General features: G+C 44.5%; 3 protein-coding genes across 4 annotated transcripts in view; all 3 read left to right on the top strand.

Annotated features, from left to right (window-relative positions):
* The first annotated feature begins 328 nt into the window (after positions 1–328).
* Positions 329–21,142, top strand: LOC139378691 (ataxin-7-like protein 1). 2 transcript variants are annotated; one of them, XM_071121103.1, is made up of 11 exons: positions 329–451; positions 894–962; positions 3,780–3,884; positions 8,821–9,010; positions 9,218–9,621; positions 10,930–11,012; positions 11,214–11,482; positions 11,941–12,157; positions 16,422–16,543; positions 16,899–17,631; positions 17,866–21,142. In XM_071121103.1, exons 1-11 carry the CDS (start codon positions 355–357, stop codon positions 17,881–17,883), a joined length of 2,307 nt encoding a protein of 768 aa, XP_070977204.1. In that variant the 5' UTR covers positions 329–354; the 3' UTR covers positions 17,884–21,142. The 2 variants fall into 2 exon arrangements, with proteins under 2 accessions (XP_070977204.1, XP_070977205.1); XM_071121104.1 differs by lacking the exon at positions 329–451 and adding an exon at positions 6,350–6,452 and having other exon boundaries at positions 944–962.
* Positions 21,143–24,936: 3,794 nt separating this feature from the next.
* LOC139379349 (zinc finger protein 800-like) lies at positions 24,937–46,963 on the top strand. Its single transcript, XM_071122157.1, has 6 exons — positions 24,937–25,025; positions 38,722–38,896; positions 43,363–43,458; positions 43,779–43,922; positions 44,784–45,133; positions 45,233–46,963. Exons 2-6 carry the CDS (start codon positions 38,734–38,736, stop codon positions 46,961–46,963), a joined length of 2,484 nt encoding a protein of 827 aa, XP_070978258.1. The 5' UTR covers positions 24,937–25,025; positions 38,722–38,733.
* Positions 46,964–58,981: 12,018 nt separating this feature from the next.
* LOC139378698 (metabotropic glutamate receptor 8-like) overlaps positions 58,982–60,948 on the top strand; it is a 221,568-nt gene continuing 219,601 nt past the window's right edge. The window contains exon 1 of the mRNA XM_071121113.1: positions 58,982–59,134. The gene's annotated coding sequence lies outside the window, so the exon portion shown is untranslated. The remainder of the gene's footprint in view (positions 59,135–60,948) is intronic.

Raw genomic sequence — 60,948 nt, 5'->3', positions numbered from 1 at the left:
AAGTGTGCTGTACATTACATTTGCTATTGCCAGCCTAAAATATTATACTGTTACTGAAACATGAACTAAACATTTTTTAAATGCAAGACATTGGAATATATTTCAGCAAATAAACAATGGGTGAAATGCAATTTGAGAAAAAACAACACACGTGTCATTTATGTATCAGAAAAACAAACGTTTGAACTTATGAACTTCAGAGGCGCACACACCCCTTTGCAACCTTTCAACTCCTTGCCGTCAGAAGCCGAGCGAAGACGGAACATGACGAAGGTGACGTCAGGTGCCTCGCTAGTCTCGTTTAGCTTACTGCGAAGTAGATGGAAAAAAATCAAGCAACAAGAAGGAAGTGCAATGGCGACATTGATTCGCCAACTACCAAATCCGGATACGTTCCTGTGTAAACCTTGGTCAACTTTTATCAGCGCAGCAAAATTACACTATTCTGACAGTAAGTGCAAGTCCAACGTTGTCATTCATTTCTATAAAAATGGCACGTGCGAACAGTGTTGAGTTGTCCTCCATGCATCTGTCAAAACTGAAAAATATTTAGCTAGTTACCAAATTCATAACAGATCTATAAAACTCATGTTTACAAATGCTCGGTATTCAATTGATGCATTCTCAATATGTTTGTAATGCGCATGGGTTAGTTTACTGATGTCTGTCCTGGCTACGATAACTTTCGTTGCTTGTTGGTGACAGTTTCCTTGATTTATCAAGGCAGCTCGTCAGATAACGTTACAGCTGCGAGCTAGCTATCTAGCTAGACGTAATGACACGTTTCAGCGTGGCGTGCGTGAGATTTGTGTTGTTTTCCCCCAACCACCAACTAACCGATCGCACATGAACTCTAATATGAACTCTTATTTTCTTATTTTATTTTAATACAGACTCACTCGTCGAAAACCGCTTGAAAGAGCTGTACCACAACTGGGAAGGAACTAAACTCAGCAAAGAAGGTAAGGTTGATCAAAACGTGCTGTGGTGACTGTCACCTGAGCCTTGTTTTTGTTGTTCTTGTTCTTGTGGACTGAAGACGCTCCAGTTGTCACTCCAGAATTCTTGCCAACATTCTTGCATATTTTAACACTACAGCCACACAACACAGCACATCCTGTCAAATTCAAAGCTAAGGGACGACCACAGCATACATTTTTCCTAACACTGTTTATTATGAAGATAAAAATGTGTTTTTTGCATGATAATGAATTTCCGCGTTTGTTAATTACAAATGGATTGATATTTAGTGCCATGATATTGGTCAAGCAAGAAATGTCACGCGTGTATGAGTATGTTCCCTTCCTGCTTACCTAGAGTTTGTACCCTAGAGGCTCTTGGCTCTACCTACACTGTAAAAATGAGGGGATTTGATGACTATAGGTTGGAGGGCCACCCAGAGTGACAGACATTCAAGTGTAGTACAACTTCAGTACTAACTCTCCAGTCTTCAGTTCAGCCAGACTCTGAGTGCAAAAGCAGCCTCTCTCAGTCCCAGCTAGACTGGAATCACCAAATCACCAACATGCTCTGACTGCTGATCCCAGGCTAACACACTGAGACAGAGTAAGATTGACTTCCCTTTAGATACTGATCTAAGGCCAGTTGTGTTTGCCCTGGACCCCCTAATGGTTAAGGTAAGGAGATCCTCTCACTCAGCCAGAATGGAGTCTCCCAGTGTTGTTGATCCCCGGCCAAGAGTCGGGCAGGTTGTGAGACACACACACACACACACCATCAACTGATGAGGTCATACCATGTGTCAAGCAGACAGTAATAGCTAACTGGCGCTGAAGATGACTGAGTGACATCATTACAGACCTATAGCCTAATCATCTCTGAGATTAGTGCCAGACAGCGATTATGCCCATAGTCATATGGTGAACTCAGCATTATGCCTTCTCTCCGCTACATAGGTCAACAGCTGATGTAGTCTATAATTCAATTCATTATCGTACAATGTTGTTTACAGGATAAGTGAGACTTGACAATGCACAAATATAGAAAAATGTTATCCCCGCTTTACAAAATTTCTCAGCGGGTGTCTGACAGACGGTATGTTTCTCTCTGCCTGAGTAGCGCTCATTCACGAAAGACAGATTGTTTCAGCAGCACTGTTTTGGCAGTTTCTGTTGTTCTGGCAGGCGAGCGAGGCAGTAAGCTACACACTGTTCTCATTTGTCTTGGCAGAGACAGATGAAAAAAAAAAAAATTGTTGCGCTTTTACAAGTACTATACTCGTTGTTTAGGGATGGGCATTTGAAATAATTTCACTATTAGAATAATATCAGATATTTTCTTTTCTCGCATATCCGGATAGTCGAAATACATGTTTGAATTTTTTTTTTTATGTATCTTTTTAATCTGAGCCCTCGCGTGAGGGAGAGACGCAGATGGTTCTGCTCGGAGGAGGGGCCGGTGTGTATTTATGAGACTGAGAGACCAGAAAGTAGCCACGCTGGCCCGCGCTAGTTAGGCAAACTTGTAACATTAGCTGCTGCTTATTTATCATCCAATGACAGTGCCTGTTTTTACTGCATCCAATCGATATACATAAGATAGCTAAGATAGCAAGTTAGCCAGCTAGATAACTAGCTCATTGAGGCTACAATTACTGCACTCCCCATCCTTGTAAACAAATGGCAACACCATGATTCAGATTAAACAACAGCCCACCTCTTGGTTGTTTGTTGAAGCCCACTCCTTCTTATTTAGCTAACTTTTAATTCCATTTGGCATTGATTAGAGATCTCTCACTTCACTTGCCACACATGGAACCTCTGACCGTGGAGCAGCTTTGATTGGCCGACAAAATCAACAAGCGTGAAACGTGCATAGGCTACCATCATCGATGGCTACAGATATGTCTTTTTTTTATGGAGTGAACGTCATAAACACTACATTTAAAAGTTGTTTGTTTTTATTCAATTAACAATTTCAAATGTCATCCTTGTATTTAATAATGTCACATGGGTAATTAAATGTACTTCATACAAAGCATTTTAATTGTTAATAAATAGGGCCGGCAGGTAGCCTAGCAGTTAAAAGCATTGGACCAGAATTTACAATGTGAGAAATAATTGTCATTATTACAAATATATATATATATCACACAAATCGGCAGATTAATCAGTATCTGCTTTTTTTGGTCTTCCAATAATCGGTATCGGTGTTGAAAAATCATAATCGGTCGACCTCTAATATACATACATACATACATACATACATACATACATACAGTTGAAGTCGGAAGTTTACATACACTTTAGCCAAATACGTTTAAACTCAGTTTTTCACAATTGCTGACATTTAATCCTTTTAAAAATTCCCTGTCTTAGTTCATTTAGGATCACCACTTTATTTTAAGAATGTGAAATGTCAGAATAATAGTAAAGAGAGTGATTTATTTCAGCTTTTATTTATTTCATCACATTCCCTGTGGGTCAGAAGTTATATACACTCAATTAGTATTTGGTAGCATTGCCTTTAAATTTTTTAACTTGGGTCAAATGTTTTGGGTAGCCTTCCACAAGCTTCCCACAATACGTTGGGTGAGTTTTGGCCCATTCCTCCTGACAGAGCTGGTGTAATGGAGTCAGGTTTGTAGGCCTTCTTGCTCGCACACGCTTTTTCAATTCTGCCCACATTGTAAATAATAATTTGTTCTTAAATGACTTGCCTAGTTAAATAAAAAAAATGTCTAGGCAGCTTTCTGATTCTACTCCCAGTTCAGCCCCTGTCCCTTTACTCACCTCTGTTCCTGTCTCTGTCTTCTGTAGAGATGCACGTGTTTGGCCAGTTTCCCAACCAGGAGGATTTCTGTCTCGTCGTCTGCCATGTCTGCAACCAAGTGGTCAAACCCCAGGGCATCCTCACCCACTACGGTAAGAACCCTAACCACTACCCACTACCCAAACACACTACAGTAAGAACCCTAACACACTAGCTTTACGTACCACCCTAACTCTGACACTACCCTTACAGTACAAACCACCCTGACCTTGACACATGACCCAGACCCACTATGGTAAGACCCCTAACTCTAACCCATTACAGTAAGAGTCCCTCAACATTGGTCAGTGCTGGACCAAATCAGAATCACATTTTATATGTCACATGCTTTGTAGACAACAGGTGTAGACTAACAGTGAAATGCTTACTTACAGGTCCTCCTCCAACAACACAGAGTTAAAGATAAAATAATAATAATTGAAAACCAGCTCTTGTCTGTCCGTCTGCTTACGCTCTCGTTGATCCCCAGTGAACGGAGCGCACTTACATCTGCTGCTGGCTGGCTGCACATGTCCTAGAGCGAGGAGTCTGTCTGTGCCAAGAGACAGGCAAAACACACATGCATATGCACACACACGCCCCCCTTGAGTGCTCTCTCCTGCCCCCTGCAGGTTGCTGCCTCCAGCTGCAGTCCTCTCAGACGTGACAATCTGGTTATAACGCATGTAAATCTGACCTTAGATCTGTGGTTAAGGGAAACAGGAAATCTTCCTCTCACAACAGCTGTTCACTGACAGGCTCTGAGGTCAGCTCTGCTCAGGAGTCAATGCCTTTCAGCTATGCTCCTCCAGCTCGTGTGTGTGTGTGTGTGTGTGTGTGTGTGTGTGTGTGTGTGTGTGTGTGTGTGTGTGTGTGTGTGTGTGTGTGTGTGTGGGGGGGGGGGGGGGGGGGGGGGGGGGAGAAATACTCTTTCTGACAGCCAGCCAGTCTGCAGGAGTCAGACAGACAGTTGATACCCAGCTCTGTTTCTCTCTCTGCCCATCTGTAGCTGGCGGCGGAGGCTGACTAAGCAGTTTAACGGAAAAGCTTTTGTATGTTATTCAGAGGTTGGGTGTGTGTCATTCAGAGAATGTGTGTGTGTGCTAGACTGTTATTCATAGGGTGTGTGTGTGTTGTCTGGTGACTGCCCTTATGGTCCTGGATTAATTGAACTCCTTGCAGGCTCTCTCCTCTCAGCTTAGTTTCGTTTCCTGACTTTGATGTGTGGGCTGGCACTCCCTGCAGTGTAGTGTGTTGGCGAGGCAGTTAGTTGTTTGTGTGCTTGCTTTGGTGCCAGTGCGGGCAGTTGTTGTGTTGAAGCAGCTGCAGTGATAGTGTGTGTGTGTGAGGTTTAGTGTAGTGTTGATTTGTATAGAGCAGTTTAGTGATGTGCTGCGTTGTGTGTCATGTTGTGAAATGTATTGGCTGTTGCAGAAGGGTTTTCTCTCTCTCTCTCTTTCTCTCTCTGTGGTGGGTGTCTTCCTCTAGTGGTGGCAGTGAGGATGTAAACAAACCCAGTTGAGCTCTGTGCGATGCTGACTCTCAGCTTCCTACTTCCTGTGGCTGCTAGGCTCACAGGGCTCTCACGCTAGCCACCGCTTCACTCGCTCGACAATGCCATGGCAACGGGCTTGAGGGACTCTGTAGACGTTGCCTCTAACCACCCGATAGAGGTTCAGATAGTTTTAAACCCCCTGAATAATGTTTAAGGTTAGGATAGGGGTATTTTGATCCTAGATCTGTGTTAGGGGATCGCTTGTACCTTGGAAGGGCAGATGCACAAGATTTAGACTTGCGTGCATTGTTCAATGTACTCTAAACCACAGTTGTAAGTAACCCATCTGTGTGTGAATCTGAATTGGCTGCTGTGTAACTACTGCTGCATACCTGAATGAGGTGGACTTTGGTCCTAGCTCCCAATACAGCTGCCCCCTCTGCTTTACCTTTGCCTATTTACTCACCTGCACATACACCTGCCTGACGGACGCAGTTTCACGCTCACACACACCTGGAACACACGCACGACTGCCGCCTGGCATACACACACACACGCCCTGACACCTGCTTAATCTGTGTGCTCATTCATCCCTGTTGTTCTAACGAGCTGTTGGTATTTCAGCACTCATTGGCAGGGTAAGGCAATCTCCCTGTCATTCCCACACACTGTCATCGTATTGGCTCCTCACACTTTCAGTCACTAAACTGTGACCAACGAGACAGATTCTGTGGAGTGGGCGATACAGCCTGTCAGACAGTAGTTGGCTGAGGACAGTTGGCAGGATGGCTGTGGTGCCGGGGCCAAGTCTATTTAGGAAATTGCCAGGGCAGAACAAAATTAATAATCATGAATAGTTTTATTTGCTGACAGTGATATAATGCATTATTTTTATCCCCGCTGCACAATTCACAAGCTTTCCTCACTAATTTTAGTGCAAAGTCTGCATGCGTAGTAGGTCTACAATAAGCATTTAATGAGGTGTGTGCGTACGAGAGCGCGGGTAGGTGTGCGGGAGAGCGTGGGTGTGCGAGAGCGTGTGGTGGTGTGTGTGTTTTTGACATGTCCCTCTGTCCCGACTAGGTGTCTGGGGAGTAGAGTCCCAGTGAGGCAGAGAGAGTAAAGGACCTCCCCACCTTCCTCACCCCCCCCCTCACCTCCCTCAAAGACATGCATAGCCAGAACCGTAAGTTTCCTCTCCTTTAGTCCTCCTTCCTTCCTTCTCTATCCTCTCCTCTCTCTGTCTCTCTCCAATGCCCTCTACTGCAATATGGATCACCAGTTCATGATTTGGTCTCACCCATAAAAAAAACGTTGTCACGCAATATACAGGACCAATCAAAAGTTTGGACACACCTACTCATTCCAGGGTTTTTCTTTGTTTTTCTTATTTTCATCTTGTAGAATAATAGTGAAGAAATCACAACTATGAAATAACACATATGGAATCATGTAGTAACCAAAAAAGTGTTAAACAAATCAAAATATATTTATATATCACCGCGCACGTTCAAACAATTAGCCTAGAACTCCGTTAGATTATCTCAAAGTTTTTTAAAGTTGTTTTTTAATAACCTACAAATATGGTAGACCTAAGGTAATAATGAGAGGGATACCGTGCCTTCAGAAAGTATTCACACCCCTTTAATTTTTCCACGTTTTGTTGTGTGGATTTAAAATGAATTGTCTTTCATTTTTGTAAACGATTTACAAAAGAATACCCTGTCAAAGTGGAAGAAAAATTCTATATATAATATAGCGTTTTATAAAAAATAAATATCTTGATTCGATAAGCATTCAACCCCCTGAGTCAATACATGTTATAATCACCTTTGGCAGCTATTACAGATGTGAGTCTTTCTGGATAAGTATAAGAGCGTTCCACACGTGGATTGCGCAACATTTGCCAATTTGTCTTTAAAAACTTGACGCTGTCAAATTGTTGATTATTTCTAGATAACCATTTTCAGGTCTTCAAGCATATTTAATTAAAAACTAACTCGGCCACTCAGGAACATTCACTGTCTTCTTGGTAAGCAACTCCAGTGTAGATTTGGCCTTGTGTTTTAGGTTATTGTCCTGCTGAAAGGTGAATTCATCTTCCAGTGTCTGGTGGAAAGCAAACTGAATCAGGTTTTCCTCTAGGATTTTGCCTGTGCTGAGCTCCGTTACGTTTCTCTTTTTATCCTGAAAAACTCCCCAGTCCTTAACGATTACATACATAACCATAACATTATGCAGCCACCACTATGCTTTAAAAAAAATGGTGAGTAATATGTTATATTGGATTTGCCCTGAACATAACTTTGTATTCAGGACAAAAAGTCAATTGCTTTGCCATATTTTTTGCAGTATTACTTTAGTTTCTTGTCGCAAACAGGATGCATATTTTGGAATAATTGTATTCTGTACAAGATTCCTTATTTTCACTCTGTCAATTAGGTTAGTATTGTGAAGTAACTACAATGTTATTGATCCATCCTCAGTTTTCTCCTATCACAGCCATTCAACTCTTTAACTGTTTTAAAGTCACCATTGGCTTCGTGGTGAAATCCCTGAGTGGTTTCCTTCCTCTCCGGCAACTGAGTTAGGAAAGACACCTGTATCTTTGTAGTGACTGTGTGTATTGATACACCATCCAAAGTGTAATTAATAACTTCACCATGCTCAAAGGGATATTTAATGTCTGCTTTTAAAATGTTTACCCATCTACCAATAGGTGCCTTTTTTTTGCGAAGCATTGGAAAATCCCCCTGGTTTTTGTGGTTGAATCTGTTTCAAATTCACTGCTCGACTGAGGGACCTAGCAGATAATTGTATGTTCGGGGTACAGAGATGAGGTAGTCATTCAAAAATCATGTTAAACACTATTATTGCACACAGAGTGAGTCTATGCAACTTCTTATTTTTTACTTGTGAACTTATTTAGGCCTGCCATAACAAAGGGGTTAAATACTTATTGATTCAAGACATTTCTGCTTTTCATTTGTTATTAATTTGTAAACATTTTGAAAAACATTGTTCCACTTTGATATTATGGGATATTGTGTGTAGGCCAGTGACAAACAAATCTAAAATTAATCCGTGCTAAATTCAGGCTGTAACACAACAAAATTATACATATAAAAAGCTGAGACCCTCCTCTCTTCGACAGGGACAACAGTAGTTGCTTCCAAAGCTGTGTTTTTCCTGCAATTGGATTTTGAGATATTATACAATCGGACACTTCCTTTATAGGAATCATGAGTATAATGTACTTCACTGTTTGACAAAATCGTGCTTTTAGCTGCCCAAAAAAGGGGAAGGTTTGAGTGAGTGACAATGCAAAGCTTGCACCGATGTGACCACTAATAAAATTCCATTCAAATGGTTGCAGTCTGGAGCCATGGATCACTTACAAACATCACAGATTCATTGTGTGAATAACTGACCAGTCAGTGATCTACAGTGTTAAGACATTTTCATGATGCTGGGTGTTTACCAGGTGGGTTCACGCTCAGTCTGTATTCAGTCTGTATATCTCCTGACAGTGTGTGTGTGTGTGTGTGTTTCAGAGCGTCGGCACGGCTCCCCGTGTCCCTCCAGGGGTCCAGTGGTCTCTGTGAAGCCCAATGTGGCAGTGTCCCCCACCCTGGGTCCTACTCCCCCTCTGCCCTTCAGGGTCCCCAGAGACTACCCCCACTCCCGCTTCAACAAAGCCCCGCTCGCTGTCTACCCTCCCAAGGGTGTCCGCAGCAAGACATGGTGGGTGCACAAACAGGCCAAATCTTGTGAACATGCAGACAATTCCTGCATCGAATCCCTGTCATGGTTATTTTTTTAAATAAAAACAATCCCACAACTTTCTACTCAATCAATTAGCACCCCCCCCCCTCCTCTCTCTATATCGTTCCTCTCACTCTCTTGCTTTATCTGTCGCGCCATCCCCCTCTCTCTCTCTCTCCCCCCCAGTGTGTCGTTGCCAGTAGTGAGTCTGGAGAAGATGCCATGTCTGGGCCGGGCAGAGAGGGGAACACACGTCAGAGTCAACTGCTTTTCTTCCTCCTGCTCCTCTCCCTCCTCCCTCAAACCCTCCCTGATCCCCCCAGCTCCCCTCAGGGGGTCTCGGGAAAAGCTGGTGAACGGCTGCGGGCCAACCACCCCTTGCTCCACCACAACACCCCCCTCCCTGGTGGACCGCCGGCCCAGCCCGGCTCGCTCTCCCCTGGACAAACGACCCTCCTCTACCCCCTCACCCTCCCCCCTGAATCACCGCAGACCCTCTCCCTCCCCTCGGACCCCCGCAACCCCCTCCCCCCTGGACAGGAAACAGCAGAATGGAACCAAGACCCCCAGGCCTCATAGGAGACTGTCAGGTGAGAACACAGTCTAACCACAGATCTAGGATCAGTGTACCCTAACCCCAATCCTACCTTCATTACCATGTGTGGCTCAGTTGGTGGGATGGGGCTTACAACGCCAATGATCATGGGTTTGATTTCCCGCTGGGGCCACCCACACGGAAAATGTATTAATGCTTGATGTTAGTTGCTTTTTGGATAAAAGCGTCTGCTAAATAGCATATATTATATCTAAATTATTATAATCAGGGATCAAAACTGACCAGAGATCAGCCAACATCATCCTCCTCCGAGGTGAACAGACACAAAGACGGATGGAGAGAACATACGATGTATTAATGTACCTTTTATCTGGTAGGGAAGAATTTAAGGTGTAGCAACTTCAATTCTACCACCAGGAATGTGCATGTCTTGCTCAGCACTATAAAGGTCATGGTATAAATATATAGCCTATGTTTATAAGTGTAAAACCCCTCCATATTCCTTATCTCCCCTAACCTTTGAAAGTTGCCCAGTCATGAGAGTGATGGGGCATGAACAGATTCATATGATGGGTTAGGAACTTGGCATGGGTGGGGGCTGTTTTGAAAGAAGAGAGAGTGGAGGCTGTTGCTCAACACTAATCCTATGCACTGGGGCCTTGCTAATTCTGCTGTGGATGAGGAGACTTCCCTCGTGCATCTCTTTCCAACTTTCCTATCTCTTTGTTCTTCCGCCGCTCTGTCTTTTCCCTCTCTCTCTCTTGCCTTTCTCCTCTCTTCCTTTACTCCTCTTGCCTGTCTCTTTTCCCAGTCTCCCCCCCCCCCCCCCCCCATATGTTGTTGTCTCTGTGCTGTGCGTCACTCCAACTCTTTGATTTACAAGTGTAATTCATGATCTACTGCTGCCAAGGCTTCTGCTCCTTAAAAACCTTCCCACCGCTTGGGACTCCCAACTGGCCTCGTCTACTCTCATCTCCTAAACACATGAGAGACACACAAACACTTTTCATCTCCCGCATGCATACACACACGCCTCATCTCCCAAACACACGCACACTCCCATAACTACCTAGATTATAGAGATGACATGTAGAGATGACATGTAGAGATTACAGGGACAATTGAACTGTTTAACGTAGGGGAAACTTCTCAGTGGAATTCGGGAAGTTTCAGTCAAAGAACAGTCTACTGTAGGTCCTATAAGACAACTTTGTAAGACACTTCTCTCCCGTCATTCAAGATCTCTTGGCAAAAGAGGACTTCATGGTACTCTGGAAGACAATATTCTGAAATCAGCCGTGATGACCTGGTTTGGTTTTTGATGACTGTCTGGTGTTTACAGGGAGGGTGTTTGACCCTAACAAGCACTGTGGAGTCCAAGACCCAGAGAGCAAACGGTCCTGCACGCGATCACTCACCTGCAAGGTGAGACACACTGACCTCTGACCTCACATTTGATTGGCTACACAGCTTATTCTGACCATACGTGCGCATTACTTCATTTTGCCTTGTGTGCTTTATTTTCCTTGATACCAGGGTAAAACTAATTTAAGTCTCATTTAAATGTGTTATTATTGCCCTTTTGTGTCCACTTGTCTTTGTTATCATATTGTGTGTGTGTTCCAGACTCACTCCCTGATCCACCGACGGGCCGTCCCAGGCAGGCAGAAAGAGTTTGATATCCTCCTGGCGGAACACAAGGGCAGAGCGAAGGAGAAAGATAAGGAGGGGGCGAAGGAGAAAGATAAGTCGGGAGGGCAGAGGAGGGAGTCACAGGGAGGCAGTCAGAGCACCCGTGCCAATGATACTACCCCCTCTACCCTGCCCCCCCACTGCCACAATGGCAGAACCGTCTCCACTCTCAAACTGCGGCTGGCTAATGCACACAGACCCAGGTAGGGGGCAGCACTGAGGCCAAAGTCAATGTATGGCTTCTATTCATTCAATGGAATCATGTTTGTTACATTTTTCAATGAAGATTCTGTGTTTTGCTGCTCAGTAATATTAGACCAAAGTTAGACCAAAGTTGCATATTTGTAAGACATTCTACTGTGCTGTTGGAGCTAGTAACATAAGCATTTTCTTGCACCTTCTGCAACACCTGCAAATCTGTGTACGCAACCAATTAACTTATTTGATTGTGAAAATCACTGTCAGTTCAAACTCACACCACTAGGGAGTGTAACCTACTGTTGATAGGAGAATCAAAATAAAAGTGAAACAAACTGATTTTGACACTTGTTAGTATTTGTAAGTCATGTTAGTGTCTAGTTCTAAACATGTTCTTCCTTTCACTTTCTCTTCTTTCTTTCTGCTTGTCTCTTTTTCGTTCTCTCTCCCTCTCTGTGTGCAGGGTACCTGGTAGTGGGGGTGCTGCTGTCCTATCCTCCACCCCCGTCCCCCCAGGCTCAACACAGGACCCCCCAGTCCCTGTCTGGCAGAGGGCAGGAGGGGACAGGGACGGTCGTCTGTCCAGTGATGAGGGCGACCCAGGAACACCAGATGGCCCTGACAGAGACGATGACCGACCATCCTGCCACTACTCCCCTCACCACCCTCGACCACTGGGGGTATGTACCTGTACCCTTAGTCATTTAGCAGACGCTCTTATTCAGGATGACTTACAGGAGCAATTTGGGTTAAGTGTCTTGTACCTATCTCTGTACCTGTCTACCCAACATTTAACATTAAGGTAGCTATGTGCAAAAATATGTACAGTTGAAGTCGGAAGTTTACAAACACTTAGGTTGGAGTCATTAAAAATCGTTTTTCAACCACTCCACAAATGTCTTGTTAACAAACTATACTTTTGGCAAGTAGGTTAGGACATCTACTTTGTGCATGACACAAGTCATTTTTCCAACAATTGTTTGCAGACAGATTATTTCACTTATAATTCACTGTATCACAATTCCAGTGGGTCAGAAGTTTACATACACTAAGTTGAGTGTGCCTTTAAACAGCTTGGAAAATTCCAGAAAATCATGTCATGGCTTTATAAGCTTCGGATAGGCTAATTGACATCATTTGAGTCAATTGGAGGTGTACCTGTGGATGTATTTCAAGGCCTACCTTCAAACTCGTTGCCTCTTTGCTTGACATCATGGGAGAATCAAAAGATATCAGCCAAGACCTCAGGAATAAAAGCTGTCGACCTCCACAAGTCTGGTTCATCCTTGGGAGCAATTTCCAAACGCCTGAAGGTGCCACGTTCATCTGTACAAACAATAGTACACAAGTATAAACACCATGGAACCACTCAGCCGTTCAGGAAGGAGACGCGTTCTGTCTCCTAGAGATTAACGTACTTTGGTGCGAAAAGTGCAAATCAATCCCAGAACAACAGCAAAGGACCTTGTGAAGAGGTATGAACGTATCTATATCCACAGTAAAATGAGTACTATATCGACATAACCTGAAAGGCTGCTCAGCAAGGAAGAAGCCACTGCTCCAAAACCGCCATAAAAGCCAGACTACGGTTTGCAACTGCACATGGGGACAAAGATGGTACTTTTTGGAGAACTTTCCTCTGGTCTGATGAAAGAAAAATATAACTGTTTGGCCATAATGACCATCGTTATTTTAGGAGGAAAAAGGGGGATGCTTGCAAGCCGAAAAACACCATCCCAAATGTGAAGCATGGGGGTGGCAGCATCATGTTGTGGGGGTGCTTTGCTGTAGGAGGGACTGGTGCACTTCACAAAATAGATGACATCAGGAGGCAGGAAAATTATGTGGATATATTGAAGCAACAGCTAAAGACGTCAGTCAGGAAGTTAAAGCTTGTTCGCAAATGGGTCTTCCAAATGGACAATGACCCCAAGCGTACTTCCAAAGTTGTGGCAAAATGGCTTAAGGATAACAAAGTCAAGGTATTGGGCAGAACTGAAAAAGCGTGTGTGAGTAAGGAGGCCTACAAACCTGACTCAATTACACCAGCTCTGTCAGGAGAAATAGGCCAAAATTGACCCAACTTATTGTGGGAAGCTTGTGGAAGGCGACCCGAAACATTTGACCCAAGTTAAACTATTTCAAGGCAATGCTGCCAAATACTAATTGAGTGTATGTAAACTTCTGACCCACTTGGAATGTGATGAAAGAAGTAAAAGCTGAAATAAATCATTCTCTCTACTATTATTCTGACATGTCACATTCTTAAAATAAAGTGGTGATCCTAACTGACCTAAGACAGGGAATTTTTACTAAGGTTAAATGTTCATGAATTGTGAAAAACTGAGTTTAAATGTATTTGGCTAAGGTGTATGTAATCTTCCGAATTCAACTGTATAATTTGTACGAAGGGTTTGTAAGTAATCACAAAAATTCAGCTGCTTCTAAAATATCTGTAAACAAATAAATGGTTGATAAACTACTTGTAAATCCTTTATAAAGTGTTCCCTTATCTCAGTCTAACACCCAGACTGAAATCAGCCCTAAGCCCCTTCCCTAGAGCTGGGAAGATAAACCGAAAACTACCGGCAGGGACATTGCCCTCTTACCGAAGCATTTTGCTTACGTCTGTAATTTTCGGTGAATATGCTACACAATGTTTTTGTTCTAAAGAGTTATTCTGTTAACTGTAATGTGCATTAACCTGCTTTCTGCGTTGAAAGTACAGTATCTTCCCTGTCCCTGTTTTGCTGCCCGGTCTCACTCTCTCTCCCCACTTTTGCGCACCATGTGAAGGGACAGATGCATTCTGATAAGCGCAAGCATACGACCACTGTCGCAACGTTTCAAAATGGAATTGCGGGAAAACAACTTTTTAAAATAGTATTTTACTGTTGTTAAAAAATTCTCTTTTTCTCAACTCTCAATATTGAGGAACGTACACCACTTTCCAAACAGGGTATGTAATTAAAATGATGAGCTGCCGGAATGTGCCATTTGCAGTCAATACATCAAGTCGTCTATTGATGCCTACCTATGGAAGGTTTTTGTTGGACATTACATTTACTGTTAGATCCTTTACATGGCTGTCTAGCATCAGTATCATATATTTAGGGTTAGCAATATAGATCATGTGTTTTGAGTTCCCACTTCCTCAGGTGGTAAATGATGTATGAAATGTACAAAGAAAAAGGATGCATGCAAATTAATCTCTAGCAGCCAAAAATAAATCTGATCATTCTGGATCCTATTTCAAAGTATCCATCCATTCCCTGAACATGTTAGATGAAATAGCTGACTTATTTCATGTCTAACTTGGCACTGTAAAACTAGACCCCTGCCCCTAATGGAAAGTTTTTTTTTTTTTAAATAATAAAAAATAGTGTATTTATTGTTATCGAACCAAATGTATCGTTAAATTACTTTTATGTCAATATCTCCCAGCCCCCCCGCATTCATTATTTGTAGAGATTTTATTGTGTAAGCGATATGGTGGAAACCTCATCCGGCCTGCCTGATGGTAATGCTTCAGAGCAATGCCTTAGTAATGGCTGCGGAGCTATTGCCATGTCACCGTGCTGCTTGAAGTAGGGCTGTAACGATGCACGTATTCATACTGAACCATTCGATACGAAGACCTCAGTTCGTTCCGCACTGTAAACACAAATTAATACATACAAATATTACAAGATAAGAAGCACTAGACCTATAGGCTATGATGTCTATGCTGCATTGCAGGCCTACGCCTCTTGAAGTAAATCTGAGGTGAAAGCCCCCCCCCCTCACTTTCAGGCTATTCCATTAAAACAAGCTATGCGCCAATTAAGATTTTAATTTTGATTAATGTGCGCATTTCAATGTGCATTTTTGTGAGGCGCAGCCAGGATCTAGTTCTATAGTGGGGTCGATAAACCAGAATTGGAGGATCCTCCATCGTTTTACATCTCCCGTTTGGGAACATTTTGCATTCCTAGTAGATTACATTAGCGGTGGACATAGAGTTGTGGGTAAAACGTTAACAGCATGTCGCCACTGCTCAGCGAGAATAGCCTATGCAGCTGGCAACACCTCAAATGTTGACAAATACGTTGACATCGCCTCAGTATACCGCATGCAAGCAGCCCTTGGCAGCTGATTCTGACCGGGCCGAAGAAATTACAAGAGCGATAGGTAGGCTATGTTTATATATTTTTTTTACTGTCTTTGGTTTATAGCCGCGGATATGCGCCTGTTTTCGGTGGTTGAAAATAGGGGGTTTCCGGCAGCACCTTGTGAAAGTGCCCGAGTCACATTGCAATGTTCACTGGCACAGATGGAGACCGTGTCATGGTGCTTTCGTCACCAAGTTGGATGTGGGAATTTACCACTCAAACAGCCCTCCAACTCGTTATTACTCGTAGGAAACTCGTCTATCATCCTGAGCTCTCCCCTTCTCCCACATACTGACCTTTGACGTCACCTACTAAGGAAATGGCCTCTATAACAGCGTTTTTAGAAGTTAAATGCGACAACAACACATTATTTAGAAAACGTGGATGTGGATTTGAACTATATAACTGTATAATAGCTGTACTTTTAGCCAATCTGCGTTTCTCAATGAGTTCAAATCACATGAATGCAGCTCACTGGTATTTACGACTTCACAACTGGTAAATTCCCACCTCCCACATGGTTACAAACGCCTCGTCAGAGTGGAAACCAACATAACAATCCTGTCACAACAGACAATGCCAGGAACATTGTGAATGCTGAACATTGTGAATGGCATTTCAGTCTTCCCGCTGTCCCGAAACCGAACCGAACCATGACCCCAAAACCTCAATACGTAACCGAACCATGGGTTTGGTGAACTGTTACACCCCTAGCTTGAAGCCATCCATACAGGCTTATTTTGATCTATATATTTTGTTTCTGATTGTTTTAACCCCTCCCTCCGTGTCTCAGTGCTGTGCGTTCAGCAGCAGGCTGATGGGGCGTGGTCACTATGTGTTTGATCGGCGGTGGGACAGGATGAGGCTGGCGTTACACTGCATGGTGGAGAAACATGTCAACGCTCAGATGTGGAGGTGAGAAAAGTGTGTGCGTGTGTTAATTGTACCAGCATAAATTATTTTGTCGGCCCGTTGTTCTGGGGCTCTGGGACAAACTCCAATGTATATACATCCAGCTTTAGACTTCTGAGGTGTTCTATGGAGAAAGTGAGTTCAGCTGTCTGGGGAAGACACACAGATACTCATAGACACTATTAATAGGTGTGGAATGGTGGATGTTAGTATGACCTGGTTCTGCTGGGGCTCTGGCATAGGACATCAGCAGCCAGCTCATATTCTAGACAGAAATGTCTCTGAACCCCTGTAAATCCATATGTATTTCATTATTGCTCTGGTTTTTCTAACGTCCCTGTCCTCTGCTGTGTTACAGAAAGGTGCCCCTGGCTGCTGAGAGCCCTCTCTCCCTCGGGAGCCCTCCTATCATCACTCCCTCCCCCAGCCCTCTCAGCCCTCCTCCCCCCCTCTCCTTCCCTCCCTCCACCAACGGAGCCTTCTCCCTTGGGCCCTACACCACAGCCTTTCCCCAGGATGCATCAGCAGCAGGGTTGTTTGGCATCAGGGACCCCTCCCAGCCCGTGGCCCCTGTCTCCACCCTAGGGAAACCCCGTAATGGCACTACCACCAAACCCATCAGGCCCCCAGGGGCCAATGGTGACGCGGCCAAGAAGAGGAGGACCACCCGTCCACCTAGTTCTGACACTCTCAGGGGGAACAACAGCAGCTACCACACTCTGACTCCCACCCCCATGCTCAGCTCTGGCGTGCCCCCCCTTAGTGGTAGGAGAAAGACCTTAGGACACAGTGCCAGGGAGGTGGGGATCAGGGCTGAGGACTGGTACTCCAACCCTGACCAAACCACCACCACACCCTACCCCCTCACTAAGGACCACCCCAGCCCTTCACCCCTTACTCCCAGCTCCCTTCCTCCTCCCAGCCCCCTGGCCTACGGAGGAGGGGTGGAGGGGAGAAAGAGGAGGAGCCCCAGTGCGTATGGAGGAGGAGGAAAGCCCAGTAAGGTGACCAAAGCAGCAGCAGGGCTGGATGGCATCTTCAGGAGGAACAGCACTGGACTTCTGGCCTCAGGCCCCGAGTCACCTCGACAGGTAAACACACCTAACTCACCTGGTTACTCACATGGTAATTCCCCTCACTTGACAACTGAAGTTACCTTGGCTCAACAAAAAAATAGCCTGCCTCATATTTATTTTTACTGTCATGGATTATACAGATTGATGTCGTCTTTGGATATGGGTTGAGCTTGACTGTCAACTTGAATCTCCCTTTCTTGCCCTCCCCCTGCTCTTCCTCTCCCCCTGTTTCTCTCTTTCCCCTTGCAGTCCAAGTTGCATCATTGACAATAACAGGAGACATGGACAGAATGTTGGGCAGCTGGACTAGTATCTGTGACCTTTGACCCAATGTCAGTACCATGGGGCCCTGCCCTGTTAACAGTGATGTCACTCAGCACTGCACCTGTACCCATGAGGGATTCTGGGACTTGGAGTCATTGGTAGGTCAGAATGATTTGGCTCCTCCTCTCACACTGCCCATCCCATATTAGGATGTGTGGTCCCTCCTCACAATCCCGCCCACACATTGATCAGCCAATGGGCGGTTCTGCAGAGGTAGTCTCCATGGTTCCAGGGTGAAGCACTCAAATCAAGATACTCATCATCACAAACTGCCCTCTGAAAAGGGAACCTGCTTTAGGTTGGCATCTTTATCACCCCTCTACATGCATTTAGACATTTTGTTGTTGTAGCTTCCCGTTCCTGTGTGGTCAGGTGACCAGGAAGGAATTCCCATGTCCAAAAACTTCCTCAGGCAGACCTCCACTCCTCACCACACACACCCTTCTCTCCAGCATGCCAGAGTTCAAAGTGCACTTACTCTCCTCCTCCTGGACTCCAGAGGCTACACAACAACCTGTCTGTCACACAAGGGAAGACTTTATACTGACACTTTTTCATGAAATGTCTTTCAAAATAGGAAGAATTCAGGTTATCGAGGATTGTTTTTATTCTTTGTCTCAAATGTTGCAACACAGAGAGGACCTACACCCTAAATGGAAAAACGATGGTGTTGGATTTTTTTTCATGTATAATAATTTATAATTTCTTAATTTTCTTACTGACCAGAGCTACAGACATTGAGCAAAATTATATTTCTATGTCAATTTTTAAACAGTATTATTATTATCATAGTTGTTATTGTTGAAATGTATACGTATATTTTATTATTTTTTAAATATTTATTATAAGCCTCCTATTACTAAAAGAACTCGAGCTAAAGTGTTTTAACCGCTTGGTGACTTGTATTTTTAAGGGTCCTTTTTGCCGGCGGTTCTCCCTTTTCACACTTCTTCCAATGTTTCTACCTTTCAACATGACTTCTCTTTCTCTTCCACTGGTCTCTGACAGACGTGCTTGATTTGATATGTACATTACAGAAATGTACATATGGCACTAACCAAGTCCTTTTAATACCTCTGGTTCCACTGCAGTGTGTTCTTCTGTTCTGTCAGTGATAGATGCTCTACAGGGACATCACTGACATGGGCTGCATCTCAATAGTCTAATCTTCTCCTCCTCTCCTCCTTTGTCTTTCCGGATCTGAAAACTAAGGTGGCGTTTAGAGCAATGTGGTGGTTGCCAGACAGGAATTTGACTTCCGTCTCGAGAGTTCTTGTGATAGGAAGTTACTTTAGGTTATTTAGATGTGTTTTTCAGAACAGCGGTGGCGCCCCTACTGTTCCATACATGGGAATGTTCAGTGGTTGCCTGAAGGAAGAATAAGGCTTTTTCAGATACTCTCTTTTGCACTTTTTCCTCATATGCCCAGATCGTTAATCTACTTCTATTTCTATAGATATTTGCTTCCCACCAAGTATGACCTCTGGGGTGGGAAGACACGCACAATCAAAACGACTTTTTATTTTATTTTATTTGTAATGAATTTGGAAAATGTTCTTTCATTTTCTTTCGCTTTGAAAACGTTGACGGTTTTGTAGATCGAAAGGATAAAAACATCTAATGTATTCCCTTTTTAGATGGAATTGTAAGGCTGCACAATGCGAAGACTGTGCAAGGGGTGTGTCGACTTTCACTAGGCACTGTATATATTTGTAAAGGTGTTTTGTCAACAACAGTAAATATGAAGACTAGGCCTGTATTCCTTGTGACTTCAATCCCCTTTATAAACCAGTGTACTTTAGGCTACAGTGTAGGGCAGGGGTACTCAACTCTTACCCCATGAGGTCTGGAGCCTGCTGGTTTTCTGTTCTACCTGATCATTAATTGCACACACCTGGTGTCCCAGGTCTAAATCAGTCCCCAATTTAGATGGGAACAATGAAAAAATGCATTGGAACTGACTTTGAGGTCCAGAGTTTGAAATGTATAGGCTATCTGAATCTCAGACAAGGTTATTTTTAAATGTTTTCTTTTTTACAATTTTACTGAATGTGTCTCCATGGCTAAGGGAAATCACAAACACTGTAGGTCTGCATGGTCCAGGGGGAGGGGCTGGGAAAAGTAGGTACAGTGGGGGAATGTTTCTATGCCTGCCGTTTTGCCTTCAGACCCTGCCTCTGCAGCAGTGCACTCTCTTCCAAGTCCTTAGGCCCTCACCTGCAGCACTCTATATTTCTAGAAGTTCTCGTAGGTGAAAGTATTGGCTCTTTTCACCATCTCGGATGACCTCCGACACACTCAAATGACTCCTATATGCTCGCTTTCTGCTAGTGGTCCATGTCGATGGCATGTAACTTGTCCCAAAATAGTAATAGACCTACAGAATACATATCAGTTTATAACTCATCAATTACAAGTTACTGTTCGATCACTGAAAATGTGTGCACTACTGATTGGTCAGGTCTGGAGCCACCAATGCCCCTCTCCAGTCATTTAGGTAAGCAAACGGCACGTGACTGACTAGGTATTATTCCTGAATGTTAAGTTTGCTTCTCCTCTCCTCGCTATTTTTTACTGAGTGTGGAACAGCAGATAAGCAGTCTAATTGAACTCGTGTCCTCGCTCCTCGTCTTTTCAAAACCGGTTGGATGAGAAAGCCAGAGGTCCCGCCCATTCTGACCTTCTCCTCCAATGGGTTTCGATAATGACGGCAAGAGAGAGGACACGAGGAGTATGCAATTTAGGTCTTCCCTACGTGTTGGTCTGAAATGGCACGCTGTTCCCTGTAGTGCACTACTTTTGACCAATGCCCTAATATGCGTGCCCTGATCAAACCAAAGGCACTGTATAGGGGAAATACAGTGCCTAAGTAGTGCACTATAGAGAATGACGCAGACTTGAGTAGACTAGTGGTTCAGTGCAGTCTCCTCACTAACCCAGGACATGGATCTCTTTGTAAGTAAGGCCTTATTTTTGTATTCACTGTAAATAAAGCAGAACCAGGTTCTTGTTGAGCTCTTACTATGAAATAGTCACTGGTTCACCTTATCAGTCTGTGGTGGTGTCCATCATGTGCTTTCTACTCCTGGGTGACTCTTTTATCCTGTTGTCCCCATGGTGTTATCAACACATTTAGATGTGTATTTTCAGGTTTGACAATGTTTTGGATTAAAAAAATATATATATATAAAATATTTTTTTTACCTGCTGTTTTGTCCTGTCCCTTCTTGATGGAATCACTCCATCCAGGTGCATGATTCGGCATAGCAGGATAGTAATTCCGTGGGAGAATCTCAATTTCATACTCAAAAGCGTCCTCTCTCCTTGCCTCCTCAATACCCATTGGATGAGGAGTCAGAGGTCCCACCCCTCTGACCTTCTCCTCCAATGGGTTTTTAGAAGGCGTAAACGAGAGTATGCAATTGAGATTTCTTTGTTTCCCGTGGGGTGAAGATGTACACAATGAATTATGCCTGAAAGAAGGACAGACACGCATACATTTCCCTTTACTTGAATTAGTCCCCTGTACACTTGCAAAGTCAATTCCCCTCGTTCCTGCAGGGGTGGCACTTTAAAGGCCCACCTAATATAAAATGTATGGATTGTGCCACATGGACTGGAGCAGTGAGTAAAGGCCGGGGTGGGCGTAGTATTGATGTTTAGGATATCTTTGAGTCCCCCTGTACACGTGACCACAAACGATCACTTGGTATACAGTCTAGTAGGTGAGCAAGAATCCATTTTGGAACCAGACCTGATCATTGCGTTGGTGAACAAACTGGCATCTGAGCCGTATTAGGCATGGTGCATCCTTTCCCTCATAATGAAGTGAACAATAAGTCCTGGTGTGTGGGGATAGCGAATACAGAGCTGTGTTCATCCTATTCTTCACAGTAGCCTATCCATTCACCTGTAAAAAGTTCTGCGTTATAGACTGTGCAGCAACAGGTGCCGCCTCATCGCCAGAATTGGTAGGCTTGCTGGAGCCTTTTCTATTCACTTTTAAAATAATATATTTGTGTGTTGTAAAGTGGTTATTATAGCAAATAGACAACTAGCGCAACAAAATGTCAAGAAGCTGTCAGTAGGTTAAATGGCAAAGGCAGCTTGCATGTAATTGATGACATAAAAGGTTTCCAACACTATGCAGCATGTCAATGAATTCCGAGGGCTTTCCCCCCCATTGCAAACAGCATTCTTATGATAATAGTTTAATGCTGGTCCTTTGGTTAATTGTCTGGCCGATAGCGGTGGCCACCTTTTGTTGTATTTCTCACTGGGCCTAAAGGACAGGGTCTGGTCTTGGGGGATTATAACTCAAGAGGTCTACTCAAATACCACAACTATATTTTTCAGAAGACCTAAATTGTAGGCTATGCAAGAAGTTGGTTCCAACTACTTTTTGACTAGTTATTAATACTATATTACGTGGACATTGGCTAAACAATATTTAGGCCAATAATACCTGTTAAATAATGTCTAAAACACACATCACATGGTGAGATATTGCTGGCCTACAGCCATGACTTTTAGGCCTATGTTTGAATGATTAGCCTAAAATTATTGATATTTGAGTTATTTAAACAATAAGGCACGTGGAGGGAGGGGGGGGTATATGGCCAATATACCATAGCTAAGGGCTGTTCTTATGCATGACACATCGCAGAGACCCTGGACACAGCCCTTAGCCGTGGTATGTTGGCTATCTACCACAATACCTCAAGGTTCCTTTTTGCTATTATAAACTGGTTACCAACGCAATTAGAGCAGTAAAAATAATAAATGTTTTGTCAGCCAATCCGCATTCAGGGCTCGAACCACCCAGTTTATAATGAATAATATACCATCTTTGCGCCAATCTTCGTACCATTAGGCCTAGAGTGCACTGTTTGCCATGTCCACATTTTTATTTGGCACGTGATTAGCTAAGCGACACTTTCGGTGCTCACGCGACAGTTTGCGGTAGCATAGCAACAAAATGCTGCAACACCCTGCTAGCGAGGACCATAAGGTTATTGGAAGGCACCATCATCATGGCATTCCATGGAACCTGTGGGTAGCCCCATCTCTCCACCTAGCCTAGCTCTTCACTATTAAGCACACTAGAACATTTAATGCTGAAAATCACATTTTCCTAAAGGAATTCACAACTGTTGTAGAAACGTCATTACATTTGCGCAACATTTTATTAATCCATATGGTAAGCTAATTGGCAAGGTTGCTTTTATGCCAAAATTGAATTTGGCTATCCAAAAAAACTAAAATTCACAGACTGGGTGCCGCCAACCTGGACACAGATGTAGACATAACTTAGTAAAAGTAAACCGAAACACTCCAATTAGTATGGTATGTTACTTTTCATCAGTGGCGGTTGGTGGGAGGAGCTATAGGAGGATAGGCTCATTGTAATAGCTGGAATGGAATATTGGAATGGAGTCAAATAGGTGGTACTATTCTATTTATCCATTCCAGCCATTATAATGAGCCCGTCCTCCTATAGCTCCTCCCACCAGCCTCCACTGCATTTCATATGGTATGTACTAATTTGTGGATGTCCATCATCCCTTTCGTATAATATGTTATGAATTTCAATTCATACAATGTGTTACGAATTTCCAAAATGTATGATATGTTAAGAATTCCTATTTGTTTTAGCTAACGTTAGCTAGGTGGTTATTGCTAATGTTAGGTAGGGTACTAATGTTAGCTAGGCTAGGGGTTAAGGTTAGGAGTTAGGTTAAAGGGTTAAGATTAGGGGAAGGGTTAGCTAACATGCTAAGTAGTAGAAGTAGTAAGTAGTTTCAAAGTTGCTAATTAGCTAAAATGCTAAAGTTGTCCTTGATGAGATTCAAACACACAACCTTTGGGTTGCCAGATTGTCCAGTTATACACGCAACATCCCCTCGACCAACCACCCTATTGTGTAATCTTCTGTCTTATGTCACCATATCAGACAAAACATATCATACTAATTTGAGTGTCCCGGATATAGACTAACTATATTATGTCTAGTCTATGAGACCAGGCTGGTGCCGATGCTCGACATGCGTTGTTGTAACCAATATTAACATATCATTACAATTCATAATCTGCACTGACTAATTGTAGCTATGCTATAGGACTACTTATGCAATATGAAAATATAGGCTTATCTAATAGGCTACTCGAATGTTCTAGACTAAACTTTTAAAAAATAAAATTAGATTATCAAATGATGTGTTCTTAAGGGAAATTTGATTGCGGTCTTCCTGTGTAGAGGGAAATGGTGAAATATAGAAAGGTGTCATTATTATAATATAGGCCTATTTTATGACATATAAAAGTAAAACTAGGTTGAATAAATGATTTGATCCTTAATAAACAGGTGCATCATTGGATAGGCTACTCGTCCACTTCAACCCGCAGGTGAACAATTGCAGGTTGCGATTTTGTGGCAAGATAAATAATTTAGATTTATTGAAATAAATGTATTTTTTCCCAAAATGTTGGCATTGTTGTGTTTGGCCTATTATTAAATCAACTCCAACACAGAAATTATAAATGGCCATTGTGCAACATTTCCAACAGTTCCAAATCGCCAGATTATTCTTTACATTCTGCATTAGCGTTTTACGACTTCTCCCAAGGAATAATGCACTTTTATACACGATAAGTATGCGCAGAAGAGAACAAAACGAGCTAACGTTTCGGTTTAATTTGTGTGTCCTGGATTCTGGAAAGCCTGTGCGCGCGCTTAGTAAATGGAGCACTAAACGGCCTGAATTTGGCAACAGTGTTCCTCGATCACGGGGGGTCAACTATTCCTCTCCTACCCCCCAAAGTGCCAACGACACTGGCATTTATAAAGAAAAGTAGAAGTGCTGCACCTTTGCGCAGCGGCCGCCTTTAGCTGAAAGGTCCCCTCTGAGTGCACAAAGGCAGCTGCTGTAGGAACTGTTCAGTGCGAGAGACGAGCGCTGAGAGGCGTAATAAACAATCTCCGGCTAGCTACAGACAGGGACGCGGACTCGAAGTAGCTCCCCGGCCCAAGCCCGTAGTTTTACTCCGTGAAACCGGATTCCATCGTCAGGTTAAGACTTATACAGGTAAGAACTATTCTTAACACATTTATATTCGCCCTAAATGTCTGATCGAAGACCTGGAACGCGTTATGGAAGCGTAAAAGCCCTCGCCTTGGCTCCCCGAACGTGGTTGTTTTTGCAGAAAATGGCGTCATCCTTCTCTTGTTCTGCCTGTCCATGGAGGGGAGAGGAATTGGTTTCGGCGACTCAAACTCGCCCTTAAATAATATTTCCAGGAACTCAAATACGATGATAGTTACAACTAGATGTATTTATTCATATTTCATTGTTAAAATTAGATTTGTTGGTAAAATCTAGTCGTTATAAAGACGCGCAAAGCCGGAAGGGTCACCGGTCTGTGCGCCAAGCTGCTTCTTGGAAAAGGTGGCACAGAGCCGCAAAGCGCAGGGTTTTACATTCGTAATATCGTCCCCTCGGGAGAGTCTTTACAAAGCCAAATATCTGAGAGTGGTTTAGGGATTTCCCTCCGATGGTGATGGATGTGTTTATGTGAGTGTTGTACGTTCTCTTTGTATTTATTTTGTCTGGGTTAGCCCGTTTTTACGCCGCACTCCCCTGCCATGCTGCAATATGTAGAAGGGGCCTCTCTTTTACGGCTTGAAAGGTGCATTTTGTACTTGGCTTCTGCTTTGATCAAGTTAAGCTGGTCTTTTGTTGCTCAAAATACTGGCGTTTTGAGGCTGACAATATAACCGTGTAAAGGAGATTTTCGGGGATAATGGGGCAATGCAAATCGTGCCATGAGAACGGCAAACTGCCCTGCGCCCTGGCTCCCAGATTGCCAATGAGGACAGACTGAATCAAATGGTCTTTTGGACAATCACGTAGTTAGCACAAAACTGGGGAAGTCCAGTGCTACGCAACGATGTGGTGCTTTGCTCATATCTATGGAAGCCCATTGACACTATGTCAACAGGCCTACTATCTCAAAATTCAGCTAAGTCAAAAACAATGTTGATACTATCTCAAAATGTTCAGATACTAAGTCGAAATTTTGAGATGAGCCTACATAAATCAACATTTTGAGATACTAAGTTGACATTTTTAGATAGATCTCTAGGCCTATATAGGATATGTCCCCCCCCCCCCCCCCAAAAAAAAAAGTTGTGTTGTCACATACACTGGATAGGTGCAGTGAAATGTGTTGTTTTACAGGGTCAGCCATAGTAGTACAGCACCCCTGGAGCTCAAGGGCACATCGAATTTTCACCTTGTCGGCTTGGGTATTCAAACCAACGACCTTTCAGTTACTGGTCCAATGCTCTAACCACTAGGCAATGTGCTGCCCCATAGTGAGGAGCACAGAGTTTCTCCTGATCTGGTAGGCAAACCTAACTAGGTAAAACTCCAGTCCAAGTTGTAGGGTAGGACATAGTAATAAATGAAATATAAATGATGGGACCAGATTTGTTTCTAATCCGGTCATATGTTGTTTTTGTTTTTTACTCAGGGCCCTAGGGAGGACGAAACCATTGAAACCCTGTCAAAGTGCAGCAACCTTGTACTTGTTCATATTCATTATATATTTTTAAATAAACTAATGGGAAGTCCTTTACACAGGCAAAGAGACAACAATTGCAATTGGACAATAAAACTAACAGGGCTGAGCTTGCTTTATTCAGGGTTGCATCATGTAAGGCCTTTGCATTTGTAATTGAAGAGTTAATCAAACAGTATGTCATCACTGTTGTGTTGATTGATTCATTTCAATCAATAATTTTGAATTAAAAATGTCTAGGTAGCCTAACTAGCCAAAGTTTGAATATAAACCACATTTGTGCTGTAGTGGTGGTTGTTAGCTGTACCCACTGGGCACAGACGTCATTTCAACGTCTATTCCATGTTGATTCCACGTAATTTCACTCGAATTACGCGGAAACAACGTTTATTCAACCATTGTGTGCCCAGTGGGTAGGCTACCGTTGATCAGACTGAAGCACCAATGAATTGTGCACGAATTGACAAATCATGAGGCAAATCAGTCTAAACAACAGTAGGCTACTTTGTCCCATGTTTTCAATGTTTTTGGTTCAATGTTTTGTATTAAACCAAATCAAAAGTGGTGAGGCAAATACCAGCTGACCATTCCTTTGCTGGTGGCCCTTCTGTGCTGATCTCTGCAAAGTGGATAGATGGAAATCGCCACACAATGCTACAAATGAAGAAACATGTCCCATATGAACTCAGCAAAAAAAGAAACGTCCCCTTTTCAGGACCCTGTCTTTCAAAGCTAATTTGTAAAAATCCAAATAACTTCACAGATCTTCATTGTAAAGGGTTTTAACACTGTTTCCAATGCTTGTTCAATGAACCATAAACAATGAATGAACATGCACCTGTGGAACTGTCGTTAATACACTAACAGCTTACAGACGGTAGGCAATTAAAGTCACAGTTATGAAAACTTAGGACACTAAAGAGGCCTTTCTACTGACCCTGAAAAACACCAAAAGAAAGATGCCCAGGGTCGCTAATCATCTGCGTGAACGTGCCTGAGGCATGAGGGCTGCAGATGTGGCCAGGGCAATAAATTGTAATGTCCGTACTGTGAGAAGCCTAAGACAGCGCTACAGGGAGACAGGATGGACAGCTGATCGTCCTCGCAGTGGCAGACCATGTGTAACAACACCTGCACAGGATCGGTACATCCGAACATCACACCTGCAGGACAGGTACAGGATGGCAACAACAACTGCCGAGTTACACCAGAAACGCACAATCCCTCCATCAGTGCTCAGACTGTCCGCAATAGGCTGAAAGAGGCTGGACTGAGGGCCTGCAGGTCCTTACCAGACATCACCGGCAACAACGTCGCCTATGGGCACAAACCCACCGTCGCTGGACCAGACAGGACTGGCAAAAAGTGCTCTTCACTGACGAGTTGTGGTTTTGACTCACCAGGGGTGATGGTCAGATTTGCGTTTATCGTCAGAAGGAATTAGCATTACACCGAGGCCTGTACTCTGGAGCGGGATCGATTTGAAGGTGGAGGGTCCGTCATGGTCTGGGGCAGTGTGTCACAGCATCATCGGACTGAGCTTGTGTTACAGGGAAGACATCCTCCTCCCTCATGTGGTACCCTTCCTGGAGGCTCATCCTGACATGACCCTCCAGCATGACAATGCCACCATCCATACTGCTTGTTCTGTGAGTGATTTCCTGCAAGACAGGAATGTCAGTGTTCTGCCATGGCCAGCGAAGAGCCCGGATCTCAATCCCATTGAGCACGTCTGGGACCTGTTGGATCAGAGGGTGAGGGCTAGGGCCATTCCCCTCAGAAATGCCCGGGAACTTGCAGGTGCCTTGGTGGAAGAGTGGGGTAACATCTCACAACAAGAACTGGCAAATCTGGTGCAGTCCATGAGGAGATGCACTGCAGTTCTTAATGCAGCTGGTTGCCACACCAGATAATGACTGTTACTTTTGATTTGGCCCTCCCCCCTTTGTTCAGGGACACATTATTCAATTTCTGTTAGTCACATGTCTGTGGAACTTGTTCAGTTTATGTCTGTTGTTGAATCTTATGTTCATACAAATATTTACACATGTTAAGTTTGCTTAAAATGAACGCAGTTGACGTTTCTTTTTTTGCTGAGTTTATGTATGATCTACTATATCAAACTTTTAGGTAGTAGACGTTTAAAAAATGTTTGTTGGCTTGAATAGTTTTCCATATGTATCGACAGCTGCTGAAACCACCTGTGTTTCGCCACAATATTTTTGGGCGAACCTTTTGTAAATACTTGGGGACTTGGAGAAAAGAGCACACAATACAGTATTCATGCAGCCCTTTATCCGGGCGCTCGTATGGTCTATGTATGAATGCAGTCCCAAGTTCCACTCGCTGGCTGCCCTGCCCTCCTCTATCGTCAGCTGCATGCGTCCCAGCAGAACGTAGCCAAGTGCTGGCTACCATTGATCCATGTTTAGCGAAGTCACTATAAGTCGCTGTGTCATTTCGCGTATTGTGTTGATTGGGCCATCATATTCAAAACGTAACCATTTCCACACTGGCTACTGCACCCGTTCTCTCTCGTTGCACAATTTATGAAGTTGGGCTGGCGAGTTATGCAACGAATCCTAACATAATATGCTGGCTAGTGGCTACTGGCATCGCCACATCTCCCTGCACGGAAGGGAATGTTATAGTTTTAAATGCGGGGTGAATAGTCATCCAGCCACATTGAATTAGATCTGTCAAATTTGCAAATCACCAGTGGCATTTGCGTCACAGCCCGCGGCCCTCGCACGCCCATGGGATATGGAGTTGCTAATGGAGACTGCTACCCGTTGAAAGATAACTGTACACCAAAACGCTAACAATCAATGCGCACTCGCTAGTGGAGACGAGTTGGAGATGTTATGGAACAGTGTAGGCATCGTATTATGGTATTTTCTTTCACGGATTCGCAACATCTCTTCCTCATTGCGTGGAATGCGTAAGGGGATGGTGGCTGGCTGGCTCACATGGACTTTTGCTAATCAGTGAGAGCAGTTCACTTCGTCCTTCATGTTTGACAAGACACATTGTGGCCATTGTGGAGCCTCTGGTGTCGATATCTCGCGACTTCTCAAAATATGGATATAGTTTTTTCCACTGTATGGTAAACGTACATTTTGTTCGACCGTAAAGCTCTTACGAATAGCGCACACAATAAATACTCGATAATGAATCATAAAAATAAAGCATCCTTTCAGATTAAAGCGGGGGAAACGTACCATTTCTGGTTTCATCCCGAGTGGGGTGTATTACCCAACTGAACGTTTGGTTTTGTTATTGCGCCCCGTTGGGCACTGCGCATGTTAGTTACACTTGTCTAGGGTCATTTTCTGCTTTCAAACAAGAAGTAGTATTTCTGTTTTTTTCTCATTGACAAATGAAAATCATCTGAATGCATTTTAATTTGACAGTGTTTAGCTTGTGGAGATGAGGGATATATTTTGGTTATGATTTGAAAGTATAGGCCTAAACAGTGCCCATTTTAAGGAGACTAGCCGATGGCAAAATAAAGCATGCCTATATAATGCTATTGTTATGTATATTTTTGGTCTAATTCTTCTTCAGATGAATTAAAATGACCAGGAGAGGGTTGCATAACTGAATGTAAAACATCCAAGCCCAGCCTATTGTTATTGTTAGACAGGATTTAGATTGATAAAGTTGACAATCACTCACTATAAGGGCAGACTTGCATTATGGTGAGCTGGTGGTCTGTCTAGTCTAGTGGGTGTGTTTATGGGGGCAGCAGCCCGTCTCCATGTGAGGTTATGGTGTGCTGGTGGTCTGTCTAGTCTAGTGGGTGTGTTTATGGGGGCAGCAGCCCATCTCCATGTGAGGTTATGGTGTGCTGGTGGTCTGTCTAGTCTAGTGGGTGTGTTTATGGGGGCAGCAGCCCGTCTCCATGTGAGGTTATGGTGTGCTGGTGGTCTGTCTAGTCTAGTGGGTGTGTTTATGGGGGCAGCAGCCCGTCTCCATGTGAGGTTATGGTGTGCTGGTGGTCTGTCTAGTCTAGTGGGTGTGTTTATGGGGGCAGCAGCCAGTCTCTATGTGAGGTTATGGTGTGCTGGTGGTCTGTCTAGTCTAGTGGGTGTGTTTATGGGGGCAGCAGCCAGGCTCCATGTGAGGTTATGGTGTGCTGGTGGTCTGTCTAGTCTAAAGGGTGTGTTTATGGGGGCAGCAGCTAGTCTCCATGTGAGGTTATGGTGTGCTGGTGGTCTGTCTAGTCTAGAGGGTGTGTTTATGGGGGCAGCAGCCAGTCTCCATGTGAGGTTATGGTGTGCTGGTGGTCTGTCTAGTCTAGAGGGTGTGTTTATGGGGGCAGCAGCCAGTCTCCATGTGAGGTTATGGTGTGCTGGTGGTCTGTCTAGTCTAGTGGGTGTGTTTATGGGGGCAGCAGCCCGTCTCCATGTGAGGTTATGGTGTGCTGGTGGTCTGTCTAGTCTAGTGGGTGTGTTTATGGGGGCAGCAGCCAGTCTCCATGTGAGGTTATGGTGTGCTGGTGGTCTGTCTAGTCTAGTGGGTGTGTTTATGGGGGCAGCAGCCAGTCTCCATGTGAGGTTATGGTGTGCTGGTGGTCTGTCTAGTCTAGTGGGTGTGTTTATGGGGGCAGCAGCCTGTCTCCATGTGAGGTTATGGTGTGCTGGTGGTCTGTCTAGTCTAGTGGGTGTGTTTATGGGGGCAGCAGCCAGTCTCCATGTGAGGTTATGGTGTGATGGTGGTCTGTTTAGTCTAGTGGGTGTGTTTATGGGGGCAACAGCCAGTCTCCATGTGAGGTTATGGTGTCTCACACGGATTACAACGTGAACAGAAGCATCCCGTCTTTATTCCAGCACTTATAAACTCATCCCTTTACACACACAGAAATAATTGCTGTGAACTTTTCCGTAATTTCTTCATTCAATTATTTTCACTTCCTACTGCCTAGCAGGAGTCTTGTGCAGGTGTGAGTTCAGTACTTTGACAGCAGTGTACATTTTTATTAAGCAACGTTAAAGGGGCAATCTGCAGTTCAAATAATGACAAATCAATGACCCCCGCCACTGATTTGGTAAATAGCTTAGGGATGGGGGTGGAGAAATGTAACCACTCTTAAAATCACAAACAGAGCTATGGGTGCAAGGCTTGACCATCCATGAGAACATAATTAAAAAAAGTTTTAAACATGTTTTGAGGCAATACAGTGTTTGTCTACAAATCATTGTTTACTAGCAAAGGAGTAAAACAAGCTTATATTTGGGGTTCTGATGGGGTAAGACAATTCGGCTAACTTATGCGGCATTTATGAGTTATATTCTTCAAGAATCAATGGGACGGTTGCATGTCATGAATTTAAAAGTTTTAAAAAATGGATGTAGCAATCACAGATTTACCCTTTAAATGACACTCTTGTGAGTTTGTTCCGTTTAGCAGTGTATGTCTCCACAGGCCCACTGATAAATACTCATACTACCTGAGTAGGAACAACTACTTCTGTCTCTGTCTCCATGGAAACACTTGAACGTGTTACCAAGTCTTCATCATCAGGTCACCTCTCTGATGATAGCTGCACGTTTTCTGATTGAGCCTCACAACATGCACTCAGAGAGCATTACCACTGAACTCTTCATTGAACGTGCTCTTTTATTTCTCCCCGCTCTGAAACGGCGATGACCATCTTCCTCCCTATGAACTAGGCTAGGTTTGGAAGAATAGAAATCTGAAAACGAGGTTTGATCTTGTCTGTGCAAATTGAGGACAGGTACAGCGACTTAACCAAAACATTTGCAAAGTGCCTAACAGTAACCTAAAGTGAGTCAGCAAAGCACTAGCATAGTGACCAGGGAAAACTACCTGAAAGGAAGAAACTTTGAGAGGAACCAGACTCACGACAGGGGGGTTTGACTCTTCAGGCAGTAGTGCTAGAATAGAATAGTTACTGTGGCATCTTCTTTGATGACTTCCAAAACATGGACTTTGTCACCATCTGGTGACCAATACGTGGTACAGTCAGAGACGGTACCGTAAATCAACTTCACAGTGCATTGAACATATAATGTGTGGGTGGGTATATGGGTTGGGCAGTCTCTGATAGAGGCACACACATGCTCTTTTCTTTGAATAATGAACTCAGAAAAAAAAGAAACGTCCTCTCACTGTCAACTGCGTTTATTTTCAGCAAACTTAACGTGTGTAAATATTTGTATGAACATAACAAGATTCAACATCTGAGACATAAACTGAACAAGTTCCACAGACATGTGACTAACAGAAATGGAAAATGTGTCCCTGCACAAAGGGGGGGGGGGGGGGGGGGGGGGGTGTCAAAATCAAAAGTAACAGTCAGTATCTGGTGTGGCCATCAGCTGCATTAAGAACTGCAGTGCATCTTCTCATGGACTGCACCAGATTTGCCAGTTCTTGCTGTGAGATGTTACCCCACTCTTCCACCAAGGCACCTGCAAGTTCACTGTCAACTGCGTTTATTTTCAGCAAACTTAACGTGTGTAAATATTTGTATGAACATAACAAGATTCAACATCTGAGACATAAACTGAACAAGTTCCACAGACATGTGACTAACAGAAATGGAATAATGTGTCCCTGAACAGGGGGGGGTAACAGTCAGTATCTGGTGGGGCCATCAACTGCACTGCATCTTCTCATGGACTGCACCAGATTTGCCAGTTCTTGCTGTGAGATGTTACCCCACTCTTCCACCAGGGCATGTGCAAGTTCCCGGACATTTCTGGGGGGAATGGCCCTAGCCCTCACCCTCTGATCCAACAGGTTCCAGACGTGCTCAATGGGATTGAGATCCGGGCTCTTCGCTGACCATGGCAGAACACTGACATTCCTGTCTTGCAGGAAATCACTCACAGAACAAGCAGTATGGATGGTGGCATTGTCATGCTGGAGGGTCATGTCAGGATGAGCCTGCAGGAAGGGTACCACATGAGGGTGGAGGATGTCTTCCATGTAATGCACAGCGTTGAGATTGCCTGCAATGACAACAAGCTCAGTTCGATGATGCTGTGACACACCGCCCCAGACCATGACGGCCCCTCCACCCCCAAATCAATCCCGCTCCAGAGTACAGGCCTCTGTGTAACGCTCATTCCTTCGACGATAAACGTGAATCCGACCATCACCCTTGGTCAGACAAAACCGCGACTCGTCAGTGAAGAGCACTTTTTGCCAGTCCTGTTTTGTCCAGTGACGGTAGGTTTGTCTGGTGAGGACCTGCCTTACAACAGGCCTACAAGCCCTCAGTCCAGCCTCTCTCAGCCTATTGCAGACAGTATGAGCACTGATGGAGGGATTGTGCGTTCCTGGTGTAACTCGGGCAGTTGTTGTTGTCATCCTGTACCTGTCCCGCAGGTGTGATGTTCGGATGTACCGATCCTGTGCAGGTGTTGTTACACGTGGTCTGCCACTGCAAGGACGATCAGCTGTCCACCCTGTCTCCCCGTAGCGCTGTCTTAGGCGTCTCACAGTACGGACATTGCAATTTATTGCCCTGGTCACATCTGCAGTCCTCATGCCTAAGGCACGTTCAAGCACATGAGCAGGGACCCTGGGCATCTTTCTTTTGGTGTTTTTCAGAGTCCGTTGAAAGGCCTCTTTAGTGTCCTAGGTTTTCATAACTGTGACCTTAATTGCCTACCGTCTGTGACCTGTTAGTGTCTTAACAAAAGTTCCACAGGTGCATGTTCATTAATTATTTATGGTTCATTGAACAAGTATGGGAAACAGTGTTTAAAACCTTTACAATGAAGATTTTTATGATTTATCCTTGAAAGTTTCTTTTTTTGCTGAGTTTACATGAAGATTTGAAAGTGTGCTGACAGTCAGGCAGGTGTCTCCTCAGGCAGGTCTCTCCTGAGACTTACAGTGCCTTCAGGAAGTATTCACACCCCCCTTTACTTTTTCCTACACTTTGTTGTTACGAAGTGGGATTAACATGGATTTAATTGTCATTTGTTTTGGTCAACGGTCTACACAAAATACTCATGTCAAAGTGGTCGAAAAATTCAAACATTTATTAAAAATGAAACACTAATATAACATTAATAGATAAGTATTCAACCCCCTGAGTCAATATATGTTATAAACACCTTTGGCAGTAATTACAGCTGTGAGTCTTTTGGGGTCTCTAAGAGCTTTGCACAGCTGGATTGTATAGTATTAACCCATTTGACTTTTTAAAAATTATTCAAGCTCTATCAAGTTAGTTGTTGATCATTGCTAGACCACCATTGTCAAGTCTTGCCATATATTTTCAAGTTGATGTAACAATATTCATAGGTGGAAGAAGGTGAAGAGCGTGGTACGTGTTCATGGTAAATTTAATAAAGAAACTGAACACTAAAACAACAAAGCGGGAAAAACCAAAACAGTTCTGCCTGGTGCAGACACACAAAGACAGAAAACAACTACCCACAACTCAAGGGTGAAACCAGGCTGCCTAAGTATGGTTCTCAATCAGAGACAACGATTGACAGCTGCCTCTGATTGGGAACCATACCAGGCCAAACACATAGAAATACAAACATAGAACAAAACATAGAATGCCCACCCCAACTCACGCCCTGACCAACCTAAAATAGAGACATAAAAAAAGGAACTAAGGTCAGGACGTGACAGTTGATTTGAATTGAAAACTGTAACTAAGCCACTCATGAGCATCTTGGTAAGCAACTCTGGTGTAGATTTGGCCTGTTTTAGATTATTGCCCTTCTGAAAGGTTCATTCGTCTCCCTATGTCTGGTGGAAAGCAGACCGAAGATTTTTCCCGTGCCTAGCTGTATTCTGTTTCTTTTTAACCTAGTCTTTGCCAATGACAAGCACCACCATGCTTGAAAATATGAAGAGTGGTATGTGGTGTGTTGGATTTCCCCCAAACATAACGCTTAACAATAAGTTAATTTCATTGCCACATGTTTTGCAGTATTACTTTAGTGCCTTGATGCAAATAGGATACAGGTTTTGGAATATTTGTATTCTGTACAGCCTTCCTTCTTTTCACTCTGTCATTTAGGTTACTATTGTGGAGTAACTACAATGTTGTTGATCCATCCTCAGTTCTCTCAAATCACAACCATTAAACTGTTTTAAAATCACCATCAGCCTCATGGTGAAATCCTCTCAGGCAACTGAGTTAGGAAGGATGCCTTTATCTTTGTAGTGACTGGGTGTAATTATACAGTGTCTTGCAAAAGTATTCACACCCCCTTGGTATTTTTGCTATTTTGTTGCATTACAACCTGTAATTTAAATAGATTTTTATTTAGATTTCATGTAATGGACATACACAAAATATTCAAAATTGGTGAAGCCAGAAAAAAAAAAACTTGTTTTAAAACATTCAAAACTGAAAAATGGTGTGTGCATATGTATTTGCCCCCTTTGCTATGAAGCCCTTAAATAAGATCTGGTGCACCCAATTACCTCCAGAAGTCACATAATTAGTTAGATTTCACACAGGTGGACTTAAGTGTCACATGATCTCAGTATATATACACCTGTTCTGAAAGGCCCCAGAGTCTGCAACACCACGAAGCAAGGGGCACCACCAAGCAAGCGGCACCATGAAGACCAAGGAGCTCTTCAAACAGGCCAGGAACAAAGTTGTGGAGAAGTACAGATCAAGGTTGAGTTATAAAAAAATATCACAAACTTTGAACATCCCACAGAGCACCATTAAATCCATTATAAAAAATGGAAAGATTATGGCACCAGAACAAACCTGCCAAGAGATGGCCGCCCACAAAAACTCACGGACCAGGCAAAGAGGGCATTAATCAGAGAGGTAACAAAGAGACCAAAGATAACCCTGAAGGGGAGCTGCAAAGCTCCACAGCGGAGATTGAAGTATCTGTCCATAGGACTACTTTAAGATGTACACTCCACAGAGCTGGGTTTTATAGAAGAGTGGCCAGAAAAATAGCCATTGCTTAAAGAAAAAAATAAGCAAACACGTTTGGTGTTTGCCAAAAGGCATGTGGGAGACTCCCCAAACATATGGAAGAACGTACTCTGGTCAGATTGAGCTTTTTGGCCATCTAGGAAAACGCTATGTCTGGCGCAAACCCAACACCTCGCATCACCCTGAGAACACCATCCCCACAGTGAAACATGGTGATGGCAGCATCATGCTTTGGGATGTATTTCATCGGCAGGGACTGGGAAACTGGTCAGAATTGAAGGAATAATGGATGGTGCTAAACACAGGGAAATTCTTGAGGGGAAACCTGTTTCAGTCTTCCAGAGATTTGAGACTGGGACGAAGGTTCACCTTCCAGCAGAACAATGACCCTAAGCATACTGCTAAAGCAACACTCGAGTGGTTTAAGGGGAAAACATTTAAATGTCTTGGAATGGCCTAGTCAAAGCCCAGACCTCAATCCAATTGAGAATCTGTGGTATGGCTTAAAGACTGCTGTACACCAGCAGAACCCATCCAACTTGAAGGAGATGGAGCAGTTTTGCCTTGAAGAATGGGCAAAAATCCCAGTGGCTAGATGTGCCACGCTTATAGAGACATACCCCAAGAGACTTGCAGCTGTTATTGCTGCAAATGTGGCTCTACAAAGTATTGACTTTGGGTGGGTGAATAGTTATGCACGCTCAAGTTTTCAGTTTTTTGTCTTATTTCTTGTCTGTTTCACAATAAAAAATATTTTGCATCTTCAAAGTGGTAGGCATGTTGTTTAAATCAAATGATACAACCCCCCCCAAATCTATTTTAAATCCAGGTTGTAAGGCAACAAAATAGGAAAAATGCCAAGGGGGGTGAATACTTTCGCAAGCCGCTGTATACCATTCAAAGCCTAATTGAATAATTTCACTATATTCAGCATCTGTTTATTTTGACACATCTAGCAATCGGTGCCCTTCTTTGTGAGGCATTGGAAAACCTCTGTGGTCTTTGTGGTTAAATCTGTGCTTGAAATTCAATGCTCCATCGAGGGACTTATCTGTAAAGGATGAGGTAGTCATTTAAAAATCATGTTAACCACTATTATTGAACACAGAATGAGTCCATGCAACTTATTATGTGACTTGTTGAGCACATTTTGACTTCTGAACTTATTTAGACTTGCCATGACAAAAGGGTTGAATACTTTTGGGGTACTTTTGGGGTATTGTGTGTGTGTGTGTGTGTGTGTGTGTGTGTGTGTCAGTGACACAATTTCAATTGTCTCAATTCAAAATTCAGGCTGTAACACAACAAAAAGGGGAACCAATACTTTCTGAAGGCACTGTACATACAGAAAGCCAATCTCTCACTGGACCATCAAGAGACTGATTGGTACAGTAAAACCCCATTTCTTATTTCCTCTGAGGTCGTCAGAGACCTCATTAGTTTGGTCAGTTGTATGTCTGTGGTTAGGGTAGGAGGAGCCATGGCTCAGGCATCCCCCCCTCTCCGAGGGAGGAAGAGAGAGAGAGAAGAGTCCCTTATCTCCGACAGCCTAGTGTGAGAGCGAGAGAGAAAGTGTTTTAGCTGGGTGTGCTGGGAAGCATCTCCATCACCCTGGAGAGAGAAACCGAGAGACAGACAGGCGAGTCTTACCCCGCCAGTAGTGTAACCACCACCCACCCTTATCAGACCCAGCCAAACAATGCCACACCACCCACCCTTATCAGACCCAGCCAAACAATGCCACACGACACAGCAGGTGTCTAGATCAGCAACAGCACCGCTGATCAAATAGTGCTTGGCATAATGAGTCATTAGATATATTTTACTCAGACCAATAATGCCGCTGTAGAAGCAGTTCCGTAGTGCCATATACAGTATTTCTGTGGCTCTCCTATATAAGTATGGTTCTCCAATAACACTTGCTGGTGTTACATAGGCTAGTCATAGAGTGTCTGTAGATGTACAGGTAACCGCCAAAATAAAGGAAACACCAACATAAAAGTGTCTTATTAGGGCGTTGGGCTGCCAGAACAGCTTTAATACGCATTGGCATAGATTCTATAAATGTCTGGATCTTTATTGGAGGGATGCGATGCCGGTGTTACACATATACTTTGTATCCCTCATTTACTTAAGTGTTTCCTTTATTTTGGCAGTTACGTGTCCCTCTTTTCCCAACTCCGCACCCCATACCCTCTGTCTCAGTGTTTCCCTGACCATCGTATAGCCCAGGGGTGTCTGTGAGGTTTAAAAGGTAAACCTCACCATTCTCTGTCTGCCTGTCTGTCTGTCAGAGTTCCAGCAGGATGGAGGTGGAGATGGAGGAGATCCCCCAGGACGAGCCCCAACCTGAGCCTGAGAGCCATGTTACCAGAGACCAGAGCTGCCAGACAGACGAGCCACAGCCCAGCAGCCCTAACCCAATGACTGACCTTAACCCTGGCCCCGACGCAGCCCCCAGGACACCAGGTAAGACTGCCCGCTTGTCTACACCAACCCATCCTTAGTTTGATTGAAGTCCTTAAAACATACTGCGGAGCACTAGTGAAAGGTGCTATATAGATAAAATATATATATATTCATTCATTGTTGGTCAGTCTGTCCTGCCTGAGGAGAGGAGAGTGGCATGACAGAGGAGAGTGGCATGACAGAGGAGAGTGGCATGACAGAGGAGAGTGGCATGACAGAGGAGAGTGGCATGACAGAGGAGAGTGGCATGACAGAGGAGAGTGACGTGACCTGACAGAGGAGAGTGACATGACAGAGGAGAGGAGAGTGACATGACAGAGGAGAGGAGAGTGACATGACAGAGGAGAGGAGAGTGACATGACAGAGGAGAGGAGAGTGACATGACAGGAGAGGAGAGTGACATGACAGGAGAGGAGAGTGACATGACAGGAGAGGAGAGTGACATGACAGGAGAGGAGAGTGACATGACAGGAGAGGAGAGTGACATGACAGAGGAGAGGAGAGGAGCGTGACAGAGGAGAGGAGAGTGACGTGACAGAGGAGAGGAGAGTTACATGACAGGAGAGGAGAGGAGAGTGACATGACAGGAGAGGAGAGGAGAGTGACATGACAGGAGAGGAGAGGAGAGTGACATGACAGAGGAGAGGAGAGTGACATGACAGAGGAGAGGAGAGTGACATGACAGGAGAGGAGAGTGACATGACAGAGGAGAGGAGAGTGACATGACAGGAGAGGAGAGTGACATGACAGAGGAGAGGAGAGTGACATGACAGAGGAGAGTGACATGACAGGAGAGGAGAGGAGAGTGACATGACAGAGGAGAGGAGAGTGACATGACAGAGGAGAGGAGAGTGACATGACAGAGGAGAGGAGAGTGACATGACAGAGGAGAGGAGAGTGACATAGGAGAGGAGAGTGACATGACAGAGGAGAGGAGAGTGACATGACAGAGGAGAGGTGAGTGACATGACAGAGGAGAGGAGAGTGACATGACAGAGGAGAGGAGAGTGACATGACAGAAGAGAGGAGAGTGACATGACAGAGGAGAGGAGAGTGACGTGACAGAGGAGAGGAGAGTGACGTGACAGAGGAGAGGAGAGTGACGTGACAGAGGAGAGGAGAGTGACGTGACAGAGGAGAGGAGAGTGACGTGACAGAGGAGAGGAGAGTGACGTGACATGACAGAGGAGAGGAGAGTGACGTGACATGACAGAGGAGAGTGACGTGACATGACAGAGGAGAGGAGAGTGACGTGACATGACAGAGGAGAGGAGAGTGACGTGACATGACAGAGGAGAGGAGAGTGACGTGACATGACAGAGGAGAGGAGAGTGACATGACAGAGGAGAGGAGAGTGACATGACAGGAGAGGAGCGTGACATGACAGAGGAGAGTGACATGACAGAGGAGAGGAGAGTGACATGACAGGAGAGGAGAGTGACATGACAGAGGAGAGGAGAGTGACATGACAGAGGAGAGTGACATGACAGAGGAGAGTGACATGACAGAGGAGAGGAGAGTGACATGACAGAGGAGAGTGACATGGAGAGGAGAGGAGAGTGACATGACAGAGGAGAGGAGCGTGACATGACAGAGGAGAGGAGAGGAGCGTGACTTGACAGAGGAGAGAGGAGCGTGGCATGACAGAGGAGAGTGACATGACAGAGGAGAGGAGAGTGACATGACAGAGGAGAGGAGAGTGACATGACAGAGGAGAGGAGAGGAGCGTGACATGACAGAGGAGAGGAGCGTGACATGACAGAGGAGAGGAGAGTGACATGACAGAGGAGAGGAGAGTGACATGACAGGAGAGGAGAGTGACATGACAGGAGAGGAGAGTGACATGACAGAGGAGAGTGTCATGGCAGGAGAGTGGCTGAGGAGAGGTATCTGCAGAAAGAATGAGGTGTCAGCTATGACATGACACCGTGACTTTGAAGAAATCTCTTTTGGTTAGTGAACTACAGTAAATGAAGTGGATTTGTACTACACATAATTATGCATAACAATGTTGTTGTCTTCATGGTGATGTATCCTAGTTACACAAAGGTATAAACTTTTTATAGTTGGGTACACTGGATATTATTCAATGTATGTAGTTCTGTCCTTGAGCTGTTCTTGTCTAATGATGTTCTGTATTATGTCATTCTGAAGTGTATGTTTCATGTTTTGTGTTGGACCCCAGGAAGAGTAGCTGCTGCTTTTGCAACAGCTAATGGGGATCCTAATAAAACAACAAATTATTTTAATGAGCTCCGCCCCAAACAAGATCAAATTAGGTTGGACCGGACCAAATATGAAACAATAGACATCTATCTTTCACAAGTTTGGACATCAAAGTACAACACAGTAGAGTACAGCAAACTTCAGTACAGTAGAGTATAGTACAGTACAATAGAGTTCAGTACCGTATAGTACAGCACAGTATATTAGTGTACTCAACTCTAGTGTGGTCTACTGTGTACTGTACTGAATTCTAATGGGCCGAATCAAGGCCGGTCGGGACCGGACCAAAAATCAATGGACGTTGAAATTAAAGCCAGTCCGGAACGTATGAAACAACGATGTCTGTGCACACTGAAATCAAGCCCAGGGCGAACTGACCAAATGTCAAATACTTTTCAATGTCTTTGGACATCCGGATGCTGGTTACAGTAAACGGACAGAAAGGGGCTCGTGGGTAGGTGTCTCGGAGAGATTACAGTAGTAAACGGACAGAAAGGGGCTCGTGGGTAGGTGTCTCGGAGAGATTACAGTAAACGGACAGAAAGGGGCTCGTGGGTAGGTGTCTCGGAGAGAATACAGTAAACGGACAGAAAGGGGCTCGTGGGTAGGTGTCTCGGAGAGATTACAGTAGTAAACGGACAGAAAGGGGCTCGTGGGTAGGTGTCTCGGAGAGATTGCAGTAAATGGACAGAAAGGGGCTCGTGGGTAGGTGTCTCGGAGAGATTACAGTAAACGGACAGAAAGGGGCTCGTGGGTAGGTGTCTCGGAGAGAATACAGTAAACGGACAGAAAGGGGCTCGTGGGTAGGTGTCTCGGAAAGATTACAGTAGTAAACGGACAGAAAGGGGCTTGTGGGTAGGTGTCTCGGAGAGATTACAGTAAACGGACAGAAAGGGGCTCGTGGGTAGGTGTCTCGGAGAGAATACAGTAAACGGACAGAAAGGGGCTCGTGGGTAGGTGTCTCGGAGAGATTACAGTAGTAAACGGACAGAAAGGGGCGTGTGGGTAGGTGTCTCGGAGAGATTACAGTAAACGGACAGAAAGGGGCTCGTGGGTAGGTGTCTCGGAGAGAATACAGTAAACGGACAGAAAGGGGCTCGTGGGTAGGTGTCTCGGAGAGATTACAGTAGTAAACGGACAGAAAGGGGCTCGTGGGTAGGTGTCTCGGAGAGATTGCAGTAAATGGACAGAAAGGGGCTCGTGGGTAGGTGTCTCGGAGAGATTACAGTAAACGGCCAGAAAGGGGCTTGTGGGTAGGTGTCTCGGAGAGAATACAGTAAACGGACAGAAAGGGGCTCGTGGGTAGGTGTCTCGGAGAGATTACAGTAGTAAACGGACAGAAAGGGGCTCGTGGGTAGGTGTCTCGGAGAGATTGCAGTAAATAGACAGAAAGGGGCTCGTGGGTAGGTGTCTCGGAGAGATTGCAGTAAATGGACAGAAAGGGGCTCGTGGGTAGGTGTCTCGGAGAGATTACATTAATGAGAGAGAGACCAGAATGTTTTTTTAATAATATTTTAAATATAGGCCCCAATAACTGGAGGAAACATGTGAAATATCTGTTTTAATCAGCTTTGTCTATTGCATAAAACTGTCCCACGTACATTTCCTGTTTGTCCGGCTCTAGCAGGGTGGAAGGGGTGAACTGGGGTGTATTCATTACGGAAATCGTAAAGAACCAAACTAATGCATACAGAGCAAACGGAACGAAACGAGGAGGGACCTGCCTGAATTATTCCAATAGAAACTCTCGTTTGGAGCAAACGGTTTCTGTTGCAAAACATTTTGCAACAGAAAGGGCGTAATGATTACTCTCCTGTGTTTGGTGCTGGCTGTGTCGGCGCGCTTGATTGGTCACCATCTGACCACAGGCTGTAGGGGGGGTCGGATTAAACCAGCACGCCCTGAGGGGCGGGGGAGGGGCCTACACGCACACACACTGTGACTCTCATTGACTCACACGTTGCTCACACCACAGTCATTGTATAGGGGCTGCCACCACTTCTATTCTTATATGCCCAGGCTCTGGCAGCAAACCCATTCCAGTCACTTCCTATAGGAAATAGCCACTCTCTACACACACACACACACACACACACACACACACACACACACACACACACACACACACACACACACACACACACACACACACACACACACACACACACACACACACACACACACACTCCATGGCTGAGGGCAGAGTTGAAGTGTTGTATTGAAGTGTGTGATCTCTGCAGGGTACTGCGTGGAGCCAGGTGACCCTCCTCTGTTGCAGCAGCAGCTCCAGACCTCCAAGTCTGGCATCCAGCAGATCATAGAGGTCTTCCGTTCAGGTAACATATAGTCTTGCTACTCAGACAGCACGGAGGTCTTTTTAATTAGGAATCACGACGTAGTCATACATTTTGTTGTGAAACACGATTTCAAGTGCAACACTTAGCTTCGACTCTTTCAATGTTTGCCGGTCTGAATAAAAGTGACGATCGCTCCTCCACCAAACCAAATCTATTTAATTACACCTATCATATTCCTTCCGATCTGCAAACAACAAAGGGTTATAGGCTCTAGGAGTTGATAATCAATCAGTCCTATTTGTCCTGTCTGTATCAGCCAGTGATCGCTAACACTGCCCCCTGGTGTTGTCTATGTGTAGGTACTGCCCAGCTGAAGCACATGCTGCTGAATGAGGTGGACACCATCTTTGAGTGTAAGACATGTCGCAGCTTGTTCCGGGGCCTGCCCAACCTCATCACCCACAAAGAGTACTACTGCCTCACCAGACTGCCCAAGCCCGACGGTGCGTGGCTCTCTAAGGCTCTCTTGTTCTCTCTGTCTGTCGCTCTCCCTCTTTGTTGATGTTTGTCTCTCTCTCTCTGCCCACTTAATGCCTATCCTTGTCTCTTTTTTTCTGTCCCCCACTTCACTCACTCACTCACTCACTCACTCACTCACTCACAGTCTTCGTTGGTCTACACTCACTCTCTCTTTCTCTGTCTCTCTCTCTCTCCATCTCTGTCTCGCCACGTCTCTGTCTCTCCATGTCTCTGCTGTCTCTCCCCTCTCACTCTCTCTTTCTCTGTCTCTCCATGTCTCTGTCTCTCTCTGTCTCTCCATGTCTCTGTCTCACCACGTCTCTGTCTCTCCATGTCTCTGCTGTCTCTCCCCTCTCACTCTCTCTCTCTCTCTACTCTAACTGAATTCTCTTTCATGCTCCAGCCTCTTGTCTTTGATCCAGCCTAATTAGCCACTACTCTTCCGTTCTCTATGACTTCTGTCTATATCTGTCAATATCTAGAAAGGCAAGTCATCTAGGAAATCCTCTGTTCTCTCATCTGTGTATTGAACTAGGGATCATAAGACCATGTCTGTGAAACCACAAAGATACGTTCAATTGCTATTTAATGATATGGTTGAAACATGGTTGATGTTGCCACACTGTGCTCATTACATGTCATATTTGGAAACCGAAACAAAATAGTGTTTTTGTTTCTCCCTTTGGCAAGTTTGAAAACGTTCCTTCTCCCGGGAATGTTCCTTCTTAGTGTTGTTTACGTCTCTAGGCTCAATACGCATCACATTTGGGAGCAGGATGTTGGTGTCTGATTTGAAAGGCGTTCCTTTTCTAACGCCTCTCTCTTCCTCGTCCCTGACCCCTTAGATCCAGCGGGCGAGGGTGACAAGCAGAGCGGGGCCATGAAGGACCTCCTGGAGGCCATCTACCCCAGGAAGGACCGGCCGGACTACGTGATGCGCCTGGAGCCAATCCAGACCTCCAATAACGCTGTGTTCCAGTTCCTGTCCTCAGAGGAGGAGCTGGCCCACTTCCCCCGGGCTCCACACACCCCCGGAGGGACCCACACACACAGCCCTGAGCCCTGGGGGGAGCAGGGAGGGACGCCGGAGAATGGACAGACAGGGGAGGGGGAGGAGAGGAGGAGGAGTGACCAGGAGGAGGAGGAGGGAGGAGAGGAGGTGGCGCAGCCCGAGGAGGAGGGGTCTACGAGCGGGGTGGGTACATAGAGGAGAAAGCGCGCAAGCAGACACACGCTGGCACACACGCACTAACGCTCGCTATAATACTCTCTCTCTCTGTCTCTCTCTCCTTAGGTGGAGGACGTTACCATCTCGTGCTGCCTGTGTGGTAAGGACTTCAACTCTCGCCGCAGCATCCGCCGCCACTGTCGCAAGATGCACCAGACCAAGCTAGAGGAGCTCCGGAAGTTCACCGAGACGCGCACCGTTCCCATCAGCCTCCTCTCCATGGTCAAAGGTCGGTCTCGCCCCTTGCACACGCCCAGCGGCAAGTCCTGCCCCGTCTGCTTCAAGTCCTTCGCCACCAAGGCCAACGTGCGGCGCCATTTTGACGAGGTGCACCGCGGCCTGCGTCGGGACACCATCACGCCGGACATAGCCACGCGCCCTGGCCAGCCGCTATCTCTGGAGGCCACGCCGCCCCGCAAGAGCGCCAGCTCCTCCCCCGCGAGAGGTCACACCCCGAAGAGCGGAGGAGCCTCGGGGGCTACCACCCCTCAGCCCCCCAAAGCCTCCACCGCGGTGCCCCCTGCCCCTTCTCTCCTGGCATCGGCCCTGTACAACCTGGCCTCCTGCCGCTGTCTGCTCTGCAAGAGAAAGTACAGCTCCCAGGTCATGTTAAAGAGACACATGCGCATCGTCCACAAGATCTACAATCTCAAGAACGTTAGCTCCGTCTCCACGACCGCAACCACATCCACGGGGACCAACAACAGCAAAACAGCCACCAACACTGACAGCACCCCTAGCAACAGCTTGAGCATGAAGGAGGAGGCGGTTGAATCCTGGGACGACCCTGACTCCAGCCCCGCCTCGTCGCCTGGCGACACGGACCGGAAGGACACGGACAGGAAGGGTGTCACCATGGCAACCAAGTCAGGTCAAAAGATCAAAGAGGAAGAGGGTGGGAGCAGCCCCAAGACATCAACTCGTTCCACTTCCATCAACAGCACCGGTGGTACTAGTAGTGGCAGTGGAACTCTGGGGAGACCCCCTCAGAAGCTCTCGGTGGGGTTTGACTTCAAGCAGCTGTTCTGCAAGCTTTGCAAACGTCAGTTCAGCTCGCGCCAGAACCTCACCAAGCACATCGAGCTGCACACGGACGGCACGGACATCTTCATCAAGTTCTACCGCTGCCCGCTCTGCCGCTACGAGTCCCGGCGCAAGCGCGACGTCCTGCGTCACGTGACGGTGGTGCACAAGAAGTCGACGGGCTACCTGGCCAAGATCGTGCCCAAGCTGGAGTCGCGTGCGGTCAAGCGGCCGGCTGAGGTGGTCCTCAACTCTGCCCCCAATGCCAACAACAACAAGAGAGGAGGAACAACAGTCAAGGAGGAGGTGAACGGGTGCCACTCGGCCCCCTCTCCCCCTACGCCCCCAGTCACACGCAAACAGGAGCTCCTCAACTCCTCCTCCTACCCAGTCACACGCAAACAGGACCTCCTCTCCTCCTCCACTCCGGTCACTCGCAACCAGGAGAGACAGGAGAGGCAGCAGGAGGCCCGAACCGGGTCACCTGTCTCCCGTAAGAACGACAAACAACACCCCGACACCCCTGCCCCGACGCCGCCCCACACACGTCGCCATGACGCCCACCAGGAGAGCAGCAGCAGTAGTACAGAGGTGCGTGTCACCAAGAACTTCTCGCTCCACTCGTGTGACGTGTGCGGCCGGGCCTTCGCCAAGAAACTCTACCTGGAGTCCCATAAGAGGAGCCACCGGAACGCCACGCCACCGGTCAGCACGCCGCCCAGCGGCGCCAGGGCTAAGGGGGTCAGCACTCGGTCCAAGGCAATGCTCTGGTGAGCCTCACTACACATATGGTTGTCTTTGTTTGATATATTGTAGTAAGAAAGGGAGAAAGAGAGGAAGTGGCGCGTGAAATGGGGTGTTATGAGAGGGAGAGGGAGGGGGGGGACAGAGAGAGATTGAGCCAGGAGAGTAGGGTTGGGTGATATCACGATAGTATCGTCTGTTGGCGATGATTGACAGCCTATTTGAACTTGGTTTAGCCTATTTGAACTTGACTGGGCAGCAGACGAGTGACATTGCGGGTAATATCCTATTCCTGCTATAGCCTAGTTCAATATGTTGTAGAGTGGAGAATTCTACCAAAGCAGCTCAAAATGTCCAGTCAGAAAATTGTGTTTATTTCTCTCTGCCTCTGTCATATGTATGGACCTTATGACCTAAACCTATTCATTTTATACATACACTGATTGTACAAAACATTTAGAACACCTTCTTAATATTGAGTTTCTCATTTTTACCTCAGAACAGACTCAATTCGTCAGGGCATGGACTCCACAAGTGCGTTCCACAAGGATGCTGGCCCATGTCGACTCCAATGCTTCCCACAGTTGTGTCAAGTTGGCAGGATGTCCTTTGGGTGGTGGACCATTCTTGATACACACGGGAAACTGCTGAGTGTGAAAAACCCAGCAGCGTTGCAGTTCTTGACACAAACCGAGGTGCCTGGCACATACTACCATATCCTGTTCAAAGGCACTTAATTATTTTGTCTCGCCCATTCACCCTCTGAATGGCACACGTACACAATCCATGTCTCGAGGCTTAAAAATCTACACTGATTGAAGTCACCTGGCCAGTCTGTCATGGAAAGAGCAGGTGTTCTTAACGTGTTGTACACATTCTATAACGGCTAATCCTTATCTGTCTCTATTTTCAATTTCTGGGGGCTGTTTTCCCTTCTCTCTCCATTTCGATAGGCTATGAATATATTACTTTTGGCTTGGCTACGCTTCCATCTCCTAAAGTTGTTTGAATAGCCTACAAACGTAAGTAGCCGGGGTAATAATGAGGGAGAACATATATCAATAGCCGATAGAAAAATGGAATGACAAGTTGAGTCAAGTTTAAGCTTATTAATAAAGAAATTATCCCGTGTGATGCAGAGAAATCCCCCCCGACGCGAAAACCAAGTGGCCAATTCTCCTACTAGTTAAAGTTATGAACCGTAGGCAATTTTCCCCAACATTCTAATAGCCTAGAAGGTTAGTTAAAGGTTAATTAAAGTTGCCGCTTTCAAAAAGAACAAGAATGAAAGTGGGAGTCTATAGGCAAAGGCTATTCTCAATCACAGTTTTATGAGCGATTGAACCAACAATATTAAGAGAGGAGGACGTGGCAATTAAAGCGAAATACGATACCATCGTATATCACAATGTTTTATCAGTTTAGATGTCCTCAAACTTCATTCTCTGTTCGCTAACTCTGGCTAATAAAATATGGATCCTGTTGCCAGGCCCGGAAATAAGGCTGAATCCCCTCCTCCTCCAGGTTTACTCCTCTCCCTGGGCTCTGTGTGGTCTGTCTGTCTCCGCTCAGGACTAGCCTCTTTAGCTGTGATTAAACTAACCCCACCACTGTGGTGTGTGTGTGTGTGTGTGTGTGTGTGTGTGTGTGTGTGTGTGTGTGTGTGTGTGTGTGTGTGTGTGTGTGTGTGTGTGTGTGTGTGTGTGTGTGTGTGTGTGTGTGTGTGTGTGTGTGTGTGTGTGTGTGTGTGTAGCTCTATGCACAGTGTTATTCACTGTGGGGTGTCAAGAGACCACAGAGAGGGGAAGAGCATTCTCTTAACACACACACATCATTGAAACCCTTTGGCCTTAGTCTGCTACGACACACACACACACACACACAGGCTGATTCAGGTGTCGCTTCTCCTCCAGAGAGTCGAACTTGTTTTCTCCCCTGGACGACTGTAGGTTTCAATGAAAGGGAGCGAGTGCAGACAACTGATTAAAGTGTCTGTGTCTTTGACAGTGTCCAGACAGACAGTTGATTAGTGTGTGTGTGTTTTGTCATCCAGGTCCAGACAGACACCTGATTAAAGTGTTAGGGTGTTTATGTCTGGGAGGAGGCTGGTCCTTGGGGTAGTGATGTTCCAGCAGAGCAGAGGAGAGAGAACAGGAACGGTGTTTAAACTGCCTCTAATTGACTGCCGAGCGCCTTCTAACAGCTGCTGTTGTCTCTCTCTCTCTCAGATCCCCAGTCTCGTCCCACTCCCGGTTCTTGGGAGCCTCCATCCCGAGAGGAGAGACTTAGCGGATGAAGGAGCGCCGCTAACGATGATGAAGAAAGGAGCTGGACTGGAAAACTGAAACAGAGAGAGAGAGAGAGGAAGGGGTGAAAGAAGGGGAGACTTCACATCTACGGGACCAAAAGTATTGTTGGAATCCGACACTAGAAGGAGGGATGGGAGCCAACGTGATGCCAGAGGTGTGGAGCCAGTGGACACTAAATCTGTGGAGGCACTGATGCTATCACACTGCTGTGTGTAGGTTACAATCACTGTATGTACATGTAGATATATATACAGTGCCTTGCGAAAGTATTCGGCCCCCTTGAACTTTGCGACCTTTTGCCACATTTCAGGCTTCAAACATAAAGATATAAAACTGTATTTTTTTGTGAAGAATCAACAACAAGTGGGACACAATCATGAAGTGGAACGACATTTATTGGATATTTCAAACTTTTTAACAAATCATAAACTGAAAAATTGGGCGTGCAAAATTATTCAGCCCCTTTACTTTCAGTGCAGCAAACTCTCTCCAGAAGTTCAGTGAGGATCTCTGAATGATCCAATGTTGACCTAAATGACTAATGATGATAAATACAATCCACCTGTGTGTAATCAAGTCTCCGTATAAATGCACCTGCACTGTGATAGTCTCAGAGGTCCGTTAAAAGCGCAGAGAGCATCATGAAGAACAAGGAACACACCAGGCAGGTCCGAGATACTGTTGTGAAGAAGTTTAAAGCCGGATTTGGATACAACAAGATTTCCCAAGCTTTAAACATCCCAAGGAGCACTGTGCAAGCGATAATATTGAAATGGAAGGAGTATCAGACCACTGCAAATCTACCAAGACCTGGCCGTCCCTCTAAACTTTCAGCTCATACAAGGAGAAGACTGATCAGAGATGCAGCCAAGAGGCCCATGATCACTCTGGATGAACTGCAGAGATCTACAGCTGAGGTGGGAGACTCTGTCCATAGGACAACAATCAGTCGTATATTGCACAAATCTGCCCTTTATGGAAGAGTGGCAAGAAGAAAGCCATTTCTTAAAGATATCCATAAAAAGTGTTGTTTAAAGTTTGCCACAAGCCACCTGGCAGACACACCAAACATGTGGAAGAAGGTGCTCTGGTCAGATGAAACCAAAATTGAACTTTTTGGCAACAATGCAAAACGTTATGTTTGGCGTAAAAGCAACACAGCTCATCACCCTGAACACACCATCCCCACTGTCAAACATGGTGGTGCCAGCATCATGGTTTGGGCCTGCTTTTCTTCAGCAGGGACAGGGAAGATGGTTAAAATTGATGGGAAGATGGATGGAGCCAAATACAGGACCATTCTGGAAGAAAACCTGATGGAGTCTGCAAAAGACCTGAGACTGGGACGGAGATTTGTCTTCCAACAAGACAATGATCCAAAACATAAAGCAAAATCTACAATGGAATGGTTCAAAAATAAACATATCCAGGTGTTAGAATGGCCAAGTCAAAGTCCAGACCTGAATCCAATCGAGAATCTGTGGAAAGAACTGAAAACTGCTGTTCACAAATGCTCTCCATCCAACCTCACTGAGCTCGAGCTGTTTTGCAAGGAGGAATGGGAAAAAATTTCAGTCTCTCGATGTGCAAAACTGATAGAGACATACCCCAAGCGACTTACAGCTGTAATCGCAGCAAAAGGTGGCGCTACAAAGTATTAACTTAAGGGGGCTGAATAATTTTGCACGCCCAATTTTTCATTTTTTGATTTGTTAAAAAAGTTAGAAATATCCAATAAATGTCGTTCCACTTCATGATTGTGTCCCACTTGTTGTTGATTCTTCACAAAAAAATACAGTTTTATATCTTTATGTTTGAAGCCTGAAATGTGGCAAAAGGTCGCAAAGTTCAAGGGGGCCGAATACTTTCGCAAGGCACTGTATATATACACACACACACACCTGGACCTGGTCTTGACCTGAGCCTGTATAAACCTTAGGGGTCGGGAGAGAAGAGGGCAGGGTTGGGAGCACTCTTAGCACACCATAGATATCCCATATCTGACCAGTAGAGGGTGCTCCAGTTCTGCTTTATAGGATCAGACTTTAAGGTAGGGCTCTCCAACCCTGTTCCCGGAGAGCTACCCTCCTTTCGGTTTTCACTCCAACACCAGTGGTATCTTACCTGATTCATCTTATCAACTAGGTAATTATTAGAATCAGGTGTGCTAGATTAGGGTTGGAGTGAACCTAGCTCTCCGGGAACAGGGTTGGAGAGACCTCCCATGTGTAGGTTGTGAAGTTGACCCAGCCAGAGCCAGCGGTTAGTGGTTTATTTCCTCAGATCATAGTAGGCTCATAGTAAGCTATCCATCCACTGGGAAGGACTCCATATTAACTCAGTTCATCCAGATAGGCTTGAGTTTTTCTGGCATTCCAAGAGATATGGTTTGTGTGATTAGCTGACATTGAAAGACATGTAGGTAGCTGACCAGCGATACCCTGGCACATTGAAGAGATGGTGACCCATTGATTGGTTGGTTGATGAGTGACTATAGCTGTGTTTTAAACAGGCAGCCCAATTCTGATATTTATTTTTCACTAATTGGACTTTTGACCAATCAGATCAGCTCTGAAAAAGCTTTGATAGGTAATTCTCATGAAACTGTAAAAAAAATAAAATTATAATACATTTTCCCCCAAATTTCCTCTTGAATCACTGAGATTAGGAGATCTATTTCATAATTATTCTACTTTTTTTATCAGCTATTATACATTTGACCAACCTTTTCACAAAAAGTCCCAAAAAGTTATAAACAAATCTATATTTCTAATATTTGTTAATATTGCTCCTCTAATGACAAGGCCTGAGTTAAACATAACAGTGACATTTTTTATACAGTTATTATCAAATTAAATCCGACTTCCAAATTTGAGCTCTTTATCTGATTCGGTAATAAGACAAGTCCTCAGACACTGTATTTGTATTTAATGGATATTATAGTGTAATGTAAACTTCAACTAGTATACAATTTTTCTGATTTATGGACACATTTATGATTCATGTACAGCAACATGTTTTGTTGGGTTTTCTGAAGAAAACGTTTTGTAATGACCTTAGAATTTAATCCGGACGCATTTCGCTAATGAGAATTTGGGGTGAAAATGTACAAAATTGTGGCGAAAATGTTACATTTATTTAAAATAGGACACTTAGTCCTTTTGCAGATGCATCATGATTTTGTAAGTCAATTTGCTACAGACTTTTTATTTTTTTTAAGATAAGTTTGGTCAAAAGACCAATTAGTGAGGGGAGACAAAAATCTGAAATTGGCTGCCTGTATAAGCGTAGCCATGGCGACAGACCAAATGTACCATGTCTTGTTCAGTCAGAAAGCAATGGCACAATAGAAACAGACCAAATTGTATTTTTCTAACGGAAAAGCTTGTTAAACCAGGTCTTGGACTGATGTACATATTAACTATCATATGGATGGTATAAACGATAGATATATTGGCAGATGTATAGGTGATGTATAGTTTTTGTTTGTATCTCCCTGAAAAGTAGAGATATTGTATGTTGGTTACATACAGTGGGGCAAAAAAGTATTTAGTCAGCCACCAATTGTGCAAGTTCTCCCACTTAAAAAGATGAGAGAGGCCTGTAATTTTCATCATAGGTACACTTCAACTATGACAGACAAAATTAGGGAAAAAAATCCAGAAAATCACATTGTAGGATTTTTAATGAATTTATTTGCAAATTATGGTGGAAAATAAGTATTTGGTCACCTACAAACAAGCAAGATTTCTGGCTCTCACAGACCTGTAACTTCTTCTTTAAGAGGCTCCTCTGTCCTCCACTCGTTACCTGTATTAATGGCACCTTTTTGAACTTGTTATCAGTATAAAAGACACCTGTCCACAACCTCAAACAGTCACACTCCAAACTCCACTAAGGCCAAGACCAAAGAGTTGTCAAATGACACCAGAAACAAAATTGTAGACCTGCACCAGGCTGGGAAGACTGAATCTGCAATAGGTAAGCAGCTTGGTTTGAAGAAATCAACCTTGGGAGCAATTATTAGGAAATTGAAGACATACAAGACCACTGATAATCTCCCTCGATCTGGGGGCTCCACGCAAGATCTCACCCCGTGGGGTCAAAATGATCACAAGAATGTTGAGCAAAAATCCCAGAACTACACCGGGGGACCTAGTGAATGACCTGCAGAGAGCTGGGACCAAAGTAACAAAGCCTACCATCAGTAACACACTATGCCGCCAGGGACTCAAATCCTGCAGTGCCAGACGTGTCCCCCTGCTTAAGCCAGTACATGTCCAGGCCCATCTGAAGTTTGCTAGAGAGCTTTTGGATGATCAAGAAGAAGATTGGGAGAATGTCATATGGTCAGATGAAACCAAAATATAACTTTTTGGTAAAATCTCAACTCGTCGTGTTTGGAGGACAAAGAATGCTGAGTTGCATGCAAAGAACACCATACCTACTGTGAAGCATGGGGGTGGAAACATCATGCTTTGGGGCTGTTTTTCCGCAAAGGGACCAGGACGACTGATCCGTGTAAAGGAAAGAATGAATGGGGCCCTGTATCGTAAAGATTTTGAGTGAAAAGCCTCCTTCCATCAGCAAGGGCATTGAAGATGAAACATGGCTGGGTCTTTCAGCATGACAATGATCCCAAACACACCGCCCGGGCAACGAAGGAGTGGCTTCGCAAGAAGCATTTCAAGGTCCTGGAGTGGCCTATCCAGTCTCCAGATCTCAACCCCATAGAAAATCTTTGGAGGGAGTTGAAAGTCTGTGTTGCCCAGCAACAGCCCCAAAACATCACTGCTCTAGAGGAGATCTGCATGGAGGAATGGGCCAAAATACCAGCAACAGTGTGTAAAACCTTGTGAAGACTTACAGAAAACGTTTGACCTCTGTCATTGCCAACAAAGGGTATATAACAAACTATTGAGAAACTTTTGTTATTGACCAAATACTTATTTTCCACCATAATTTGCAAATAATTCATTAAAAATCCTACAATGTGATTTTCTGGATTTTTTTTCCTAAATTTGTCTGTCATAGTTGAAGTGTACCTATGATGCAAATTACAGGCCTCTCTCATCTTTTTAAGTGGGAGAACTTGCACAATTGGTGGCTGACTAAATACTTTTTTTGCCCCACTGTATGCTCCAATATCTCTGAATAGTGAGATTTTTGTTTTTCTCTGTGTTCAAAGCACTGAAGAATCTGTTATTTTCAGACTCTCGCTCATATGACTGTGTCAAAACCAGATGGTGAAATGACGTTGAGCGTTTCCTTTCTTTCTTTAAAAGAGAGGATGTGTGTTTTGGCAGCACATCTGTGACCGAGCAGAAGGGAAATTAAGTGATTTGACTTTTCAAGACTGATTTTCCTTATTTGTCCTCTACAATCGGATATAAACGAGTGTAGCCATTTCCCAGGACTGTGTACTAACTAACCTGAACGCCTCCATAGGATAAGGAGAAGAGTAGATCTGTTAGGCTTCCTGTTGAAAATAATATAACCCATAAACCCATCCTGAAGAAATCAACTGTTACCCCAATAATAAACAACCCAAAAGGAAAATGTGTTCATGTGTTTTTATTTTGTAGTTGTGAAATGTATATTTCCCCCACTATTTCAGCTAGAATCAATTGAGATAATCAAACCCTCAACATTTGTTCGGAAAGCTGTGAATGAAATATTCAGTTTATGTTTATTCCATCTGAACTTATTATGGCCCCCCTTGTCTCAAACCCAGGCCATATTATGCAGCATTGTGGCTTACACACAGACACACACCTCATTAATTCATTATGCTGGTGTCATGGTACTGATGGCTTCTACGGTTGTGGCTTGTACAGCTCAGTCTAGTTGTCGTGTCAGGGACAACTGTAAAAAATGTGTCTAAGCCTAACCCTTTTCCTAACCTTAACCTAATTCTCATAACCTGCTGCGTTAGTTCTCCTATCCTGCTGCGTTAGTTCTCCTAACCGACGTTAAGTCCATAGCTGAACTCCATCTAGCCACAATCATAGAAGCCACCAGTCCCAGAGAAACCATCAGTAGGCTATCACCCACCAGGGGTTAAATTGATCCGGGTTCCATCAAGACCTATGATCCATATGAGAACCAGGCGGAGCTGAGACGCGGTACCTTTGGTTATGGGATTTAAAAAAATTATTGAATGAAAAATTGTTGTCCACATAAAATTTTCCTCAGCTAACAACACGAGTAAGCAACAGCTAAATCATACAACCCCATATGTGAAAAAACAATATTCCTCTTGAGGTGCTTTCATATTGTGAAGTGGAACACAGGGAGAGAAACATGCATTCCCAGTCATTGTAACCTTCAACATTCTCAATGAGGTCATGGGAAAACACACCTTTGAAAGCACTTTTGATGGCCACTCTTAAAAGAGGACGACCATAGAGCATTCTAGTGTTGAACTGCACCATTTTAGAAGTTTTTAGCATTGGCATGGTTTCTGGGTCCTTGCTATCTGGGATCCTTAGGATGTTCCTACCCATTGAAGTTGACATTTTAAAGAGTTAATACAGTGCATTCGGAAAGTTTTCAGACCCTTCACTCTAAACTTCATTAAATATATATGTTTTCCTCATCAATCTACACAATACCGCATAATGACAAAGCGAAAACAGGTTTTAGAAATGTTTGCAAATGTATTATATATAAAAAAACAATACCTAATTTACATAAGTATTCAGACCCTTTGGTATGAGACTCGAAATTGAGCTCAGGTGCATCCTGTTTCCATTGATCATCCTTGAGATATTTCTACAACTTGATTGTAGTCCACCTGTGGTAAATTCAATTGATTGAACATGATTTTGAAAGGCACACACCTGTCTATATAACCCTAACCCACAGTTGACAGTGCATGTCAGAGCAAAAACCAAGCCATGAGGTCAAAGGAATTGTCCGTAGAGCTCCGAAACAGGACTGTGTCAAGGCACAGATCTGGGGAAGGGTAACAAAAAATGTCAGCAACATTGAAAGGCCCCAACAACACAGTGTCCTCCATCATTCTTAAATGAAAGATGTTTGGAACCACCAAGACTCTTCCTAGAGCTGGCAGGCCGGCCAAACTGAGCAATCGGAGGAGAAGGACCTTGGTCAGGAAGGTGACCAAGAACCCGATAGTCACTCTGACAGAGCTCCAGAGTTCATCTGTGGATTCTACAAGTTGGAAATGTTCCACAGGGATGTTGGCCCATGCTGACGCGATGGCATCAACGGTTTCTGCAGAATGGAAGCCGGTACATCACCGCCACCAGCCTGTACCGTACCAGGCAGGATGGGTCCATGGACTCACGCTGCTTTACGCCTAATCCTAACTCTGCCATCAGCATGACGCAACAGGAACCGGGATTTGTCGAACCAGGCGATGAGGAGTGGAACCCGATGTGGTCGTCTTCCCATCTGTGATAAGGATCGATGAGATAGTGTTCTGCACACCACTGCTGTACTGCGCATTGTTATTCATCTGTTTGTAGCTCGCCTGTTAGCTTGTACGATTCTTGCCATGCTCCTTCGACCTCTCATCAGTATATACTCAGTTAATTAGGTACACCCATTAGGTACACCCGGGTCGGATCCCCCTTTGCCTCCAGAACAGCCGGAATTCTCCGGGACATGGATTCTACAAGTCGGGACATGTTCCACGGGGATGTTGGTCCATGCTGACGCGATGGCATCACGCAGTTTCTGCGGCTAAGAAAGGAACGATTGGAAAATAATTTTGGTTCCAACCCCTGCTTTAGAGTGCAATAAAAATAGAGTACGAGCAGTTTTACTATGACTTCTGCAGTGCATGGCCAGATTAATCAAAATATGAATTTGGAGGGCAGAAATGATTAAATATTAAGGCATTAGACCGCTCACTAAAGACATCAGTCATATAAAAGTTATATTTAAATCCAAAATGGAAAAATATATGGGGGTTTGGAAATTATGCAGACATTGACGGAAGCAACAATCTATCCGCAATATTAAAGCTGATCCACCCCCTAAAAAAATATATATAAAAAAAAAAAAGTCTAGAGCCCTGGGGGAAAAAAACATTTTAAAGGCCTCATCAGAGAGCTAATTCAATGCTATTCTACACATTTGTCCGTGGGGCAGAGAGAATGCTGCAGTGTAAAGCATAAAGTACAGTGAATTTATGTTCAAAACAACATTCTTAGGTAATACAAGAATTGAGTTGATTATTTGTGTCAGAGGCGGCTGGTGGGAGGAGCTATAGGAGGATGGGCTCATTGTAATGGCTGGAATGGAATTAATGGAACGGAGTCAAACATGTGGTTTCCATTCCAGCCATTACAGTGAGCCCATCCTCCTATAGCTCCTCCCCCCAGCAGCCTCTGCTAAATGTGACTGCCAATATCTGTGTAAACTAGGCCCATGCTGTGCATCTAAGGGTAAAGATTTAATTTGAATGAATAATATTACTCTGTGTTGTACCCTCAACTTTTTCCAATGATCCCTTGCCCAAAATTCGTTAAATCTGTTGTTTATAGCCATAAAAAAAATGAAATAGTAACGTTTTACACACACCGAGTGTACAAAACATTAGGAACACCTGCTCTTTCCATAACATAGACTGACCAGGTGAATCCAGGTGAAAGCCTTGATCACTTATTCATGTCACTTTTTAACCTGTCTCCTCCCCCAATCATCCACAGCGATTGAAGTAGATTTGAAGAAGGATTTTTAAGTATTTTCTTCAGCCGTTTAGTTTATTAGGTACCGTTCACGAAAATGGTTCGCTCGTACAGAGAGTGAGTCACTTGGCCTTGGCTTGCTATACAAAGCAGCCCGACAGGCGGTGTGAACTGTAAATGATACAGTATTTTGTGATCAGGCAGCGGACCCCTTGTAGTACCTCCGCTGACCCCCAGGCGTCTTTGGGCTAGGCTACTTTGGATATTGAGGCTCGGATTTAAGTAGGTATATTATTGGTGGATTTTAAGTGTTTTTGCGTATTGATATTAGTCTATCCCTGAAAAAAAGTATCCTTAGGTTGATTCAACCTATGGGATTTATTTTAACAGAAGAGCTCAAATCAATAGTTTGCCATGAATTGACATGACCAAAGTTTCGTTTCTAGACCTACTGTGGGCTACGTCACGCTAGATGGCGATAGTGCTCTATCTAGTGAGGCGCTCGCTCCTAAAGTCATGACAATTGTATCACGTCTCGCACATTAGCCTCATTGAACGTAAAATACTTTTTTTGTTGATGAATCAGCTGCCTGACCTCCGTTCGTATTCATTTTGGTTGTTAATTACCAATATATAGCATAAGTTAATATACATTAATATAAATATCATATAATTTCATATAAATTGATAATTGCAACCAATAGGCCAATTGATTAGAATTCGCCTATTTGCATGTAGCAACACATGCACATTGGTGTGAGCGTTCGAGAGGAATCGATGCCTGCGTTTTTTGTCGGCTATTATGCAGATAGTAGATGTAAGGCTTATCGATGTCGTCTCAGATGTCTTGTTTACAGACGTTGATTTCAATCATAACTGATTCATTTAATGGACTCTTCTGGGCAGATGCATCAGAATGTGACTGCTTAAATGTTGCATTCCATACAGTTTCTGTGTAATTTATGCAACAGATAAATGGTGTCGATGCTGATAAAGGGAGAAGGGGGGTATGCGGAGAGAGGGTGAGAGAGAAAGAGAGAGAGAGAGAGAGTTGGGAGACCAATCGCTGCCGGTGGGTGTTTTTTGTGATTCATTTGGCGGAGACGCGCGCTCGCTGCTTGGCTGGATGGCTGCATGCGCTGTCCCTTTCAGCACCGAAAACCAGAGGCGCGTGCATCTGTGAGTGGGTTGCGAAGGCGCGAGGAACCCTCAATCAAGTCACGGAAAAGCAGGTAGGCATTTTTTTTAAACTACATATTTCGTTTCATAGATTTCGTATGTCTGATAAGGTCCCATCAAACATCATTCTTCCAGATTTCCCCTATCTTCCTCTATCTGAAGAATCCATCGCTCCTCATCCATCTGCATTTTTTTCTCCCTCATTGTTAAATTAATTACCCTCGATGGCTCTGCAAATTAGCCCTTAAATAACTATTTATCCTTTCATTATCGATATGCATAGTTGATGTTGACAGTCCACTGTATCGTCAATCAGTCGTGACCTGTAGCTAAATGAGAGGGTTCAGGGTTGGGAAAGGAAACTGCTGAGCTCCGCAATGAAGTTCCAATATTGACCCAAAGGAATGCGCTCTCTGCTCTGTTCCGCGCGCCAAGAAACAGCATCCCCTCTGATGGCATTTAGGAATGATCCATACATCTGATCTCATCTGTCGCCCAAACGTCGTATTTTGTGATAGAATTCATTATAATTCATATGGGATAATTAGATGAAAATAATTGGGATATGAATGGTGTGATTTTCAGAGCTCACTGAATAAGGACGCACTACTTCACACACATGAACGACTCCGTCTCAATTGAAAGACTCAAAATGTTATATTGAACTTGAATTAAAAACATTATGTCTTGATAATGTTTTTTTTAATCTAATTATATGTAGCCTAGCATGAAGACATCATTAGGTCGTTATTTATCTTTGGAGCACAAAACAGATTTGTATTCCACAGCAGCCTGCTTCATGCCACTGCTTTAATCAGTCGGGTTGAGGCTGGTGGTGTATCTCACGTTGAACCCTATCTATCCCCGCAACAAATCATACTAACACACCACTTCCACCACGTCTTCTGTAAGGAGTTCCGTTGCTTCTCTCATCTAAAAGAACGGGTCAAGGGAATTGTAGGATCACAAGTCAATTTAGGGGGGGACCGTTGGAGGGATTTGGGATGTGTTTGATTCGTTCCCGTTTGTCGGTGTCTTTACCTGCCTGTGATCTGAATGCAAAAAAAAACAGATGTCATATTCAACGGGTGCGGTGAGAGGTGGGAAACGAATGGGGAGGAGGAGGAGGAGGAGGGAGAGGAACGGGCGGGGAGAGGGGAGAGAGAAACGAGCAGAGGGAGGAGGAGAAAATAGCAGAGAGAGAGAGAGAGAGAGAGAGAGAGAGAGAGAGAGAGAGAGAGAGAGAGAGAGAGAGAGAGAGAGAGAGAGAGAAGAGCCATCACTTTGTGGAAAGAGCAGTGTGCTTCCCTCCCAGAGAACGTATCTGTACACGAGAAAACCTAATGTAATGACCGGTAGAGCGGATGGTGCAGCCTGACACCTAGTGATTGGTGTAAATTAAAAAAGTGAAATGTGCCAGCCTCTGCCTCGCAGGGTAATACTCCCTTCATCTTACTGCCAACAATAACGATCACACTGCTGGAATTTCTACCGTTCTGTCAATTCTCTCTTATTAGTGAGTCACACGTTCCAAACCGAGCAGGATCGAAAGTTATAACGTTTTATTCCAGAAGTAAAATAAAATAGTGTAAAATAAATCAATATGTTGAAAGATCCATTCTTACACTGTAAACCCCAAGCCATTATTAACTCAAATACTTCTAGTAAGTTGAACTCAAAGTCAATGAAAAGTCATTATTACTTAAAATGTTTATGTGGTACTGACTCAAAACTAAATGAGAAATCACATCAACTCAATTTTTTTTTAAAGTTATAAATAACAACAACATAACTTTTCCCCAGCATGCTCTACTGCAGGTCGATTTTTAAAATTTGTTTTTAATATCTGTGTTTTTGCATGTAGGTT

Source organism: Oncorhynchus clarkii, chromosome 21 (genome assembly GCF_045791955.1).
Source record: "Oncorhynchus clarkii lewisi isolate Uvic-CL-2024 chromosome 21, UVic_Ocla_1.0, whole genome shotgun sequence".
Lineage (NCBI taxonomy): Eukaryota > Metazoa > Chordata > Actinopteri > Salmoniformes > Salmonidae > Oncorhynchus > Oncorhynchus clarkii.
This window is presented reverse-complemented; position numbering and strand designations above follow the sequence as displayed.

What these genes read in the sequence shown, in the direction of transcription:
- LOC139378691 (XM_071121103.1), top strand. Translation starts at nt 355, where the DNA reads ATGGCGACATTGATTCGCCAACTACCAAATCCGGATACGTTCCTGTGT. An exon ending in ACCACCCTCGACCACTGGGG is followed by an intron (nt 12,158 to 16,421) that starts GTATGTACCTGT and finishes TCCGTGTCTCAG; the next exon opens with TGCTGTGCGTTCAGCAGCAG. An exon ending in GTCAACGCTCAGATGTGGAG is followed by an intron (nt 16,544 to 16,898) that starts GTGAGAAAAGTG and finishes GCTGTGTTACAG; the next exon opens with AAAGGTGCCCCTGGCTGCTG.
- LOC139379349 (XM_071122157.1), top strand. Translation starts at nt 38,734, where the DNA reads ATGGAGGTGGAGATGGAGGAGATCCCCCAGGACGAGCCCCAACCTGAG. An exon ending in CAGACTGCCCAAGCCCGACG is followed by an intron (nt 43,923 to 44,783) that starts GTGCGTGGCTCT and finishes CTGACCCCTTAG; the next exon opens with ATCCAGCGGGCGAGGGTGAC. An exon ending in AGGAGGGGTCTACGAGCGGG is followed by an intron (nt 45,134 to 45,232) that starts GTGGGTACATAG and finishes CTCTCTCCTTAG; the next exon opens with GTGGAGGACGTTACCATCTC.